This window comes from Cydia amplana, chromosome 4 (genome assembly GCF_948474715.1).
Source record: "Cydia amplana chromosome 4, ilCydAmpl1.1, whole genome shotgun sequence".
Lineage (NCBI taxonomy): Eukaryota > Metazoa > Arthropoda > Insecta > Lepidoptera > Tortricidae > Cydia > Cydia amplana.
This window is the reverse complement of record NC_086072.1, coordinates 13,913,374-13,985,462: the sequence shown is the minus strand read 5'-3', so window position 1 is coordinate 13,985,462 and position 72,089 is coordinate 13,913,374. Positions and strand designations below refer to the sequence as shown.

At 36.1% G+C, this 72,089-nt stretch overlaps 2 protein-coding genes and 1 non-coding gene across 3 annotated transcripts; 2 read left to right on the top strand and 1 right to left on the bottom strand.

Annotated features, from left to right (window-relative positions):
- Positions 1-9,081: 9,081 nt before the first annotated feature.
- Positions 9,082-9,185, top strand: LOC134647703 (U6 spliceosomal RNA). The gene has a single exon (XR_010096854.1). It is a non-coding gene; the product is annotated as a U6 spliceosomal RNA (small nuclear RNA).
- A 10,665-nt stretch (positions 9,186-19,850) lies between these two features.
- On the top strand, positions 19,851-47,970 carry LOC134647255 (facilitated trehalose transporter Tret1-like). The gene is made up of 5 exons (XM_063501529.1): positions 19,851-20,278; positions 42,627-42,833; positions 43,318-43,508; positions 46,174-46,965; positions 47,385-47,970. Exons 1-5 carry the CDS (start codon positions 20,227-20,229, stop codon positions 47,571-47,573), a joined length of 1,431 nt encoding a protein of 476 aa, XP_063357599.1. The 5' UTR covers positions 19,851-20,226; the 3' UTR covers positions 47,574-47,970.
- LOC134647254 (myrosinase 1-like) lies at positions 47,651-70,688 on the bottom strand. Its single transcript, XM_063501528.1, has 7 exons — positions 70,426-70,688; positions 55,012-55,130; positions 53,156-53,731; positions 52,983-53,077; positions 52,447-52,752; positions 51,522-51,763; positions 47,651-47,913 (listed from the first exon to the last, which is right to left on the bottom strand). The coding sequence occupies exons 1-7, from the start codon at positions 70,461-70,463 to the stop codon at positions 47,712-47,714; spliced, it is 1,578 nt and encodes a 525-aa protein (XP_063357598.1). The 5' UTR covers positions 70,464-70,688; the 3' UTR covers positions 47,651-47,711.
- Positions 70,689-72,089: the final 1,401 nt, after the last annotated feature.

The following is a 72,089-nucleotide window of genomic DNA, read 5'->3' as shown; positions in this document are numbered from 1 at the left end:
GAATTATTGAATTGTAGAATCGTTGAATTAATGAATTGTAGAATCGTTGAATTAATGAATTGTAGAATCGTTGAATTATTGAATTGTAGAATCGTTGGTTGATTGAATTGTAGAATCGTTGAATTATTGAATTGTAGAATCGTTGAATTATTGAATTGTAGAATCGTTGAATTATTGAATTGTAGAATCGTTGAATTATTGAATTGTAGAATCGTTGAATTATTGAATTGTAGAATCGTTGAACTATTGAATTGTAGAATCATTGAATTAATGAATTGTAGAATCGTTGAATTAATGAATTGTAGAATCGTTGAATTATTGAATTGTAGAATCGTTGAATTATTGAATTGTAGAATCGTTGAATTATTGAATTATTGAATCATTGAATTATTGAATCATATTTTTAATTCATAGGTTACTGCAGTTAATGTTGCAGCATTACATTGAAATTATTTTAATATGATGATTTTAATATAAGCGATAATGAAGAGTGCATGGTTGAACCTGTAGAACTCACCACAATTAAACCGAGATCGAGGAGGATTGATGGCCTCTTATTGGTTATATTATTATGTTTAAATGTACAATAATAAACATTATCTCATTACTAGATAAGCTGATATATTAAATAATGCATGAACTATAAAAAACTCGTCAAATAATAGTAGATTACCATTGAGGCAGTTTTTAAAAGAGATAATTTAATAATAAGAGATATTAATTTCAACTGGGAGGTTATTAAAGACACGTATTGCGGTAAAGAATTCACTTTTATACTTTTACTTATTACCGAACTTGAAATTTGATAATTATATTTATACTAGTGCGCAAATCGTAATTAAAAGATTTATTCTTAATATTTTATGTTTACAAAAAGGCGAAGCTCCAGTATGTAGATCTCAATTAACGCAAGTATTTCCTTGAAGAAATCTCTGAGTGGATATTGGTGAATATTGCGTGGGCAGTTTTCTTACAACCTAAACATAATTACAACGTCGTCGTAATCACCCCAGTTGGTATACATTTTTGATTGTATTCTAGAACAAGTCGGAAGGTACGGATAGGTAAAACATCAGGTTTTTGCAGTTCTATCGTTTATGTCTGCCATGTAACATTTGAAACGTATAATTTATTTAATTCAACGTGTAGAGAAAATATTACTGGTCCTTTTTCTGCGGAAACACGCCTATTTAGGTGCTATGTTTATTCCCGAACTGCGGGATTTGGTATGCTATAAAGACGTTTAGTGAATTAATATACTGTTCAAGTCTTTCATAAAACAATATGCATATTATAAAAAAATCTAATAGTCTGAAAATCCCAACGCGTCTTGCAATTGATGGACTAAGTACTTTGTCAGCTTGGATAAATCCTAACAAGCTAGAATATACGACCTTCTCTGAAAACATTGGGAGGGGAGCTATTAGGTATAGGTTTTTAGTACCAGATGATTAATGCATTGATAATGGGAACATAATAGGTCAAGTTGTACACAATAATTACTTAATTATCGCTGTTATTCATCATAGTAATATTTTATAAATTATAGTCAGGGTTAAAGTTACTGAAAGGTTCTCGGGAAATATTCCTGTCTCAAGAGTGAGGTTTATAATTGAAGATTTCTTGACATGATAATGGAAAATGATGTTGAAGCCACGAGAATTTGATTTGATTCGTGTGCTGACACAGCTAAGTACTACCATTTTAGAAAAGATTTGAACTGGTTCATATTATATATGGCAGGAAGATTGATAGTGCTTCAGTCACGAGAATTGAATTGGTTCGTGTACTCTGTTGTTTCAGTCACGAGAATTGAATTGGTTCGTGTACTATAGATGATCATTACTCATGAAAATCGAATAATAAATGGCAATTAATGATCTGTTACCCTGAATTACTAGTCAAGGTGTACACTGTTGTGATTATTAACCCAATGTTGGATATTTTTAGCAAGTTGAGCGCCGCACCTCCACCGGCGTCCCCCGCCTCGCGCCGCCTGAGTCCGATGCGAGCCGTCTCCAGCAGCCGCCCCCCTCGCGCCGCCAGAGTCCGGTGCGAGTCCGGTGCGAGCCGTCTCCAGCAGGAGCCCGCCTCGCGCCGCCAGAGTCCGGTGCGAGCCGTCTCCAGCAGGATGTCTCCGGCAGAAGAGTAACAATTTTAACCCTTCGTATGCTTTAGTCAAAATTTACCACTGAATTAATAACCTTGAAACTGTAAATTCTAGTCCAAATTGTGTGGCAGGCATACGAAAGGTTATTTAGATGATGTTTTTGAGATTTTCACTTGCTGATGCCTGATTGAAACTGTTTCGTATCCTATGCGATTAGTGTATCCACTGTTAAGTAGTATACGTAGTCTGTCGGCCAAGTGTAGGGTTTCCACCTGGCACGTGTATGAGGACATACACGGAGTCAGGATGGACGAGTGTAGGGTTTTTGGTATTTAGCATACCTATTTAATTCGTTTTTAAAGTTACGGGTAGTTTGAAATAAGACCTAGCATACCTACTTAATAAGTTTTTAAAGTTAAGGGTAGTTTGAAATTGAAGACTGTTATTGGTTGGGTATAAAAAGAAAGACACTTGGCGGACAGCTCTTTTTGGTTGTTGAGTCCTGCTAGCGAACGGTTGTCATAAGACGAGATTATTGTGAATTGGAATAAGACAAGAAAATAAATGGATAAATATCTTCAAGGTGTTGTTATTTTTACAATCTAACGGAAGCTAGACTAGATGTGACTTTAGATTGCAACGTGATAAGCCGGCGAGACGCTTATCTTTATTTTTCTTATATCCATATTCTAAATTTGTATCAGTACTTCATCTTCATCAGTCCAGATGATAATCAAATTATCATAGATGGATATATATAAACAAAAACTTTAAAACCGTGAGAGCCAACCTGGCACTAAGGAATGTTGGGGTAATTGCGGACAATTACAAATTAATATAAAATTAAAGAACTCGTCAACACAATTTTCTTGGCTTCCACTTAGTCGCATTCAATTTTGGTCCGGATCGGATTCGGATGACAGATACTATTAAAAGTCACGTGATTGGCGTTTTCTATGAACGATTGTGATTTTGGCTAGGCCCCTGCTCTATTTTGGTTTTCTAGACTTTCTAGAGGAAAGTCCAAAGTTTAATTATAAATAAAATGAGAGTGACTTCTGCCAGTTTAGACTTTATTGGAGTTTTTGTTTTTACTTAACTTATGTGTCCGCAATTTCTCCATTCTCCTCTATGAAATGAGGAAATACATGAAATAAATATCTATGATAACAAACAGATAGGGCATCTATTGGAAATGTTTTTAGTCCAAGTTATCTTGGCAGTATGCAATACAAGACAAGAGAGATAACACTTTGCCCTTGTAAGACTTTCTCGAGTCTAAGACTAATTTTGTGGCCTTGATATGAAATCCTAAAAAAAATAACATATAAACGGATGATCTCACCAAATTACCAAAGCGGGTGATACAATGGTTGGACTTTAAAGAACCATCATCTTAACCATCCTTACATTACATCAACCATTAACCATCTTCTTCCTGGCCTCTTGTCGATGCTGGAAATTTTTTTGCTAACTTTATCATTGTTATGTCAACAAAATTACGTGGGTACCTATACCATTCAGCGCACCCAAGTACCACAGTCTAGAGGAAAACTAGATCGTCGGTCCATCTCGTTGGGGGTCTTACCATAATGTTTTCCGATAACTATCTACATATTTTGCATATTGCGTCTACTTCATATAAATACGATTATCACTTCCACACTTTGCGCGTTGAAGTTTCGAAGAATAGTTATTGTTTTACAAGGGGCAACGTTGTTGTTTTAGAGAATAAGGGACGGTTATTACGGATATTCCTCTCTGGATTATATTTTTTTAATGAAATTCGATGTTTATTATCTTTAGCCATACCTACCTGTTCGTTTGTTTTTTTTTCGTTTTTTTTTTATTATTATAAGACTTTGGAGCGAAAAATAAATTCCATGCAAAGCTTTAGCCACTCCAGGACTCTTATAATAATTAAATAAATCGAAGAAATGTAACTGAAGCTATAGTCAATACATTGGATTGTTTAATAATATATTACATCACACTTGCTTAAAAAAGATCATACATATTTCATGCTGAACAACAAAGGCCAATATTTTTCCTCCGGGAGTTATAGTTTTTTTTAATTATGACACTAATTGTATGAATTAGAGATATAATTAAACGGAACATAGCGAAACATGCAACCGCGAAAGCACTAAGATAGAGAAAATCTATAAGATTTAGGTATATTTATAAATACCTATCATCATCCTTTCCTGGCCGGTTTCGGCCACGGCGACTGGGGTTGTACTGGTTATTGAGAGCGACGATCGTGGGCTCTTAGGTGGCTGACGTAGCCTATCTTTGCAGTGAATGCACGACCGCACTCACCGCAGGTCAGCACCCCTCCGACATAATTGTAGTTGATGACCGCAGGTGGTCGGGCCTTTAACTCGTCACGCTTTGCGTCGAGTTCCACTCGCCTCTGCTCTTCGAAGGCTTGCACTTTTGTGCTCACTGTATGCCTCCACTTCGGCCGATCTTGTGCCGAAGTCTCCCAGTGCGATGGTTCAATGTCACATCTCCGCATGTGGCGCTTCAGAACATCTTTGTATCGCAAAAGTTGGCCGCCCTGTTTCCGCTTTCCACTCTGCAATTCTGAGTAAAAGATGCGCTTAGTAACTCTGTTATTAGACATACGGGAGACATGACCACACCATCGCAGCTGGCGTCGCATTAGATAGGCTTCAATGCCGCTGACATTAGCACGGCGTAACACTTCTGTGTTCCTGACACAATCCGACCATGAGATGTTCAAAATGTCACGCAGGCATGTCTGATAAGATAATGATGTAATTTAAATTAACTTTAGGCGTATTTAAAACAAATTAATGTAAATCGGATATGATGTACTCATAGGTGATTCAAATCATAATTAGATTATATCTGTATATTATACCAAAATACTTTCATCGCGAGAATTAAAAATGATTATCACGCCAACAGATCCATTTTACATAAACTTTATCAATGTATTTTCAGCAGTGGGTGTGTACAGTGAACGTCACGATAGTTTCATTTTTGCATTAGTGCAGATAAGCGTAGACGTTTAGGTATCACTACAATACATGCAAGTCATACAACACACGGACAAGATCTACGCACACGTCTTTATTTTATTTGCGTCGATGTGTTCAGCATTGAACATTAATTATTGAGTACCAAGAATTCACAGGGACTATTCTTATTAAATTTATCAATCGATATTTCAGTTGTACGACATAAAGGTACTTATTGTATCACGGCCTTAATGTAAAAAAAAAATGTATGCTGCTTTTGGAACAAATTTCATTTTTGGTACAAGCTATTATCGCTGACTGTACTTTTCTTTCCACATAGGTCTAGATCATGTAGCATTTTACTATTTTTGGGCATTAATAATTTTATAAACCATTGTCATCCCATTAAACTGACATTAAAAGACTCTGAGTGTGGTTATTAATCTAGATTTCGGAGATTTTCGTTCATCCAAAACGGAGCAGAGACAAATTATCATTACTAATCAATCAAGTGATAAAACTTTTCCGGTTATGAAAATACACCACCCGACCGACGGTCACTACCATGTCACTACAATGTTCGGCAACGCGCGTTTCATAGCAAAGGAGCTCGTAATGAGAACAACATGAATTCATTTCAAACTTTAACCCAATCATCTACGGTCTAAATTGTAATTTGTTCTTTTTCGACTTGTTACCCTATCAATTTTTTTAATGTGCTATGTAGTGAATACGGACTATGAAATACATCACACTTGTAAAGCTGCCAACGTGTGTGCCCACACGCGGCTCACTCACACACGGATTGTGCCTGTGTGCGCTTCACGCGATGCCCTGCTGATCACTTGTCGACATTCCAACGTGCTCCAAACTGCCATACGAAAGAACTCTACATTGCATTTTTATTTGACAGGCTGGCTTTTGTCCTTGAAATTTATTCCACTTATATACATACAGGTATTTAATGCTCCACTGTCACACCTGCATTACACGAATAATAAGAATCTTCCATTGCAATTCGTGTATAACGATCACGTCACGTGCGATAAACATCATTCAGTTTGGCAATATGACTGCGTCTGCGGGATATCAAGTCAGCTTAATTCTCTTCATGTTTGGGTTTTAGGGAGTGGGACATCAATTAAACTCGCCCTGTAAAGAAAGTGTGTAAAAGAGTTAACGCACACGAAGTCGCGGGTAAAGGCTAGTAATAATATTAGTTTCTCTGCATTGTGCAATACAGGAAAAAAATATGTAAATAGGTAAATAGAGTAGGACCGAACTAACTCTGTATGGTGTTTGCAATGACTAAGTGTGGCAATGAAAATATGACGTTGATAATGACACCCTTACTTTGTTTTATTCAAATCGGTGCAAAGTTAGCTTAGACGGACTCTAGGGTAGAAGCAGCGTTAGTGGACATCAGTACCCTTATTACCTTAAAATAATTGATTTTTATGATACAAGTGCGAAAATAGGAAATTCGCAACGTGGCTATTTTCCTATTTTTCGCACTTGTATCGTAAATGACCACTATTATATACCATTAAAACTTCGATTCATTGCCGTAATTGATTCAAATTTGAGCTGGCCAAAAGGTGAGATAAAACGGTACGACTAATACATTTCATTAATTATTTAAAAAAAGCACTAAACACTTTCTTATACTTTAAGTACACAAAGCGCGATTGCTGATGGAAAATAAATGGGGTTCGAACTTCAAACCCCCAAAGTTTTGTTCGGCAAGCTGTAACCAACAGTAAATGGCCAATTAATACGGAAGGGATGGCACTTTGTTAATACGGAACACCAACTCGGTTCAAAAAGTTCTAAGCCGTGTCCGCTATATCATACTCATGACGACACTTATTCAACTCGCTTCAAAGTGAAATAATTTTAGATTTGTTACATAATTGCACAGTACATAGGTATTTGACGTCACCCAAATCTTATCTTTTGTTAGTTAGGAGCAAATATCTGGGAGACCGAGCTTTGCTCGGAAAACATATAAAATCTCAAAAATTAGCGTTTTCCCAGAGATAAGACCTAGCTAGATCGATTTTTCGCCCCCGAAAACCCCCATATACCAAATTTCATCGAAATCGATAGAGCCGTTTCCGTGATCCCCGAAATATATATATACAGGGTGGAAAGATATTAAACATCTCGAAGCGTTTAACTCGTTTAAAAAGGAACTTGCTAAACATGTCATTGCAGACAAACCGATAATATAAAACGAGTTGAACGTGTAGTTAACTGTGTTATTCAGTTAAACCTAATAAAATATGTACCTACCTATTTTAATTGTGTTATGATGCGACGACGAAAAAATATATGTAAATATGTATTTTAAATATGTTCTCATGTCAGTGATGTATTGTCTTTATGAGAATAAATGTCTTTAAACCTAAACCTAAAGATAAGTCGGGCCCTGGAGGGAAACTACCTTAAATCTGCATTCAGTTTTGTTTCTTTTAAAAAATAAAGGAATGTCTCCTTTAAGTAAAACGAGCCAGCTTAAGGATTTAAGGTAGTTTTCCTCCAGGGCCCGACTTATCTTTCCACACTGTATATATGACAAAATAAATAAATATGCAAGAATTGCTCGTTTAAAGGTATTAGATAAGTAACTGTCATATTGTCAACATTTCGCCGTTTAAAGTAAGGACACTAAACACGAAGAATTTCGTACATTGTCCATATATGTCCTTGGAGAGAGATTTTTTATAGAGTCTGTGCGGAAAGAGAAGAGTCGTCGAATGTATGGGGTCCAATACAATCCAAGACTCTTCTCTTTCCGCACAGACTCTAAGATTTTTACTCGTAGAAAGCTGTTATTTAACTTGCCCTGTCAGTTAGTGTGGGTCAAATCTTGGAAGATAAATTTGACCCACTTCCCGATTTCCGATTGAGCTGAATGCATAGGTACATAGGTATGTAAATCGGGTGTCAATGCAATATTATGATGACATGGGGCTGATCTGATAATGGAAACAGGAGGTGGCCATGGGAACTCTGTGATAAAACAACGCAAACCAATTATGTTTGGGGTTGTGACTTGTGAGCTTGGTTGTACCAATAATGAAATATTAAACAACTGTACCGATATTCGGAACCTAAAGTAATATATTGAGAGTGGCAACACTGTAGTTAGTCGTATTGTCCTTTTCTAGCATATACGTCCATCTCTCTCCCACACCCCCACCACTTCAGGCAGTTGCGTTTGACAATTTTGACAGTTAGAAACAAACGCAAATTACCTCATTGGCTTGCTGTTTTTCCATCTGGAAGGTCGTGAAGCTAAACTGCTGGTGAGTTTTTGAATTTGTACCCCAGTTTAGCTGACTATATTGAAAAACAGTTTCTAACGGCTTTTGCCGTTCGAAATAAATATTTAAATTTAGTTGTCCGTTAAACTATCTAGCAAATAAAAATGATCCGGAATAGTGATGTGCCAGTGTTTTCAAAGGCTGCCTGCGCGCACCGTGGCTATGCCAATGAAAATACTAAAACACATGGTAGAAAACACATCGAGCTGGTAAAGCGTGCACGTGTCACCATTATAATTTAATTTTATTAAGTCTCTTCCGAGTCTTGTTAGTTTAAATCTTTGTGTGTGTATAATAACGGTTGAAATTATATAATACTTAAATGGTGATGTGTGGAGGTATACCCTTTCAAGTGATTTGTGTTTTCGAATACGAATGGATCGGATAGTTAATACGTGTTACGTAGAACCTACGTATTAAGGTAGAAGCTTATAGACGTGTAGGTTTTTTATCTGTCCAAATATCTATCAGCAATTTATCTTTTTATCCCGTTCCGGGTTAATATAATATTGCAAAATTAATTTTTTGGTAATAAACTTGCTGATAAATAACGTGTACCCGAATAGGAGTCGACGATATTTCCGCTCTAAGGGACACAAAGTAACGAACAAACCTACATCGCAAACATTGCATTTATTTTTGTGGAAAGTGAGTACTTCGGCAGTACATAAACTTAAATCTGACTAGACATAGAGAGAGATTAGCATGGCTCTGCGCAAGAATGACATGTGAATTCGTGAAGTATTTCACTCTGTATCTATCAACTTATATCTCTCCAACTAGATCTTTGATTTATGTAGGTAGGTACCTACTTAAATATATAACTTAGCAGGTACTTACAGCTTTAAAGGTTAAGGAAAAGAACTCTTGCATGTAGGTGCTATATGTGCTTGTGTTATTTTGAATTTGAATAACTTGATTATTAATTCTATACGTAACTACATACAAGAGGGTCAATTCTTAAGCCTACTTACCTACCTACATAAATAGTACACTTAAATTAAACGTTTCAAATAAAATCGGAAGCCTGTGACATGGAAGGGCATTAACGATACGGGAATCTTTAGATTGATTCATTGACGAAGACGCATGGTTTGGTTCATATTGTCAAATTATATTAGTTAACTGTAGAGTTAAAGTTTAGTTTTGGCAAATCTGCGCGTCACCGTGAATGACACTTTCTAAAAGTGCCTGTTAAAGCCGGCGTAAAGCCTTTCACCTTGTCGAGCAAGGAACCCGCAACTTAGGGAATATTACCCATAAACTCAGGGTATTTGATTTGAATGATACTTATTCTTAAACTTACGTTTGTTATGGTTCCACCTGCTAAGGTGCGCCTAAGAGAATCTTTTATTCGTTCACAAACTAACGTCAAGTTATTTGTGATGAAACCAATATATTATGTACCTATCTAAACCTGCGCAAGGCTGCCATGTTTACACCTGCGTAAGGTGTGCCAAAAGAATCTTTGATTCGTTCACAAACTAACGTCAAGTTATTTGTGATGAAACCAATATATTATGTACCTATCTAAACCTGCGCAAGGCTGCCATGTTTACACCTGCGTAAGGTGTGCCAAAAGAATCTTTGATTCGTTCACAAACTGACGTCAAGTTATTGATGATGATATTATAACCTATGTAAGCCTGCGCAAGGCACGTCAGACTTATTCACAGAAATATAAATGATATGGTCATAACACAGGCGTGCGAGTGGACCACAATCACAAAAATATTACAAAGATTAAGTTGTAAATATCTCTTTTTAGAGAATGTAAAAATGGTTTAAAATAATGTTTTGGGTAAAAATCAGTCGAAATAGGCAAGGCTTCGTTATTAGAGTTTTCATTTTTGTTTACCAATCTATTTCAACGGTCCCGAACACCCTATTGGCTAAACCCGAAATTGGGCTAATTAACTATGGTAAAAGTGAAAACTGCTTTCCATTTACATAACATTTCTAAAATTATAATAGGTAAAATAAAAACCTAAGATTCCAGGCCTATCTCGACTCATTTTTATTTTAAAGATGGAAAAAATCTTTGCACCCTAATATAAAATTGTGGTCTGGAGACGCTAAGCCTCATAACTTGGGTGGCATAGATAATACTAAGAGATTTAGTCACCTAATTTCGACTATAAGCCCAGGCAGAATATTAATAATTAGAAAAAGGAGTGGTCAATCCTCCAAGGTCCATACAATCTGTGGACTCTAATTAAATCAGGCTCGGTAAGCTCACGACACGACAGAGCTTACGATTCCATTCTGAAATAAGCTATGTTTACAATATATATTACCCATGGTGTGAAACAAACAGCCTGCTCAAGGTGTACAAAGGGTCCGTTTAACGGCCCTATAAACATCTACAAACCTTTGAAGTCTAGGCCTGCTACAATATGACAGACTAGAAATAAATACATATGATCCCAATGTAAGAGCAGCTCACAGTTGCATAAATTATATTTGGCTGGAGAGCACTTGTCTTTCAGTTAACATGTTTACGAGTACCTACCTATGTACACGACATGACCAAGGTTACCTACCTTTTTACATAATTATTATATCCCTGACTGCCATGGTATATTAGGAAAATTATCATGTGCTGGCGGTGCTGCACAAGCATGTTTGAAATAAAATATACAAAACTGGCCTAACGGGCGTTTATGAATTATGTATTTTACACCCTTGTGTCTGTATTGTGACCCTGGAAGTTTTAAACCACCTGTATCGTAAGTGCTCCTATGCACGGATTAAGTTTATAATAAACTACCCATGCCCTAACCTCAAGGGCAAGTGCTTCTATGCACGGACCAGATACTGTTGTCACTTATTTCACTTATCATGATTTGTCATAGTTTGATACTACACGTTTAATAAATTTAAGACCGTGGAATGTACCCACTACAAAAGGTTTTTAAAAATAGTGACTGAATGGTTTGTACGAACGGTTCTAGCACAGTTTCTGGGCGGTCACGTCTAGGGCATGACCCTCTAGTTCTCAATTTATACAAAATTATAGCATTGTGATACTGTTCGCTTTGCACAATAAAATAGGGGAACAGGAGCACGCCTTGCGAAAAGGCGAAGCTATTTTGAAACGCAAACCTTTCAAAAATAGATTGAAATATATAAATAATTATGTTTTTGGTGTGGAACATGTAATTGTACACCCAAACAAATGCAATCATTTATTATATGTTAGCAAAACTCTGCCAAAGTGTTAGTCTGTCTCTACAGTGTAACCTGAAGGCATGAATGCACATGAATCTCTTGAAACATGGTGGATTAACTAATTTACACCCCGTCTGTGTCTTGCTCCTACCAAATCCACAAGTTGAGGACCTCAACCTATCTAGGCACCCTTCTTGCTCGAGACCTGAAAAAATAATCTCATGCAGTCAAGTGTCGGAAAACCAGGTCCACACTCTTAGCACTACCGTGAATATATCTAAGAAGTCTGTATACTGCCTTCCAGGAGGCGGGATGTTAATAGACTAGCCTATATAGTAGGCCAGAGATATAGTATACAAAAGCACACTGGCCCAAATCCAGTAATATTATATGCACTTCAGAATACAAAATAATTGACTATTCTGCGTATATTTGATATCAAAAAGTTACAATTACCTACCCTTAGGTCATAAGGAGGATAAATATACATAAATATCAAATATATTCGACAAAGTGTTGACCCTAGCATTGGATAAAATAGAGGTTCCTCTTAAACGGCATCTGCGCTGTTGGCTTTGGGCCCACGGGTGCCCGGCAAAAGGTCGGGGACCCCATGGTTCCGCACAGTTATTGCAAATAATGTAAAATCACAAAATAAACACAAATTTTCATTTTGGTTAAAAACACATATGCGATGAGCTAAGGTTTCGAATTAAGTACCTTATTCTTAATCTGGAAAGAGAAGACTGAATATTCAGAATTAAGCTATGTCTATGAATGGTTTACATAAATTAAGCCACTTTAGCGTTCAGAAACAATCAAGTTTATGTCTACTAGTAGGCACCAGATAAGGTAAACTACTCATACTGCATATATAGACAATAATGAGTACAATTAAGGTCACTTGATGATAGCTAAACATGAACATAAGCAGAATGAGCTGCACCTATACAAATATCATTGATAAAGCTCTGTGGCAATTCTACATTTACCATTTGAACGCCAAGAGAACCAAAAAGCGTCGTAACTAGTGCCCACATGAGTATTATGATATGGCTTAAGCTCTCAAAGTAACCTTCACAATTTTAAGTAAGGTTTGTTTAGGTCCATTAGCTCGCGTTCGCGTTAGTAAAGCGTACAAACGATTAAATGCATTTTATAGCTATAACCAAATAAATAGCTCACACTGGCTCACAGTCATTAAAAGAATTCAGTAAAATCATTAAAAGTATTCCCTATGATATTTTATTAAGTACCTACCCAATATTAACTTTGTGGGTAGTGATAGTGATACAACGAATATTTAAAATATTCGTCTACTTAATCCTGAGGGATTCTGGAAATAAGAAAGGTCTTGTCCTTGTTATATCCTGCAACTGCTTACCTTACTAGATAATTATTATCAAATTTGTCAATAATTGGGAGTTATAAATAAAAACTACTCGAGTACTTTATGATCTTTATCTTTTCATATTTTAATTACATCACTCCATATCACAGATGTTGTATGCTCCCTGAAGAGTAGACTGACTTATCTTCTTTTACATAGTCTCACATACATATAATTAAGTACTATAGCACCCTTCTGGTGACTCACTTATTTTCGTTGAAAATTTATAAGTACCTACATTAAATACGTATATAAAATGGAAAGCTAGTATCATAATATAATGGTATATAAAATTGTATGCTTTACTAAATACCTCTCTCCTCACATGTATTAAAATAAAGGGTGTACTACATAATTAATTAATTAATTAAACACTCCTAATATAATAATATTACATATACATAATATGTAAGTACATGTATAATCACATTGGCTTGGCGTCTTCCCACCACCAGGCGATAACAAACACGTCTCAATATATTACTTTAGGTTCCGAATATCGGTACAGTTGTTTAATGACAGCGTTTTACACAAAAATAAAACGCTAATTAAATAACTTACCATATTCGGAACCTAAAGTTTTAATCCTGCCTGGTGTAAATATGTATAATTTTGAGACAATGAGGTAATTTGCGTTTGTTTCTAACTGTCAAAATTGTCAAACGCAACTGCCTGAAGTGGTGGGGGTGTGGGAGAGAGATGGACGTATATGCTAGAAAAGGACAATACGACTAACTACAGTGTTGCCACTCTCAATATATTACTTTAGGTTCCGAATATGGTAAGTTATTTAATTAGCGTTTTATTTTTGTGTAAAACGCTGTCATTTGCAAAAAACATATTGCATTATGGTATACATATTTGGTTTGAGTTTATATAGCCCCATTAATATTTCAAAGAAAGTGTTCCTTTTGTTTAGTCATTGCTGTTGACAGTTATTATCATGACGTCCCAAATTACACTTTTCAGCCACCCAACGGCGCGCAGCATCGCTTCTAGGGTTTACAATTTATTGCCTTATAACTTGGAAGTTCCGTTCAAAATTATACTGCGGAAACTTGGAAGATTTAATCAAATTATCAACTTTAATTAACAACAAGCTAGGAATACAAGATCGTTAATTCAATAATCTAGCATGTTGACCCTGAACCGATTTAGATGAAATTTGGTACCTAAGGGCCACTGCACTTGCACCATTAGCTAACCCGGGGTTAACCGGTTAGCCCTGGAGTTACAATGTTATGTTGAGAAATCCTGCAACGAAAACTTGAACTAGACATGAAAAAAAATTAAGAACATCTCCATACTATCCATTAGAGACTTTATTAAATTAAATTAGAGCGGTATTTTTATTTATAGAATTAGTTTAGAAGTTAAAATTTAAAAATAAATATAGTGTATTTAGGAGGGCAGTGAAAAATATTTTGCACGGTTTATCGCACTGTCACTGACGCCGACGTGGCAATCGAATCGCCGATCACTTAATAAGGTAGCGTTAGACCGAAGTAAGTCTGCAACGATTTTGATCGCACACACGAAGTGCAAAATGTTATTTATACGTCATCATTTCATAGAAGTTTGACGTTTAAAATATCACTTGCACTGCATGTTCTATCAAAATCATTGCACACTTATCTCGGTCTGACTCTTATCATAAACATAAAGCCTATCTGTTGTAAGGTGCGAATATATAGCTATGTAAACGGATTATATCAAGATATAATCTATTGCTATACGCAATATGACACAGGTAATTAAGAGTGATTACCTGTTCCGGATGGTTCCGTTAATCATTATTCAATTTAGAGATGCATCTGGAAATTCTTACATAACGCCAATTTCAGGCTTTACCTTTATTAATTCTAATTAGGAGGTACCTACTGAGTCTTAAAACTGTATATTTTAATAACAAATTTCTATCAAAAAATGGTACCCCAAAAACTTCCAAAATGCAAAAATATATGTAACGCGTGCACAGCGACTACCGTGGGTGAATTTTACGGCCCATAGACTGGTGGACGGTATAAAAAGCGCGCGACGGGACGTTACAGTTACAGAGCACAAGATATATATAATAAAACATAAAAAATAAGTAGTTATTTTCACCGGAAAATAATGCGCCTAAGTATATTTATACAAATACAGAAAAAGCAATATTTACATTTGCTGTAACATTATTATTATTTTCATTATAACATAATGAATCTACAGAACAGAATAGATTTTAACAAAAATGTAGGGGATAAAATAATGTTAATAATTAGGTTTACAGCAACAGCAGCAGGTTTAGGTTTAATTAGGTTTAGGTTTATAGGTTTTTTACTAAAATATATATTTTTTACAAATACGGATTACACATTTTTGCATTGATTTGGTGTTTTTGGACGAGTACCTATATAATAGGTAATTAACTACGTTCGACTTAAAACTTTAAAACTCGGACTCGTGAATTCCTTACATTACGCACTTGTATCGTAATGTCATCATCATCATCATAACTTAAGAGCTTTGCTCTTGTCGGTGGAGTAATCGCCAATCATTTATTTCTTGTGCCAATCTTTTAATTTTCTCATACGACGTATCATTTTTTATTTGGCTAAGATAAGTTAAGTAAGTAATATACTATTCCATAATGTCATTATCAATATTGACGAAAATGAGGACTACATTTGTATAGAGGATCGGACTATCCTCTTACACATGTTAATTGAATTAAACATAACGATTAGGATATCTTTATCTACCTAAATTATAGAAAGTGTCGCCGTAGGTATTAGTAGCCTACAGTTGAGTTCTTCTAATATATCTCCGGTTTAAGGTGCTTTTCCATTCACGTTATCGACGATATCGCTGAGCTTACTAAATAGGTACCTATTTACTTCCTATTTATTTTATTGTACGCAGGTGTTGATAGTATAAACAACTAAACGATCAGTCTCAATAAATTACAATCTCAATTAAATAAAACTAGATTTTATATTCGTATTTAATTTCTAAAGATATTAAAAGCACTGATCAACGATAAACAAAAACAACACATAGCTATTTAGCTCTATACTTTTTTATCTAGAGGTACATGTCGCTTTCAGCTGATAATCATGCAGTGACATACAAAACACTTTTACATGTCGACAAAACTCATAAATGAGTCATTATTTATGCTGTAAAAAGTTGTGCAATTTATAAGCATAAATGCAGGTTCGTCATCGTAATAAATAAATAAATGTTGTTTTACGAGTAAGTAGTACGAGTAGTTCCCATTTTTCTAAAAGGACAATTTGCTCAGCAGCAGCAGCAATTTCAATTTAAAGTTAATTTTCCTTTGGAAGCTGGGGCGTATTGCTTGAATGTTCATTTAGATTATTTAGAAAATCAAGTCAGTGGTTATACCTATTAGGTATGCTTAGACTTATAGAATTCAAGGAATTGTACCCACGCGGGCGGAGACGAAAAACCGTAAAAAGGAGCAATCCTAACCTCGTCTGAAGATATTTATATCTCCGACTCAAAACGCTGTTTCAGGTCATTTTAAGACATAGACCTGAAATCGGTTCGGACACAGTTATTATTTTTGTTTTATTTTAATTCCTATTTTTTAATAAGATTGATGGTCCACTGGTATGTACTGTTATGGGTGTTAAGATGATAGTGGACACCGCAATGAACATTTTCAAAACAGAGGGGCGACCGCGAAAACCGAAATTCGCAAATTGCGGGAATATTTCTCTTTTACTCCAATAAAGGCGTAATTAGAGTGACAGAGAAAAATGCCCGCAATTTGCGAACTTCCATTTTCGCTGTTATAGCCCAGCTGCCGCTCTGCTCGTAGTCGAACGGGTATACTCGTAGCGTGATGCGTAGGACATACACCTGATGCATTATGCATCTTATGTGGTGTGGTGGCCTTTAATGCACTGACGCCGCTAATAAAGCAGCTAGTTTCTACATAAATTATATCCCACTCTTACCCAACCCAATCTTTGTACTTTGCAGATATTATTTATCATTGTTTAAATAATATTTGTGGAAAATTAAGGTACCCCAAGTTAGGGCACTATTGTGCTATAGGTTTCCCGAATAAATATATCAAGTCTAGTCTTGTATGGATTCTTCAGTCTGGGGCCCCGAGGAGATGAAGCGACCTCTGGGATATTAATTTTATGTCAGAACTGTTATTTCTAAAGACGTCTAATCTTTTTGTATTGTATATCGGAGCTTATAAAAAGTTAGTTATTATAAATACCTAATACGCATATATTATATCCATTGTCCATATAATTATAGTGTTTCAGTACAAATATCAAATTTGCACGAACATCTGGTGAGTTAACCTTCTAGGGGTCAGTGAAATCTCAATGATATGTCCCACACACATCCAGACGCTCTTGGCAACTATTCTGTTTAATATATCACTTCCTTTTCGATAGGCTGGAAGACATAACTATATGTAGCCCAGGGGCGTATTCAGGGACGTTAAACATGATACCTATTCCATTTCAATATCATTTTGTATGCAATCGCGTCGCTCTATCCCTGACAAATATAGGGACTATCGACACCTGAAAGCCGTTTTTTAAGCATTGTGGATGTAATTACAGAAAAGCCAAATATAAAAAATAACTACAGTAACAATTAATAACTTCCTAGACGTGCGCATACTTTTTAAGGGGGTTTTTGTTTACCTCAAAAGGAAAAACCGAAACCTTATAGGATCACTTGTCCGTCTATCTGTCTGTCTGTTAAGACCCTTTATCTCGGGAACACGTTTTTTTCGCTTACTAGACTATTAAATTACCTGGGTATCCTTTACTGAATTAAAAAAAAATAATGAGGGAATAATACTAACTGCTGAATCAACCTTCCTTTTATAATTAGGTGTCTTACGCAACAGACTACGCACAAAATGCAGCCTTCTCACATGCCCCAGTTATTAGGGCATTCCCGTTGCTTAATTATTGCATGCGTGTGCCAATGAAACGTGTCGTGCAGTACAGTTCAAACTATTGTCAGTATTATTTTTGGACCAAAGTCTAAAAATACTAATGTCTCCACAAACATTCGGAGGCACGGTCGTTCCACCAGCGAGCAACGTGCGCGGTAGCCCAGGGGCGTATTTACCCTAGGGCCAAGGGGGCCATGGCCCGGGGCGGCAGGCCTCGAGGGGGCGGCGAAGCCGTAAACCTTAAAAGAGTACCTATACCCGTTAGATCTCGCGGTAGACCTACAAGACGAATGTGTTTTATTAAAACATTTTTTGACCGCCTACGACAATAAAATGAGCTTAAGGCAACTAAGCTTAGGTACTCATAAAAAATAAGGGGCATAAGGGCCTTAAAGAAGCATTCCATTTTCATTTTTCTTTGCACCGCAGTGACTAATTGCAGTGCAGAACGATCATTTTCTGCACTCAAAAGAATAAAAAAATATCTACGTTCCACTATCAGCGAAGAGCGCCTGAATAGCTTAGCTCTTCTTAATATAGAAGCTGAGCTGACAAACGTTTTAAATTACGACAGCGTCATTGATGATTTTGTCAACCAATTTGTACATATTGTACATAGGAAAACAATGTACCTAAATAGTACAGTCATTTTATCCAAAAAACCGACCCTAGCCGTGAATAATTAGTTCTTGGATTTTGTTTTCGTAGGTCCCTCGGGGGGGGGGGGGGGGGGGGGGTCACTGGGAGTGTAAATTCAAAAAGTAGACTGAATCAAGCTCCTGTGTATATTTGAAAAATGTTTTTTTCCAAAAAAAAAGGTTTTTCTTGAATAACTCGGCCATATCTGACTTTACAGTAAAACCGTAAGGACAAAAATTCTAGGAAATTTGATTCTCTACAAGTTTGGTCCTCACAATTTTTCCTCTAGGATCGATATATTTTGGAAATTAAATTTGAAAAAAGCGACAATGTCGAAATATTATCATTATCTCGTTTATTTTCAACTTTACGGCATAAATGAAGAGGACTAAACTTGTAGAGAATCAAATTCTGAACAATTTTGCTTCGCACCTTTTTCCCCCAAAGTCGATATTTTGGAAATTAAACCTGAAAAACGCGACAAATTCAAAATATTATCATTATCTCCTATGTTCCACGTTTTACGGCATGAATGAAGAGAAACAAAGTTGTAGAGAATAAAATTCTGAGCAATTTTTGTTCGAACTTTTTTTGCACCAAAACGATATTTTTTGAATTGGACCTAAAAATTATCATTATCTCGTTTATTTTCAACTTTACGGCATAAATGAAGAGGACTAAACTTGTAGAGAATCAAATTCTGAATAAATTTGGTTCCCACCTTTTTTCCCCCAAAATTTCCAAAATATCGATCCTAGAGGAATAATTGTGAGAACCAAACTTGTAGAGAATCAAATTTCCTACAATTTTTTCCTCGCGGTTTTACTGTAAAATCAAAAATGGCCAAGTTATTCAAGAAAAACGTTTTTTTTTTTTTAAACATTTTTCGTATAGGTATACACAGGAGCCTGATTCAGTCTATTTTTTGAATTTACACCAAGAACGAATTATTCACGGGTCAAAATCTATAATGACTGAACTAAAATGCCTATGTGAGTAAATGGTAAATGTTTACTTTTTTTTTTATTTCACACCCCAACAGTACTTGTTGCAGGTTTTTTTTTCTTAAATGAAATACTTTATCGTCACTGATGAAGGGGGGCGGCAAATCAAAATGGCCCGGGGCGCCAAATTTGTAAATACGCCTCTGCGGTAGCCGCTCGGCGCCGGCCGCGAGCCGATATCGACCTTGTTCTTATCTCTACAAGAGCTACTCTGCGTAGAGCCGCGCGCCGCGCGATAAACAGAGAGCAAAAACGTGCGCCCGCGCCGATTTACCTCATTCCGTTGTACTCGCCGCGCTGCGATACGTTCATTCGATTCGTTCAGTCGCTCACCCGCCGCCGTCGCGTTATCACGACACGTCGTTTCGTCGCACTATGAGACAGCAAGCCAACACATAAAACATCCAAAATGAAGCCCAATAAGTTATAACGTTTTTCTTTCAAACCCAATTTAATTTTTAGTTCGAAATATATAACATTGTGATATTTAGCTAGTTTCCGTTAATATTATTATATATTTAACATTCTAAAATGGATGCAAATTATTAGTATATTTTATATATTTATAAATAATCAGTGCTCAAGATAATCTCATTCCAAAACGTCCCGTAAGAAATTAATAGTCAAGAAATTATTAGGAACACATTTACAATGACAGCCAAAACTCGTTCACATTGGAAGGAATATGCAACAGCACTATGTGGTAAGTTAATTGTTTAACATAACCTATCATATTTTCGCCACGCCACGCATGTGTGCCATGTTGCGCGCCTCATCCATGTAAATGTTCAAGTGAACTCATGTGCCTAGTACACATATTCTAATCATTAATGCATTGCTTGCTTATCGTATATTTGCTTACACGCTTGTTATATTTATGAAACCGTACGCCATAACACCTCATAACCTCATTGAATCCGTAAAAATATGGTAACAATCCTACTTGAATAAGATACAATTTGTAACTTTATAAAAACATATTTAAATATTCAATTAGGTGTATTAGTCTGCAGTACGCTTACAATTACATCTTCATGAAAGTAATCAGGCTCTAGCATAATCATTTTCGGCGTAATATGAGGTTATTAGAGGAGAGGTTATCGTCAGAGTCACTACGATGAAATACTTTTTGACATTTAGTAGAGACGTTGAGTATTTACTATTTAGTCAAGCTGTAGTTTTTTTATCCATTCCAATATTACTCTTCTATATTGCTCATCTCATAATATTTTACACTAAGATCTCCCTGCATAACTCACTCAGTTCCTGAAAACGCAATTTGAGAATAATTAAGTAGGTAAGTTCTCATTACACAATACATGTAAATAAGTAAACACTAAGTACGACGTTAGGCTTTACAAACAATTTCATCAGATAGATTACGCTTATAGGAATCATGACTCACCGTCACAATAAAAATAGCAAATAATAAGTATTTGAATTCAGAATCATCATCATCTTTCTCGCGTTATCCCGGCGCATTATATTGCCATATTTTATTTGAAGTCAGAATGTCTAAAAAAAATAACGAGACTAGCCAGTAGGCGACAAAAATACTTTTCCGTGTATAAATAGGTAAAGTATTCCTTGATTATATGTATTTATTTATTTTGATTTATCTTTTCATTCCAATTAGGTACATACTTACATAATTTCATTAGGTCTACTCAACATAAAGTTATTTTAACATTGCTCCTAATCCAAATTGTTATTAAAACCTTGCCAGGATCAACTTACAACTAACTAGGTACTTACCTAAGTACTTAAAATTGTAAACATACATTTAAATATGAAAATCGCGAAAGCTTACCAATGAAATTTACCGTATCATATACGTGTGGCAATTAAGTACCTATTGCTAATTTCCCATTGGCGCTACTTCCATTTCTGATCGGTAACCTCAATATTTACACACCTAAGTATAATCAGATATTTTTTTGAAATAACCAGCAATTCTCAAATGAGTCGGTAAAGGTAAGTAAGTATGTATTTCCAAACAGAGCGATAAAATACAAATACAAATTTCATCACTATTTTAATTTAGTCATAGGTACTTCATTGGAAGACCTATTATAATTCAAATATTTAATAATAGAATGAAATATAACGATAATTGATTTAAAATGTAGCACTTAAACATACATACATAGCGGTTGGTTCCGATATCGCGCGCTATCATTAAGGTCGTGGGTTATATTTCAACTGTTCTTCCTCGAAACAAATCCGATTGGAGCAGAGATTCCCGGAACAATTTTAAGGCCAGGTATAAACTCTACAAAGGACCCGCCCCTTGGACCGACAATCACTAAATCCTTCTGTTGCGGACGAACCACCAATGCACTATTTAAAAGAACTTATGGTTCGTTCGTGGAGTCCCTTTAACAATTCTGCATACATTTTGTCATCAGTCATTCCATATTACGTGCTTTGAGTTCTAAGATGTGAATTGGATAAGAGTACCCTTTAGATATATTATAGGAAAGGAGGACAATTATGAAAGGCACTATGGACTTAAGTAGAATTAGAAACCTAGAAAGGTATTAATTTATAAATTTAAATATAGCTTGTTGAATTTCTGTATTTATAATTAGGTCCCTGTCGATAGCGTGACGTTAACAAACTACTGCGTTACCAACGCTGAAACAATATTTTCTACAATAACATTATTGTCCACGTAAATCCTTGGAATAGCGATCACGTTCTATGTAATTTACATTTGTTGGAGCCGTTCGATTCCCACTTAATGGGCACCCATCAGGCCAGTAAGAGCGTATGTCAATGACATCAGATAGCTCGCAGTCCTCGATGTCGCGATTTCGTGCGATTCGCTCGCTCGAGTGGCCAAGAGAGAGCACTCCCGTCGGCGAACTGACGACTGCTGTTTATAAACAATGCCGTTGCAATGACTCGTTCTACTCCGACAATTCCTTCGTAGAATTGCTAGTGAAAATGTTTTCTATTTACTTCTAATAAGCGGTAAAATAAACTTTATTAGACTTAACGAAGATTCTTTTGCTTATTTTCCTTATAAAACATGTATAAGGTAGGTATGTACATATAAGTTTTACGCATAAGAGCACAAGGCTATAAAGAAATAAATGAGCACGTTATATTCTACCTTGTTTACGAGCAATAGATTGCCTTAACACTAGAGTTTCCAATTACGCCGGCTCATTAGCCACATGCCTCCCGTGCAATTGTTGATAAACTAATTGACGTCATCAAAGTTGTTAAGTATCGGGGAATAGCGAGAAAATACAACAACAGAGTGTATTACAGTGCTGAGCTGAACCGTATAACTTTAATGCCTTTCAATCTACTTTTCATGTTGTAGTTTATTCAGAAACTAGGTCCCGACCGCAACTGCCGGCATTTTCAAATAAATTCGCTGGCTGAGGTTAGCCAGCAATCGTAGAGATAAACTCTCTTTATTAGCGCGGCCTCAAGCCGAATGCAGTGCGGCAGCGATGCAGTGGGAGATAAACGGATTCAACTTAATCATTGGTTGGCGTTATGCCATACGACACGGGTACTTAATGCGTTCGATAAGGTTGCCTTATCGAATTGGTTCATAGGAAATACACAACTGCTGTTAGTTTTTATGCCCAACGATTATCACGTGAATGAGGCCGTCGCGGCGGTGTATTTCTGTGTAGTCGGGAAGCAGCGCAAGGACTCTTTAAACTAGCTGCCAATTTTTCCCCAAAGTCACTGGCGTCTACACTGACCAAAAAAGTTTCCTCTTAGGAATGTTAATTAGTTCACTTTCGTCATAGTTGCGCACTTGAAAGCAGTTAAGTAGTAACTTTGTATTCATAATTCGTGAAATTTTAATAAAATTAATGCTAAATACACTTGAAAATCACCGTTGAAAATTTCGCACAATGCAGCCGATTTATATTTATTATTGTAACAAACAAAACGTCAATTGAAATGTCGCTAAAATGGCGTTTAGACGATGCGATTTATGTAAAGAATATTATTTTACTAAGAGCTAGAATTATTGGCACACGATTCATACATGAAAACGGAAAATTTCATTTTATGACTTTAATTTCGATTGCATTCCGTCTTATTTTACAACGACGGAGAAAGCCTTTTAATTTAATAGTTCGTTCAACATACAAGGAAAAATAAAAATACATTATAATTGAAACAATTGATCAAAGCTAATTAAATGACTGCAATTTGACTCTGGATTTATTTATTTAACTACGGCAAAACCGAAAAGAAGGCTTTTGATTATAGAAATCGCGCGCAATGACTAAAAAAATTTGAATAACTGTTCTTGTCAACGCCAGAAGCTATAATTTTGACATGTATTAGTCTATAAAAAACTAGTTTCAAATACCTAATTCATCCCCTCTAAATATTTACGCACTTAGCGTAAATATCCAATATTTATAGCTATTCAAATTGCTAATTTGGACATGATTGTTTATAAAGTATGTCGCGAGTGACGATATACCTACATTAAAATAACCTTCAATCAATTGTCGAATTATCACACAAGCCATCACAACAAACAACGACACAATAGTAATGCAATAGGAAGTAATACAAAGAGTAATAGAAATGTTTTCATCAGACACTTGTTTGCAAACGGATTTCGATATGTTATGTAAGTATTAGGTACTAAAAAGACACGTAGAAAATGATGACAATATCATCGTTAAGTATAAAATTCAAGTCCTTATACAACATAAACAAATTTAAGTACATTTTATGAATTCTATGCTCGTTTTCATTCTTCATTAGAATTTCAGATGTTTACTCGTTGTCTAAGTACGTCTTTAAATCATACACTTTATATGGTGTGATCACACATGCCATTATATTTTTCTAAGATAAAATTATTGAAAAAGAACGACGAATTATTTACATTAACAATATTTATGTCAGTCACACAACCAACTGAGGCAAATTGAACCTTATACTTAACAAAAATATCAAATTAGTTATTTGGGCTGCGGGACGACTTCGAAGTGCCAAAGAAATCGAAATATGCTTATTCGTCAATCAGGTAAAAGACAAGATATACCTATTAGGGTATACCTTATCATTTAAATCATGTTCAATTGCTCATAGTTGTATTTCCCATAGAACAGTGGTTGTGCTATCGTTGAGAGCTAATTTATTAGGAGGACAACAAGAGCATTTATTTTATTCTCAGGTCCTCATGCTTGGGTTGTCAATGACAATGAGAATAACAACCGGCAGTCGCGAATAAACCGGATCCACGGCCGGCTAAATATCGTGCGAATTAACATGACCATGCGTTTAGGTGATTTTGTGTAAAAATCCTCAAAACAAACTTCCTATCCATTCAATGGAACTGAAATTCTTACGAAACACTAATACTAAGTCCATATTTTTAAATATAAAATAAATTCCATTGAACTATTGCGCAATAACAGCAGCACTCGTATCGTATTGTGTTATGTGTACATGTCCGTTATCTGTTAAAATGTTAGTGCCGGTGTAAAATAAAATACATTTCTTTCAATAGAGCGTACCTATTGAGAGAAAATATAGTTTGTTATATAGAGGAAAATTTCTATGAAACGAATATTGCGTTGTAATTCTTTATCATGTAGACTCTCCCTGACGAATGTTGAACCTGTCAGATTAAATTACCCGCTGCAATATCTACCTTTCTACATAAATGTTTGTATATGATCATAGACATAGTTGCCGCGAGATTTATTTTGATAGGTAGGTGAAACAATTAGGTAGGTACTAGTTTATTATCACAATTTATTTCCAAGTAAATGCTCGAAGTACCCTTTGAGACATTCACTCAGAAATATGTAGGTACATATATTAAATAAAAATAAAATAAAATAAAATGCATTTATTTCAGACTTATAAGTGTCCATAGTTTGTTAGTAACAACAAAAAAACTAAAAATACTTAAACAACTATATTAGTACCTAAACCTAAGTGAAGCGAGGACCAGTGCCTGATTAGGTCACTGTCCCACCTCTCCGCTACTACGCTCAGGAGTCTGTGGCGGCTGTCACGGACTGATAAATAAACAAACTTAAGATAAAGCAAATGTTTTGAATGCTTGTCCATGATGTTCCCATTGTAGATTTCTAACTTATGTAATTTACATTAGGGCGTCTAAATAAATTTCCTTCGTAATTATTTTATTATCTAGACGATCTTATGCTGATCTTGGTAAGTAATTGTTTTTACTTAAATATTTCATAGAATAGGTACCAATTTGTTTTTGATGTTTATGTTCTTTGAATCATAGCATCATGTAAAAGCGCACTACATTTTCCGTAGTTGTTAATTCTGATCAGCGGCGATAGCACGGTCGCATCGCGGTATGTAAGGACGAAAGTGACTAGCATAATGACAAGCGATAAAAATGGAACTGAACCCTCAATTTGTCTCGAAATATCTCATCTCAATTTCGTGGTGCCGATCCGTTAAGTGAGTGGTAAAAGTAGCATGACATGTCTAGTAGTCACTGGGGGCGGTGTCTGAGGAAGCCGGCGGCGGCGTGCGCGCAGCACGTGCATCCGACTGCGTATTTATAGGCCGTCTCGTGACTGCGCTCGAGAAGCTGTAAGCTTGTAAAAGCTAAGTTTACCCTTGGACCCATGGTCTCATTGATATTATTTTATACATATTTTTGTAATTCTATTTTCCACAAAAGTAGGATAGTAACTATTATGCATCCAGATACTAAAAGAAAAGCCAATTCGAACGAGGCTTATTATTCATTGGAAGAAACTTGCAATGTCAATAATCAAGGAAAATTGCAGCTACATATCTAATTATAGGAGTGATACGGGCAGCACGAGCGACTTTATGTTCATTGTGTGTAGCCATGTGCTTTGTTAAATGACTTAAAATAGTTAAACAATAAGTCTCGGGCTCGGGTTTCAACTTTTGATTAAGTTAGTTCTCTAATTTAATTCAATCATTAACTGTATTAATTCCTTTGCATAGATTTAGAACACTTCGTGGGCGTTTATTTTTACGCGTAAAATACTATTTAACTACGAAAACATGATTCATTTAAAAGCTTGCAAACGATTTTTTTATTACAATAGTATGCAAAGAGACTGCCAAATAATGGGAATACTAAAATCTTGATGCAAATTGCTTGTTTCACGCATAAAATATACATTCAGTCAGTTCATTTGTAAAACGTATTTTTGAAATAACAAAAGTCTTAAGGCTATACCTAAGTACCTACTTACGACTAGAAATGGAGCGCTATAATTCAAAAGACCTACGAGCGAAGTTCTAGGTATAAACTAAAAACTGAAGGCGTATGACTGCACGGATTTATTCTGCAGAGATCAATGTTCAATTGTATCGAATGTTTAATAGCCAATATATATTTCAGTATATTATGACGGTTCGTATCATTCATATAAACTGTCACTTATAATTTAACCACTTAACCTAGAGGATTCACAACGTGGAAAACGCCGCTCTTGGGCACATGTTGATACAGTGTATAAGCTACGTATACATTATACACATACGGCGTAACAATCGGCAGTAATTAACGTGCATTATTTTGTGGTGTGTATTTTATAGCGCAGGCACAATATAATAATAAGAACCAGTAAATATCTCACGTGGATCATGTATTTTCAGCAGCACAACAACAACAACCCGTTGTTGCCGTTGTTGGATGTCACCATCGCTAAGGTTATAGCTTATCTGTCATATTGGTACAAATGTCCTGCTCTATTCGGTGGAGACAAAGGTTATCTAGTTGATAAAATGTTTAGAAAAAACTGAGTGAGGGCCCGGCCACATGTACGCGGTGCGGCGCCGCCGCCGCCGCGCGGCGCGGCACCGCAGAAATCTGCGGCGCCGCAAACCGCTCTGCGGCGACGCCCGCCGCAACGCAAAATTTTGCGGTGCCGCGCTGCGGCGCCGCAAAGCGGTGCGCGGCGCCGCGCGCGGTGCCGCAAAGCGGTGAGTTTCGCCGCGCGCGGTGCCGCCGAGCGGCGTGCGGCGCCGCAGATTTCTGCGGTGCCGCGCCCGTATTTTCTTTTGAAATGATTTGCATCTTCATTCATTATACGAAGATATGGGTTCACCCAAAATTTTCTTTTCAATTGTTTTTTTATTTCTGCGCCTTCTTAATAGCGCTGGCAGTACACCGAGAAATTCAGTAAAATGCTGCAAATGATGTTAAAGGTATGAAAATCGGTTCGATTGATCTTTAGGATATTTGAAATAGGGATTGCAGAACTGGTACTGTTTAAAAGAACCGGGATTTTCGGTACCGGGCAAAAATGGAACCGGGATTTTCCGGTATTTTCGGTACTTTCGGGACTGCCTTCAAAAATCAGTTTTCACATCAATTTTCAGTAAAAAAAAGCGTAAAACGACCACGAATCTAATACAATAAAAACGAATCACGAATCTAATACACGAAAACAATAAAAAAGTAGCACAGTGAAGGTACACACTTCTTTTGTACCATAATACGTGTCTTTAAGTCACACAATCATTAATATAGTTTGTTTTTTTTTTTCCTAAACTACATGATATTTTTACTATCTTTGTTGATTGGCAAAAACTGAATTGTGGCTCAGTAATATCATCATTTTTTTTTAAATATGTAAGACGTTTTTTGAAAAAGGATAAAAAAAATTGATAATTTTCGCATGCGTTCAAAATGGGCTGTGGACCTTCGACAAATATAATAACAGAACTATCAATACGACAAATCAAGAAATTATTCAGCCAGAATTATTAATTCATTTAAAAATTTTAAAATATCATTTTCATATGTGAGTTTCTTATACCGTGTTTGAATTTGAATTAAAAGTAGTATTTTATTATTACAAAATTGTCTCTATTTTTGCTTGTAGTTAGTATACAAATATGAAATAACTAATTGTCCGTATAAAATTATTTATCGTACAAACATTTATGCCCTTAAAGTATCAAATTACGCAATTTTATATTGTAGGCATTGTCAAACCCATTGACTTTTTTTTAATTTATTTTAATGTAGTGATCAGCCGTAAAAGTATTACCATCAGCCTTAGATTGATAAAATATATTTATTTTCTTTATAAAACATGATATTTCATGCTAAGTAACAGAAAGCAGTCAAATATTGTACCGGAAATTTTAGTCTCGAAAATCCCGGGAGTACCGGGATTTTAATTTTGAAATCCCGGTTCTTTGCTTGGCTCTAAATCCCGGGAATTCCCGGTACTTTCGGTACCGGTATTTCCCGGGAGCAAACCCTAATTTGAAACAATTTAACCCGAAGCACCATTAAAAAAAAATGAGATGAGTTATCTTTTTCGGATTCCGTAGCCAAATGGCAAAAAACGGAACCCTTATAGATTCGACATGTCTGTCTGTCTGTCTGTCCGTCTGTCCGTCTGTCCGTCTGTCCGTCCGTATGTCACAGCCACTTTTCTCCGAAACTATAAGAACTATACCTACTGTTGAAACTTGGTAAGTAGATGTATTCTGTGAACCGCATTAAGATTTTCACACAAAAATAGAAAAAAAAACAATAAATTTTTGGGGTTCCCCATACTTCGAAGGGAAACTCAAAATTTTTTTTTCATCAAACCCATACGTGTGGGGTATCTATGGATAGGTCTTCAAAAATGATATTGAGGTTTCTAATATCATTTTTTTCTAAACTGAATAGTTTGCGCGAGAGACACTTCCAAAGTGGTAAAATGTGTGTCCCCCCCCTGTAACTTCTAAAATAAGAGAATGATAAAACTAAAAAAAATAGATAATGCACATTACCATGTAAACTTCCACCGAAAATTGGTTTGAACGAGATCTAGTAAGTAGTTTTTTTTAATACGCCATAAATCGCCTAAATACGGAACCCTTCATGGGCGAGTCCGACTCGCACTTGGCCGCTTTTTTTGTATGGAATTTAAAAAAAACTGTTTTGAAACCTATCGTGTGTGGTATTAAACGAAAGGGCTTTCTGAGCCGATTCCAAAAATATCATATCATTACATTTCAGTCATTTTTTTTAGGGTTCCGTACCTCAAAAGGAAAAAACGGAACCCTTATAGGATCACTCGTGCGTCTGTCTGTCCGTCCGTCTGTCACAGCCTATTTTCTCCGAAACTACTGGACCAATAAAGTTGAAATTTGGCACACATATGTAAGTTTGTGACCCAAAGACGAACAAGTAACGTAAATAAATGAATTTTAAATATGAAGGCCACTTTTGGGGGGTAAAAGAGAAATTTAAAAATAAAGTTTTTCAAACTATATCGTGTTACATATCAAATGAAAGAGCTCATTTTGAGAATCTCAAATATATATTTTTTTATAATTTTAAGATAAATAGCAGTTATTCAAGAAAATAGGCAAAAAATGACCATTCCCCCCCCTTTATCTCTGAAACTACTAGGTCTAAAATAATGAAAAAAATACACTAAATAGTTCTTAACCTATAGATGACAGGAAAACCTATTAGAAATGTGCAGTCAAGCGTGAGTCGGACTTAAGTACTAGTTTTTGATCCGACCCCTACGGGTTTTTTAAAGACATTTTACTCACTTTTCAATAAGTTGAAATTTGGCACACATATGTAAGTTTGTGACCCAAAGACGAACAAGTAACGTAAATAAATGAATTTTAAATATGAAGGCCACTTTTGGGGGGTAAAAGAGAAATTTAAAAATAAAGTTTTTCAAACTATATCGTGTTACATATCAAATGAAAGAGCTCATTTTGAGAATCTCAAATATATATTTTTTTATAATTTTAAGATAAATAGCAGTTATTCAAGAAAATAGGCAAAAAATGACCATTCCCCCCCCTTTATCTCTGAAACTACTAGGTCTAAAATAATGAAAAAAATACACTAAATAGTTCTTAACCTATAGATGACAGGAAAACCTATTAGAAATGTGCAGTCAAGCGTGAGTCGGACTTAAGTACTAGTTTTTGATCCGACCCCTACGGGTTTTTTAAAGACATTTTACTCACTTTTCAATAAGTTGAAATTTGGCACACATATGTAAGTTTGTGATCCAAAGACGGATATGTAACGTACACAAATGAATTTTAAATATGGAGGCCACTTTTGGGGGGTAAAAGAGCAAATAAAAAAATAAAGTTATTCAAAATATATCGTGTTACATATCAAATGAAAGATCTCATTTTGAGAATCTCAAATATTTTTTTTATAATTTTAAGATAAATAGTTTAGCAGTTATTCAAGAAAATAGGCAAAAAATTACCATTCCTCCCCTTTATCTCTGAAACTACTGGACTAAAATTTTGAAAAAATTACACTAAATAGTTCTTTACCTATAGATGACAGGAAAACCTATTAGAAATGTGCAGTCAAGTGTGAGTCGGACTTAAGTACTTAGATTTTGATCCGACCCCTACGGGATTTTTAAAGACATTTTACTCACTTTTAATGAAGTTAAAATTTGGCACACATATGTAAGTTTGTGACCCAAAGACGGACATATATGTAACGTAAACAAATGAATTTTAAATATGTAGGCCACTTTTGGGGGGTAAAAGAGCAAATTAAAAAAATAAAGTTTTTCAAACTAAGATATCGTGTTACATATCAAATGAAAGAGCTCATTTTGAGAAAAGTTTGTAAATTTCTGTACCTAAAAGTGTTTCAAAGTAAAGTTTATTAATTTAATTATTAATTAAAATTTGGAATGATCATTTTAAGATAAATAGTTTAGCAGTTATTCAAGAAAATAGAAAAAAAATGACCCTTTCCCCCCCTTTATCTCTGAAACTAGGTACTGGGTCTAAAATATTGAAAAAATACACTAAATAGTTCTTTACCTATAAATGACAGGAAAACCTATTAGAAATATGCAGTCAAGCGTGAGTCGGACTTAAGTACTTAGTTTTTGATCCGACCCCTACGGGTTTTTTAAAGACATTTTACTGACTTTTCATTAAAAAAAACATATTGTTAAAAATTGTGTATTGTGCTGAACCCTTGGAACGCGAGTCCGACTCGCACTTGGCCGGTTTTTTTTAATTATAATAAAAATAATTTTCAAAACATACCAAGTTTGGGCTTCTCCAGATACAATACCGTTCAATATTTTTTTGTAAAATATACCTCAAATTATACCTAATATCCTATTATCCTATTAGGATATTAGGTATCTAACCCTAAGAAAGCAATTTTGAAAATAATTTCATCATGTACTTTTTTTTTAATTTTTCAATTTTACAAAGTGTGATCTATGAATCTCTCAATTAAATATTTAAATAGAAAGCATAAAATTAATATAAGTATAACGGTTTTTCCAGAAAGTCGCTTATATCTCGGAATCTATAAGTCGTAGTAAAAATTATTTATGTAATAATTAGCTGAAAAATCTCACCTTTAACCCCCCCCCCCCCCCTTTACCCGAGTTCTCCACCCCCCACTTATGAGAACTTTTTCTTACTTAAAGCTTAGATATTACCAAAGGAACATGTAAACCAAGTTTCAATACTCTTATTTTACCCGAATGACATTATGAGTATAATTCGGCAGGGGTACACTTACACTTTGTAAAATTGAAATAGTATTTTATGCAACCGTTGTTTAAGAGGGGTCAAAAAAGACGAGTGGCGTGAGTAACAATTTGAGGCGAAGCCGAAAATTGTTAATAAAGACGCCACGAGTATTTTTTGACTCAGTTAAACAACGTTGCATACAATACTTTTTCTACGACCAAGCACTTACTTACTTTGAAAAAAAAAAATTGTAAATTTAACAAATATTTTTCATTCAACAAAAATAATACTTTAAACAAGTGGAAATTATATAGGACATATATGTAGGTAAACAAACCAAAAGTATACCTACAGCTAAGATACGCGACTCGGCCACCGCGCCCCGCGCCCCACGGCCGGATGGTCAGCGACACCTTCTAGTAACTCATGAGGCCCTGGTACTTGCTCTTAGTTAAATTACAATTTTGGATAGTTTTTTTTTCTCGATTTTGGCCACAGTAGCCTATGGAGACTAACAAGCAACGCTAAGCGGTGTTCGTAGTCTATGGATCTTGCTATATTACGGGTGTCACATGCGCGTTTCTGACTTCTGAAGGAATTTTATTGTTTCTACTATAGAACCTAACGAATATTTTGTAAATTGGCAGCAATGCACTTAGTACTCATCAATCAATTAAAATTAGGTTGGCAACAATGTATTTCATACAATATTTTTTAAGTGGTGATTACACGAAGTATCGTAAAAGTACCAAAAAGATACTGCGTGTATGCACAAATACTTTTTTGGGGAATAGACTAAAGACTTGTCTTGACAACTATAACATAGGGGTTTAAACTAGTTTAAAGGTATGATGACCTTTTAAATGACAAATAAAGGTACGGGAGTAGAAAAAATTAAAACAAATATACTAAATGTAAATATTTTCAAAATTGCTTTATTAGAATTAGATATGAGGATATTAGGTATAATTTGAGGTATATTTAACAAAAAAAAAATTTAACGGTATTGTATCTGGAGAAACCCAAACTTGGTATGTTTTGAAAAATATTTTTATTATAATTAAAAAAAAATAACTCAAATGTAATGATGTGATATATTTTTGGAATCGGCTCAGGAAGCCCTTTCGTTTAATACTACACACGATAGGTTTCTAAACAATTTTTTTTTAAATTTCATACAAAAAAAAAGATGACGTCATAACTCCTCTCGTTTTTTTTATTTGTTGGTGCTTCGGGTCAAATTGTTTCAAATGTCCTAAAGCTCAATCGTACCGATTTTCATACCTTTAACACCATTTGCAGCGTTTTTTGGCGAACCGCTATCGCTATAACAACAGCAAGAGCAGAACACGTGTGAAGGGATCCATGTCTGATTAAACAACTGGTAGTCGAATTTTATTCTTTACTATGCAGCTTGACATCGCACGCGGCGCCGCACGCCGCTTGGCGGCACCGCGCGCGGCGAAACTCACCGCTTTGCGGCACCGCGCGCGGCGAAACTCACCGCTTTGCGGCACCGCGCGCGGCGCCGCGCACCGCTTTGCGGCGCCGCAGCGCGGCACCGCAAAATTTTGCGTTGCGGCGGGCGTCGCCGCAGATTTCTGCGGTGCCGCGCCGCGCGGCGGCGGCGGCGCCGCACCGCTGACATGTGGCCGGGCCCTGACTCTGAGTCACGTGTAAAGAGAATTTACTCCACAATACATGTATCGCGGCGCTGTAGGTGATGGCTTACGTCACCGGCGCGCAGCCACGCCGCTCACGCCCCGCGCACGCCCCGCTACCGCGCCTCGCTCGACCTCGCCGTCAGGTCATGTGGCCTGGCGCCCGCCGGTGGCTTTCCTACATGGCTTTCCGGCAACCTACATGTCCTGGGTACATACAAACAAAATGTGTTAACAAAAATTTTTAAGTCGCCACCTTTCAACACCATCTGTCACTTCAATAATTTTCTCAGCTTCTTAGTTTAATGTAATGACTTTGACGCGTCTATCAACACCTTAGAGTACAGTTCACTTGCCTCTTCCTCGTGTTATTGTTATGTGTTGTACCGGTAAAATCTTAAGGAAATCTGGCTCAAATAATACTTACACAAACTTCCCTTGGATAAATCCCAGCCAACATGTGAACGTAGACACCTTGAGGCGATATATTCACAACTCAGAAGACGCGGCTTATCCACCATTCAATGTCTCCGTATATATATGTCCGCCTAAGTCGCAGATATAAAATGTAATGACATAAGGTGCGCCGCAAAGGTGACAAGCCAAAGATAAACGTGTAGATACATGTAAGCAATGATACTAAAATAAACGTGAATGACTTTAAAAAGGGATTAGTTACTCTAAACTAAACTACTAGTCTCCTAAAAATATCTGTAATGTAACTCTAATCTGTCACTTATAATAAGTATTAGTACCTATTTAAACGAGCAATTCTTGCATATTTATTTATTTATATATTTATATGTATATATATTTCGGGGATCTCGGGAACGGCTCTAACGATTTCGGTGAAATTTGCTATATGGGGGTTTTTGGGGCGAAAAATCGATCTAACTAGGTTTTATCTCTGGGAAAACGCTCATTTTCGAGTTTTTATATGTTTTCCGAGCAAAGCTCGGTCTCCCAGATATTTAGTACCTACCTATTTCAAACAAAATGGCCACGCTCCACTGGTGTACCTATTCCTTCCGGCACTTAGTTTTCTATGACAGCTGACAGGTGATCATGTGATGCTTTCCATAAAAAAAGGAACCGCCGGAAGCTCCGGCCTGGACACGGCCCGGTCTAACGTGAGTCATCCTTTATCTCACACCGCAGTAGCAGTTTGACTGAATCTCAGTTCGATTAGTAACGTGATGATGAAACTTTTAAAATAGGTGTTGGTATGGGTATGGAACATGGATGCTTGTCGCTGTCAGTTTCAGTAAATAATTTCAATTCATGAATTTGTAAAATAGGTACGTAGGTTAAACACGAAGCAGACGCAGGCCAGTATATGCGCAAGTACCTAACAACATTTCACTCACTTAATTATCAGTAATTTAATTTTCGGGAAATAACGAAAAAAGCCGTACAACGACCCCAATGACCACGGCTGCTCTGACAAGAGTATTCGACTGAGAAGAAGAATTAACTGGACGACATATTCATGCAAAAATTTCATGCAACTTACATGAAGAAACTATTAACTATTTTAACAACCTAAGCCGTCATCACACGCTCGCAATAGCTGATTAATATTAAGAAAGATGACACTCTTTTGCTTTTCTTAGCCAAGTGATTTTTTGTTGCTTTAAATACACACAGGGAACTCGGAATACCTTTCAATATTCACAATGTTCTCTATATGAGTGAAAAGTGGATGGAACAAAAGATGCCTACATACCACGTAACCTACTTACTTATTTATCATAAATTTATATCTAACGCTTTACGGTTGACGTAGGGACATGAATTTATTTCGCATTTTACGATGTAATAAGGCAAATATTGCGTAGAACGTCTACTATGCAGTGGGGCCAATAACATAATAATATAACGGAAAAAATATACTAGGTATACCAAATACCTAAAAAAAAGACATTTTTTCGCGGTGACCGCCCGGACATTAGCTTATCACACTCAGCTCTATTAACCACAGTGAACTCATATCATGCCTAATAGCCAAAACAATAAATACTAAATCGACTACATAATCACTGCAATACCAACATTTGTGTTATTGTTAGGATATTTAAACCGCTCTCAGACTATATATATATATATTCTACTATAAACATATGCGTTAACTTTGTTTTGGTACGTCGGACTATGACAGCGGCAGCTTGTACGAGCTTTGTTACGCGTTTATAAGTTCGCATTAGCACTATTAACGCAAACCACGAACTAAACATTTCATCCGTTTCCGCGAACATAAGCGAAGCGAAGGGATAAGCGCGTATACAAGTTATGTAGAGAGTAGGGATTGCTCCCGGTACTGAGTTTGTATGGCGAGAACCGGGAATTAGTAGAGAGGGTGTTAATTCGCGTACCTATGCCACAGCACAACGCTATTTTGAAAGCTCTTCCATCTCTTGATAATGGGCCAATTTCCAGACGTACATAAGGTACTAGGATTTAATGAAATAGCAAAGCGAATTTTATACCATATTTACACACACGTTGACCGAAAGCATGTAATCGCACGCAAGTACATCGACCAAGCGCTGATTGTGCCAACTGGCAGACGACGTGGCATACTGAATTATATTCCAAAACTCTCATCCGTCTGTCGCCTTATTCAATTTACACGAATTCAGTCACGTTTCCCAAGTCAGAACTATGCCAGCGTTATGTTACATTCATGATTAGTGTGTGATTATATATTAGCGTCCGCCAATGAGTCCACGGCTAGTTTAAATAATGTTCATATAAATTATACTCTTAGCGCCACTTGCACCATCCCACTAACCTAGTGTCAAATTGTATTGGTAACCATGGTAACTCTAGGTTTAACCGGTTAACCCCGGGTTAGTGGGATGGTACAAGTGGCGCTTAGCGTCCCTTTTAAATCTAAGCGAAGTAAGTTAAGTAAGCCATGCCAAATTTAAACTTTCCCGAAATCATATTCTCTGAGTCAAGCCGCGGATAAACAGACAGATGCAAGGCATAAAACCACATAAAACTATTCGTTAGTAAATAATAAAACACTTTCCGTGTATTCATTAGCCTCAAAACAAATACATCTAACCACATTGCTCAAGCTCTCACACGTAATCTAACACTGAGCAATGTTGATACTTTATATATTTCATTAAGGCAGATAACAACTGACGCATCCGATTTATTATCGCCTTATATGTGTGCTTGTAGTGCGGGGAACAGATGTCGCCGTGGTCAGAAGTTTCCATAAGAACGGCGATAACAGCGGCCTCGATAACAAGCCTGGGAGCTCGACCACTCCCAAAACTAACATTGGTCCGTAACATACATACGACAACCGTACTACTATCCCGAAATATAATTACAGTTACCTATTGCTATAAGAAAGTGTTTTGATAATTTGACATCGAAATGATCACATTATCTAAGGTACCCTATACTAGATAATTTATACAGTGTCGGACTTAATTTGTGAAATAAGAGAGATCTGATCAAAATTGTTAATCAGATTCAAATAGAAATCCAACATCGGTGATGGGGAGTTTTTATGACGCGAGTGTACAAATGCAAGACTTTCCTTGGTCCATGTAATTGCAATGTTTCATTATCAGACAGGCGAGGAAAATACTTACATATACAATGTACGCTAAAACAAACGTTAATTACAAATGTTTTCCTCAATCAAGATATAGTTTTTACCGGGAAGTATAAAGGTAAAGTTCTATACAACCTCGACTGAATGAAGTGTAAAAAAAGATTTCAAACAATTCTTAAACTCAACTCTGGGAATTTAACAACCACATTTCCTAGCCATGCTCCGACACACACTATTGGCATTATTTTTGTAATGCTTAGGTATCTTACTGTGGTTAGCAATGACAGCAAAAGTCCCTTTCTGACCGAGTAGTAGTTAGCCAAATAGCTCCATGTAGCCAACCCGTACCTTTATGACAAAAACAAGTACCTACATAATCGTGACAGTTTTGTCTGTCACTGGCGGTTTTCACGAAATCGCGGGACGTAACAATTTAAAGTTTTAACAAAAGTTATGTCTTTGTGACGCACGTTATGGCAAAAGTGACTATTTCAGTACCTAATCGCTTTCGGCAGAACCCAGCTGGAGTTCGATCGCGCTTAGCCCGTTTCATTGCATTGTAACCGCCAAGTCATGAGTTATAAGTGATCTTTACTGTACGAATTAAATTAACCTACATTGCTTCAAAAGGGGTAAACGTGGCGACGAAGTTTTCTGACAAGGAAAACGGATATAAGTAGAAGGTATGATATTATGATTGCAGACGCCGATTCGATTCCGGCCACAGCCACCGGTGGACTTTGTCACTTTTTCTTTAGAGTATGACATTCTATTTAACTTTATAATTTACTTAAAAAAACACAAATCAAAAAATATTTTAATAAAATAATTTGATTTGTTCACTAGTTGTAAGGTCACAGACTCACAGACCATTTTACTTTGCCCTTGAAAGTCTTTTAAACGTCCTAAAATAGCTTGAAATGAACTTGGTCTTGTGTTGTGATACTAATATATGTCGCTTTGTCTTGTCTATCAGACTATACATATATCTGTTTTGCTTTAACTGGTTATATATGTATTGAGTCCAAGAATACTTAATTGGCTTTGTTACAGGATGTTAAAACGTGGCGGTAGGATATCAATTATCCAGTAAACTACTACGTCAACATATGTAGATCTGTTTACACGAACTAAATAGAAAGCGTATCCTAGGTAAATAGCCTTGATGTTTAATATTATTTCCAGGAACTACTTAATGTATCTAACGTCAGTAATCGTATAGGCTGCAACGATGTATTGTCAAAAATTCAATAATTATGTATTGACATAGATATACTTAGATAGATATACCTATTGCTGTTTTTGAATTTACAGTTTTGGTCTATATGACTAAGTTGAGAAGTATTTATTACGCACTGAAAATAAATATAGTAATAATAAACATAACAATCATAATACATAGGCAAAGGGGTAGTTATAATACATATATAGCTCAACAAGTCAACCAAATCTTGTCAGTAAAAAAAGGCGCGAAATTCAAATTTTCTATGGAACGATATCCCTTCGCGCCTACATTTTTCAAATTTGCCGCCTTTTTCTACTGTCAAGATCTGGTTGACCAAGTATAAGTAGGTAGGGTAGAAAAGGGGTTTCATGCAATAAAAAAATATAGGTACTTATATATGTATGTTTACGTACTGAAAATTGTAGTCATGTAAATAAATACTTAATAAGTAATACATATTTATGCAAACATTAAGATTTAAGAAGGCACATAAATTCACCTACTCGTGGCATTAGTGTCCGGCCGGAAACGCCGAAACCGATAAATTTTCCGACTACTTACCTAATACGTATTTCGCCTTTTCGTTAAAAGCAAAAATATTTACTGTCGACCACAAGACAGAGGATATTATCATAAGTAAATACTAGACATCGAATCGAATACTAACAAACACGAAGCACAAGTATTCTTAAAGAAATATTTAGAAAGAAACCGTGACCTAATTAGATGAGACAGAATAATTATCTTTTTATTAACTAGTTCCATGTATATATAAAATTACATTTGAAAAAATAAAAACTTAAAGATACTCAAACATTACAAACTAAATTAAATGATAATACTAAAAAGAAATGTGAAAATAAACTTAAGAATGGTACTTACGTAAAAGGACCTTCTAAATTATATTGTGTCCATTTCCATGTGGATTATTTGTCTGGCATTTTCGAGTTGTTTTGAGTGTAACATAACATAATTCAGCATCTATTGGAATAGGTAGGTCATATTATTATATAGTATAGTTGTGTACTAAGACAATAGCGGGTAGGCGTTAGGTATCAATCGGCACATGCAGTCACATTAATAGTATTTTATAGTCTTTATCAGCGTAGTGTAAAATAATGATTGGTTTAATCGTCATAATATGGTATTAACGTACTTGCACTATCTTAAGCTCATGTTTCATTATTTGCCTACTTAACTCCTTATCTATGTAAACAGTCCACCATGTACACACTAAGTATGAGTATTATAGGTAGATAAATACTTAAATCAAACATTTCAGAATACCTACACTACACAAGTACACATTATACTTACTAAGGGTTGCCCGAACCGCGTAAAATACTGATATAGGTATTAGTATCCTTCCAGAACTGAGCGAAATTTCCTGCAGGCCTACTAGGGGATGCTATAATGTCTAATTTAATAATTTCATGGTTCCTTTGGCACCAACTTAATTTATTCTTAATTAATTTGCGATTAACTGAAACAACTTACTCTCTGTGTTTGCCTCTATATCTCGATTTTTTTCAAACAAGCTAAACAGATTAATTGAAATAAATACCTATAATAAACCTACTCCTACTACTACCTGTATAATTCCCAAATACTACATAAATATGTACGTTTTTACATAGTACTTTTAGTTATGATGACACTTAGAGACATTTACATCTCTAAATAATTTTAGATTATAGTTTTTGTATCTTTCTGTTTTTTTTTTCAATACTATTGTTATAGCGTTTTTTTGTAATTCGACATTTAGAGACTTTATACATCTCTATGTAATACTTTAGTTTGATTTGATACTTGCGGCTTAGTTGTACAGTGAAACCTGGATAAGTGAGATCTCAAGGGACGAGCAGATTTGTCTCACTTAAAGAGGTATTCCACTTACCCAGGCTCTCAGTTAGCCAGGTACAAATAAATTTTTGTCTCATTTACAGAGGGTCCCACTAATAGAGGTGAGAATAGATGATATATTTCAGTTATAGAGGTGGTTAATAAGGTATTTTGTAATTATCTTTAAAAATAAATAAGGTAAAATAATCCTTGTCTCTAAATATTTTTTAAGTCTGTTTAAATATTTCTTTGAATTTATTTTCAATGATTCTCCAAAGGATATATTTTTTCAATTAAATTTGATACGGACTTCATTGCGTCTTAGAAATCTATTAAATGAAAATTTGTTTATTCGTGTTACTATCAAGATTTCAGCTTTCGTTTCGATAGTTTTAACTACATAAAGTACCTAAATGAAACTTGAAGTCGTTTAGACATAATTAAGCAAATGCGGAATTTGTGGATAGACTAAGATTTAGTAAGAATACGGAAATTGATCAATAAAGTCCATGTTAGAGAGGTCATAGATTGACGTTATCTCAGATACAGAGGTCAATTCCTATTAAATTCTAAAAAAACAATTAGTAAAATGTGATCTTATAAATATAGTCTCAGTAAAAGAGGTAAAATACACTCTCTGTCTCAATTATAGAGGTAAATGTGACTTTAAAATCACAACAACTAATCCCGTTTCTAAACTAATTCGTTTTTTCTCACTAACAGAGGTAATTCAGTGCTAAAGTGTCGGGACCGCACCATGAGTCCCAGCTATAGAGGTTTCTCACTTATCCAGGTCCCACTTAACCAGGTTTCACTGTATTTTATAATTGTTGATGTGTTTTTTTTTGCCGTATGTAAATTCCATGTTGACGTGTAAAAGTGCCCTTGTGGCCTATTTGCTGAATAAATGTTGATGTTTGATATTTCCATATTTTACCACTAACGTTTTTATCTTACACTTATGTAAATGTAGAATAGTTGGCAACCCTCAACCACCTAGAGGGCAATGCACCTACTTTGCACAACACTTTGTACTCCATTAGCACATTCATTTTCGTGTGAAACCCGCCTTCTTGTTCAGTAATCATCACTAGCTAGACTCTTCTCTTTCCGCACAGACTCTATTAACATTGCAGGAAACAAATATTTAAGAACCAAAATATTGATGCATATACAGGGTGAAACTGTTATCTCTGACCAAACTGAGGGGTGAATATTATGTAGGTCATATATAACAACTTTTATTATCGGTCCAACCCCGAAATCGCGAAAAAAAATCTGCCGTTTCATACATTTTAGTGAATCAGAGTCAATGTTTTCTATAGATCAGCTGTTTTTTTTTCGCGATTTCTCGGTTAAAAGCCCCATAGTAAAAGTTGTTCAGTATGACCTACCCTGTATTATAAACATCATAATAATTTATAACATCTTTTATAGAACGACATTCAGTTGCAAAAACTCTAAAGTCAACCGACTGTGTTTATATTGGAATAAATTGTGTGTTTAATGTGTTATTGACTTCTCATACTATTAACTTTCTTGCCTAGTAAACCCAGTCTTATCATTTTTGATATTTGAAGTTAATAATCTCAAAAAGAATTGGATGGGGTATTTTTATCCAGCTCTGTTACCCTAAGTAGGTACTTTGAGATAACCTTTTACTTTACTAATATTATAAAATCAATGAATGCATACTGTAAATGAATTTGGATCCATTTCAATTTAGCAATTAATAATTTGGCATGCCTTTGACATTAAATTGTAAACACAAATAACCTTTAGCACCAACGCATGTTTTATTTATAAATTATACCATTCACATACCTACATTCGTAATAACAATAACATCACCTTCATCACCTAACCTTTTTATTTTTTTATTTTTGTGAACCTTCCTCGGGTTATAGAAAAATAAGGCTTTATTTTTTTACAAAAGGAACGATGCATATCAAAACAAAGTTCTTATAAATTCACTAAACAAATTTGCGTTTGTTTTTACCAGTTTGCGTAGACTTGTCAAAGAGGTTGCTCCAAACGAATTAAGGAGATGGGCCCAGTCGAATTACTGGTAGTTTCGATAAATTTGTATGCAATCCAGTCCGATGTCGCCTACGCCCATTCCACATGCACCTTAACCAATATCAAAAGGTATACTACCTGGTAATCAAAGAAACTGATACGTTCTATGTTTAACATGTTTATTAGATAGGTATATTGAATCTGAACAAACGCTTCCACTATTATTATTGACTTTAACTGTTATCAATTCCAGCAACCCTCATCACCGCAACAGCAGGCACCTGCTACGGCTGGCCGTCGCCGACGCTCGCCTACCTGCAGTCCAGCGAGAGCTCCATCCCCACCACCGCGGACCAGGGCTCATGGATCACCTCCATCATGATCCTGTGCTCTGCGCTCACGCCTGTACCCTCCGCCTACTTCGCCGACAGATTCGGACGAAAAACTACCTTACTACTTGGTAAGAGCCTTCTTATTCAAAAAAGCCTCAATTAGTTAATTTATGTTTTATCCTTTTTTTACAAACACATAAGTCAATATGACAAATCAAGACAATTGTGCAGTTACTATCAGTTTATATTTTTCATATCACTAAAAAGCAGTCGTTTTATTGCCATAAATGACTCTTTTATCTCTGTGGTATGATACGAAAGGGGTTATGAGAACAAGCGCCTCTTCTCTTACCACCTACTTGTATTTTGGGCCTATGCCAAAATGCTGGGTCTATAACCAGCCTCATCTGACTGACATTTCATTAATAATATTCTATCTACCCTAGTACCACCTAGCCTCCTTCTGCTCTTCATATGGCTATTTAGTCTTCGCCAAATATTGAACTTTCTCTCTTTGTTCACTTGGTATCGTCAAAAAATAGTAGGTATCTCTGTGATAACGCCTTTTTTTCAACTACCCACCAGTTTAACCTCTTTATGTTAAATTTTCAGGGGCCGTGCCATTCATCCTGGGCTGGATCCTGGTGATGGTGGCCAAGTCAGTGTCGCTGCTGTACGTGGCACGGATGTTCTCCGGTCTAGGCTACGGCATCGTCTACACCGTGGCACCCATGTACACCGGTGAAATTGCCACCAATGAAGTCCGTGGCGCCCTCTCCACGCTCATCACTCTCATGAATAAAGTACGTATGTCGACGGATTATCCATTCATCCTAAGCCCCTATTGTAATGACCAAATTACCCCCGGTACGCTAGCGAAACTAAGAAGTTCCAGGCTTTTCACTTTCAGGATCAAAGTGCGTAGATATTAAGTAATTTTTCACAATCGACAGCGTAATGTTAAGTGCAAGGCGCTGTCGATTGCCGAAGGCGACAGCCAAACAAATGTTTAATGGGTTGGTAACTATGTAGGTACTATGTTTATTAACATTTACGCTCGTCAATAATATTTTTTTAAAGATAGCAGTATACTTAATCGACTTTGAAACAAACCTATCGTTTTTTCCTAGACCTGCATATCGTCTAGAAGGTTTCGTTAAAAGAACAAAACGACACGTGTTTGCTAACGTTTTGGAGGATAACCACCTGAATACATATTAAACTTAAATACTTACGACGGACGGCCATAAATAATGCATTGTTCTGTACTAAACAATACGTCTCGCTCCGCCAGGATGATTTTACCAGAACCAAGTACTCAAGGAAACCCAATAAAAATACTTATTAGTAGGTACATTTGTATAAAAAATAGTTATAACAATACAATGAGGACCAAAAAATGAGTTTGTAGTCTAATTTTGATTATTCAAAACATGTAAGTAATATCATTTTATGAATTACGCTCACATTTTGTACATATAATGGGCTTAATGCCAAAATACACATATTTATAGGTCACATTCAAATTATCTTCTAATGTCGGACCAAGCTAACTCCGTATGAAATATGCAACAAAAAATGTGGAAATGTAATCATAAATTACAAATTTGTATGAAGATAAGATGTGACGTTCACAACAACACTTTCACACCTGCCCTAGTAGCACGGTCGCATTTTTATCGTTTGTCACCATGCCTGTCACGTTCTAACAAGTATGTAAGTGCGACAGTGACAGGCATAGTGATAGTCGATAAAAATGGAACCGTGCTGAGCCCCCTGGTTCTGTCAAAGTTAACTTATTAGACTCCATAAAATTCCATCTTAGAAACTTCAAAAAAATCCAACAACAAATATGTTGACATCGACTCGTTGTTTGAACATTTTAGATGTGTTGCCACGTAAATAAGATGGACTTATTTTAGTCACGTAGAAAAGTAATGCATTCATCCTGAATTTGTCTTTACAATAGTACCTATCTCAGGAATATGTTCGACACCGATATGCACTAACGCTTCTAGCGATAAATGCGGGCACCCTGGTTGTGAGCACCTTGCGGTAGATATTCGGCGTCATTGAGGTCAATTGCTTGGAATATCCTATGCACGAGATAGCTCTGAAATTTAGCAATTGAAATGCATCGAATAATATCGAATCTGGGGCAGGTACAAGTACGTAGTTAGGTAACATTAAATTTTCGGTAAGATCCATTCCTTTTCTTAAAAAGGAATGGATGTAACCTTCAACATAATGTAATAGAACAATTTTCACCACACCAGCACGTAACGCTCTCTATATTCTTCAAAAACTGATGAGAAAGTTGCATTTTATCCACAAGAGTGTCAGTGATTAGATGTACATTTTGTGATATTTACTCATCAACATGAGGAATTATTTTTTAAGTACTGTTGTAAGTATGATAAATATTTAAAACTTGGTTTGTACTTAATATTTTTATGTGGTGGAAAATGTTGTACTTTACTACGATGTTTCAAGGCATGAGGGTTAAACAACTTCTTTAACCCTCATGCCTTGAAACCCTCGCTACGCTCGCGTATTGTTTAGTACCTTACGAACCACTCGCTATGCTTATGGTTAAATTTTGGTATCTTTCGCTAGCTCGTGTATCATCAATATCAACACGAGGAGGGCACTTTTGCGTGTCAAGATGCAATTTAAATACAAGAAATAAAAATAAATCAAAATCAACAATGAAATTATAAAACAATTGCAAGTATAATCACTTATTGTGAAAAAAAAACATTACCATAAAATACGATTGCAAATCCATTCAATGATGTATTGTAATAATTATACTTATTGTGATGAACACGAATGTATATTTCTGAGTCTCGCGTATTTTCTTTCTTTATACCTACATATATATACTTGTCTGTACATCTGACTAAAGTAGTGTTTATTAAGCTTCAAGCTTTTAACAATTTCAAACGTTCTCATTAGTCTTTCTATCTGTGTGTAATTGCGCTGACACACACGCGCGCGCAAAACGTGACTCATTGCTTTAATTACATATCGCGCATGGCTTGCCGACATACCTACATCAGACACAAAGAGTGCGCCTTCATGTACAGCTACTTAGTGTTGATTACATTTCGACTATTTACTTTGGAAACCTCGCCTTTTAATTATATGGTTTTAGAAAAAACTACTGTGCCCCCGTAGAATGACAATGATGCATTGCTAATATTTCAACATTCTCAATTACTATGTTTTAAATAAGTAGTAGTTGGAACAGAAACTATTTTACTTGTTTGGCTAGTTGGACTTTGTTTATATGGATGTCATTATAACATGTACAAAATATGAAATGTATCTCCTTATTTTAGTTTAAGAACATTTATTTTTAAACTGAGAGTTGGACTCAAGAATTTGTTCCGTAATCAAGTATTTCGATAATCAGCAATCGTTTAACATAATACCTTTCTCATAAGTTTGTTTGTTTCATTCCAGGTCGGTATTCTTGCCCAGTACTGTATCGGACCCTTCGTCTCGATGCAAACCCTAGCCGGCATCAACTTGATCCTACCTATATCATTCGTTTTAAGCTTCATATTCTTGCCGGAGTCGCCATACTATTACCTGAAATTTGAACGTAGCGAAAGAGCAGAACGGTCCCTAAGAATGCTACGCAGCGGAGACATAAGAACAGAGCTCAAAAACATCGAGATCAATGTCCAGGAAGACATGAAGAACAAAGGTTCCTGGCTCGACCTTGTCACAGAAGCGACGAATAGAAAAGCTATGTGGATAAGTTTGGGAGTGTTTACGATTCAACAACTTTGTGGCAGTGCTGCTGTGGTTGCGTACGCCCAGGTCATATTTAATCAGACGGCGTACTCTAACAGCTCTGACGCCGCAGCCGCTGGACACTTGGAACCCTACGTAGAATCTATTATGGTGGGCTGCGTGCAAGTCGCGACATGTGTGCTGTCAGTTTGTCTCGTGGACCGAGTGGGAAGGAAACCACTGCTGCTACTATCTGCGCTTGGAGTAGGGCTAATGAATGGAACACTTGGAACGTTTTACTGGTTCTACGAAGCGGACAAGGAATCTGTCCAGTTCCTGCACTGGTTGCCAGTGGCCTCTATACTCGTATACATCGTGTGCTACGCCATAGGGTTGTCAACGGTGCCCTACGTCATCATCGGAGAGATGTTCCCTACCAACGTCAAGCTGTATGCTTCCTGTGTAGCTCATATTTACACGGGAATCTTCATGTTCGCGGTGCAGAAACTCTTCCAGGTAAATATAAATATGTACAGTAGGTAAATGCCAGATAAGTACAGCGTTAATTGCGAGACATTCAACACATTTTTTTTACCTAAGGACTAAGACATTAGGTACATAGGTACTTAATTCAAATTATTGTTCTTATAAGTATATTTAAGTACAATTCAAAATCAGCACTAATAAAGGCCGTTCTACTATTTGGAAAAAATAAATATAAATTATTGCGGTTATTTTTTTTTGCTTATAGTTTGTTTTTATAGATTTGGTAAATGACGTAACTACTTAGTTCCTATTTATTCAAGTTCTAACTAAACCATTTCTCTCTCTAATCGAATTTGAACCTGACTTTTGGATTTACACTTCTATTTCCATGTTTAAGAAACCAATTATGTTAGCACCTAATGAATAAACGTTTTTTGTTTTAATTTCAGGTGGTCAGGGACTCTTGTGGCATTTACACAGTATTCTGGGGCTTCTCAACATTCTCGTTCCTCGGGCTGGTGTTCATGCTGGTCATGCTGCCCGAGACCAAGGGCAAGTCCTTCGCCTCTATTCAGGCGCAGCTGAAACGCGACGTCGCGCGTGACAACGCCAGCAAGCTTATGACCGTCGAGTATTAAAGCGGCTAGGCCGCTCTGGTGTTCTTCAGTGCTAGCTTAAGCTTAATTTAGGGATCAAGTTGATAATGAATCTTAAGAATATTTAAATTTAATTTAATTTAAAGATTTTTACAAACAAAAAGGTATGTAGGGGTGTAACTAAGGCCTGTAGAGGACTAGGAGGGGGAGCAGAGTGGGAGCCAGTGTGGCGGCTCCGGAGAACGCGGAGAAGTCCTCAGGGTCGTAGTCTGCGGGCAGCCGCCGCGTGGACACCACGTCTGTGTACATCCGCGCCGAACGCTTAGGCGTGCGTGTCTTCTTTGGGCTCTTAAAGTCCACCAAGTACAGACCGAAGCGGGACCTGCAAATGCATTTACAAATGTGACGAGTGAAATTATAACACAGAACGTTTGACTGATATTTTGTTTTATTTGCTTACTATCCTCGACTCTGGAATTGGCAAAGTAGTTTGGAATAATTCTGATATCGAGATATTTTGGAAAGATAACATCGGACACTAAGTTATAATACGGTGAACAAAAATTATAAATAACAAAGCACTGAAACGAGAATATTTTTCAAAATATATTTCCCGAAATTCAGAATTTTACTTTATATTCTATACCTACACAAAACTCTTGTGTCACAACGACTATTGAATACGACAGTAGCCATCCCCATTGTCTTTTGTTCCAGCGAGTACACGGTATACGAGCCACCGTTATCCATTAGGGCACAGAGAGTGCACTTATGTGCTCGTACCTACATGTTTATCTACTAGAGAAAGTTGAGAGATATAATAGTTACTTATATATGTGCTAGTGTAGTATTCGACATTATGTTAAATATTGAGGATACGGAAGATTTCAGAATTAAGCCATGACCAGAATGGCCACAGCGAATGCTTCAAAAAGTTGTTGAGCACCAATTACCTACCTATTTCACTTGACTTTTTGATGGCAGCAGGGCACTTTCAGGTTTTTATTTTAGGGCGGACACGCCATACATCAAAAATGATTTGCGTTTATGTGTGCGCGGCACGTCTGTACACGCGTCATTGAGTTTCTGACGGAATCCTGACATGCTCTCAGTAGAGCAACTTACGCACACATTCATGTCGCGGCCTGTCGCAGGCGAGGTAATCCGAATCGGGGCGGGGCGGTGCGTGTCCGTTCTGTATGATAATACTATTACTTTTTCTGTGCCTATAGCCATCAAGTTTGCTATTTTCCACATTCATTATCATTAATGAGAAATCAGCTTAATCTTTATTGTTTTATTATCTACATTTAGTATGTACCTACTTACTGATAGTATACTACATATATTCATATATATGTATACTCGTTTAATTGCATTAATCTGTCTAGTATATATAATTACATTAAGTAAATCCCTCTATCACAGCCATTAAGATAATGGCTCCGAGAAATGTCTCTATTAATGGATAAGGTGTGTTCGAGCTCATTACAATTAAATCTGCGAGGAAACAGGGCGTGTGAAGGGCTGACGGGTCGTATTCAGAAATGTAAAATACGATACAAACTTGATTTCAATATCAGGCTTTTACTCGTAGTACAAATCGCCGCTAGGTGGTGTACTGAAACTACTTTATATATTAGGTACCCAATAATTTACTAAGTTATAAGTTAATCCGCGTCGGGGTGATTTGATAGTTGTACCCTACATTAAAACGCTGGATAAGGTAAACATAGGTAAATGCTTCAAGTAGGCATTTGATAAGATGTAATTATTCACGCTAGAGCTTCTGGTGCTTCGTTTTCTAAGGAGATATTGGATATCCACATGATCACCGATCAGCCATCATAGAAAATATCATGTCGGACGCCTGGGCCGGGCCCAGCCCTGTCTAGCGTGAGTCATCCATTATAAGGCTTGTGTCGTGGGTACTAGACCGCCAAATATACAAATTACGATAGATAGATATAGATAATTACTTAAATACGTAGAAAATATTCATAACACAGGAGCAAATATATGTAATAAACAATTAAACACATAAATAATGACTTAACCACGATTTAATCAGGAGACTTCCAGCTTCATAGGCAGGGTCACTACCGACTAGGCTAGGATGCTGTTATTTCGATTCTAGTCCATCGGAATATGGTTAATTCATGAAACATTTTAAGAAAGATTGCCAGTTACACATTTAATTAAGCTCAAGTTATTTAAATATCACTTGATTAAAGCAATATTGAGATTTTTTTTTAATTATATTTGGCAAAATACCTTGGTAACAAGAAGATAGGCAAGGATTTAAAGATCTTTTTACAGAACTTTCATATACATAACAGATATCTAAGGTGATTACAACTCATAAAAGTAAAAGAATATTGGTCGTAAAAATAAGCTGGCTCCTATAATTACAAGGTGCTTAACACATTAACTGCCAGCGACTCGCTAGGGGAGTTCACTGTTTGTAGGCGCTTTTCGCTACATACGGTTTTTCCCGTGTTATCGGCTACGCTCGTAGCGCGTAGCTCGTGCTGGCACTGAATGTGTTAAATAGCAGCTGGTACGAATAGGTAGGTACCTCTAGCTCTCAGGCCCTTTTTCCACGATTTTCCATGTACATACATATTCGCTTGTCACCACGCCAGCCGGCTTAGCCAAGGTGACAATCGCTATCGCTTCGATAACGAAACGCTTTGGGTCTCTCTATCACTCTTCTGTATTAGTGTGACAGTGACAGTTGCGTTTCGATCGCTACGGAGCGTTAGCGATTGGCACGTTGGCTACGCGGCCTGTTACGTTCTAACAAGTGCGAAAGTGACAGGTGATAAAAATGAAACCATGCTGCACCCGCAATAGTTGTAATTCAAGGCAGCAAAGTTGCTCTACATCGAACATCATGTGTATCTTCAACACGGGTCCAAAGGCAAGCGGGACTTCATTTACACTGAATTACATACAAGTATAGTATTTTTCATGGCAGTCGTGATTACTTGATTAGGTATTTGTCAAGGTTGTCGGCAACAGGAACAGAGGCTTTGATACTGTAATGGTTTTTGTCAGTTAACCATTGAACCCTCTGTATTTCTACGAAAACATCTTCGATGTGCGACGCTCGCGCTTATTAAATTAATAAAAGCTTATGAAGTTTATTTTCTAGGAAGCTTTTACATGTTTATCGTGGAACTGCCGGCTCCAGCCAGCCCTTTAACGTAGGTTATGACTATCGACTCACCCCCGACGCGCATTAACGCAATAAACGCGCGTTAAGGCGGGTAATGACCCGCCGTCTCGATATATATAACTACGTTGACACTTTTTCCATTACGCAACAATGATAAAGTACGTATTATATTGTCCTAGATACGCTTTCAAATTACGCGTCTTCTCATAAGTTGTTAAAATGTGGGAGTTTGTAATAACGACGCATGCGTGGGCTAGGTATGTTTCATTAAAACAGTAGTGCCAAACCTTTGTTTTCATCGAACCCTCTAGGAGACAAAACTGTTTTATTCCTCACATGGCCAATCATATTCTTAATTTTCAACAAGAACATAATATTGGTGCTGATAGAAGTACAACACCTGCGAGTCTATAAAGCCATTGTCGATGCCATTCATATTCTACCTGACATTCATTACTTGTAGATACTTACACAAATCCTGCGCAAGCGCTGGTGGCCTAGCGGTAAGAGCGGGGGACTTGCAATCCGGAGGTCGCGGGTTCGAACCCCGGCTCGTAGGTACCAATTACTTTTTCGGAACTTATGTACGAAATGTCATTCGATTTTCGGTGAAGGAAAACATCGTGAGGAAACCGGACTAATCCCAATACGGGCCTAGTTTACCCTCTGGATTGGAAGGTCAGATGGCAGTCGCTTTCGTAAAAACTTGTGCCCACGCCAATTACTGGGATTAGTTGCCAAGCGGACCCCAGGCTCCCATGAGCCGTGGCAAAAATGCCGGGACAACGCGAGGAAGATGAGATACTTACACAAATCCATCATCCCATTCCCAGTTGTCCATCAAGCTCCACGCGAAGTACCCCTGGACGTTGCTCTTGTCCTCGTGTATGGCGTGCAGCAACGCGTTCAGATAGTGGCTGTAGTAGGACACGCGCGAGTAATCGTCCACGCCGTCGAAGTCTGCGTACCCATTCTCGGTCACAATGATGGGGACGTTGTTGTATGTCGTGGAGATCCACCGCAGTAGTCTTCGGAAACCGAAGGGCACCACCTGGAAGATTTTTTATGAATATTATTGCAGATATTCCTTATCGATTGGACAATTCTTTGAGGATGTATAGTTGTCGGGTTCCTTTTCTATATTGTGTTTGATTATGGGACGATCCGTCTGTATTATACATAGTAGGTATAAGTCTTTTTGCGATGCGATACCTATATAAATTTAATACTATTATTATGTTCTGCATACATATTATATGGAGGTACTTTTGGTAAGTACCTACACTACTTAAGTCGAAGTGGATGACAGTGAAGAACTTTATTAATCAACAAAATAAGAGACATATACTTAATTACTTAGTCAAAATAAGTTGACTTCGCATTCAGGGTTCTTCTCCAAACGAGTAGTCTACATTTTAACTTCAAAATTTTATTTACGTACGCCAAATATTATGTACCTATAAAATGCTAAAGAATAATGAAAATTATTATATTTTACCCATTCGTAGTACATACATACATAAACATCTATTTAGTTAATACATATTTTCGCAATAGGTAATTGAAACACTAGTTCGTTTCCACAGATAAGTGTCGACAATAGATCTATACGAGCCTCCTTTGCATAACGTTATCGGTTTGTTAGCTATTGGCTACGGCTATTAACTACAATGGTGCCTAATTGTAAGGTGTGTCTATGGTAAGATCTATTCAATATACATAATGACTTTTTACCTTGAGCCAGGTGGATGACGACCGGGACGGCCACTTAGGATCTTGAATTCTGACGATGCCTACATCATTTTCGTGAGACGGTATAGCCCCTACTTCTCCATCTGCCATACTGAGGAGATATGTAGTGTAATGATTCAAGCCGAAGAAATCGGCGGTGCCTCTAATATAGGCGACCTCCTCGGGAGTGAACTTGGGCAAGCGAGACCGACTGTAGTTCTGTTGTCTGCTTTTCTCGTCGACCAGCTTTATAAGTTCTGGTGGATAATTGCCTTCTGCGGAATAAACAGGGTGCGCATACCAGCCAACCTGCAATAAGAAAAAACTAAATTATTAAACCTAATTATTTTATCCGATTACGCCTAATCGAGGAAAATAGAGCCTCAATTCAAAGATTTAGTCATCCGCACAAACACTTTATGCTATTCGTGTTTAGTCTGTTAATTAATAACAGATAGGTATGTCATTTTGTACAAATAAGGTTACAATAATTAAACTTCCACGACGGTATTAGGTGAGCTTAAACCAAAAATACCCACATGTGTTTTCAAATACAGTTCAGCCGCTTCTTTATCCTTCGCAGAATTCGTCTTCGGCTCCGCCCAATTGGAATCCAAGGACATACCGATCTTACCTAAAATATAATGGAGTCAATCAATTTAATGGCATCATATTGTGTTCGAAGCTTTCCCAAGCGTTTATGTCACATTACCTCCAAACAAAGAGCGGTATTGTTGGCTATACAGATGATACACATTAGCGTGGGCTTTAAGGAGATTATGCGTGCAGAGGTATTCAGCGATGCCGTGGCGGTTGAGAGACGGCGCTCGGGTGGTGCTCCCGTAGCCCTCCAAACAGGTCTGCATCGGCTCGTTGAAAGTAATCCAGTACTTTACTTTATCGGCAAAGTTGTCGAACAGAACCTTTGCGTAGTCAGTGAAGTAATCGACTATATGAGCGTTACTCCAGCCTCCCACATCCTGTAGTTTCTGTGGGAGATCCCAGTGATAAATCGTTACCATGGGCGTGATGTTGTATTTTATCAACTCATCAATTAGGTTTTTATAATACTGTATGCCAAGAGGGTTGACTTCATTGGCTAACCCTGTAGGTAGAACTCTGGGCCACGATATAGAGAAGCGGTAAATATCCACTCCGAGTTCGTGGACCATTTCAGCATCCCTCTTGTATAAGTGGTAGGAGTCCGCCGCAACCTCCGGCGTTGACCGATCTCTCACAAAACTTCTGTTATTGTGTATTAGGTTATCCCATATACTCGGTGTTTTGCCTGGAAATGTATAAGTTTTGTTAAGGTCAAATTGTGAACTATTCAGTTATTTCTACGTTTCATTTGACAATTAGGTGAACGGTCCAAATGGTAAAAAAGCGGCCAAGTGCGAGTCGGACTCGCCCATGAAGGGTTCCGTATTTAGGCGATTTATGACGTATTAAAAAAAACTACTTACTAGATCTCGTTCAAACCAATTTTCGGTGGAAGTTTACATGGTAATGTACATCATATATTTTTTTTTAGTTTTATCATTCTCTTATTTTAGAAGTTACAGGGGGGGGGACACACATTTTACCACTTTGGAAGTGTCTCTCGCGCAAACTATTCAGTTTAGAAAAAAATGATATTAGAAACCTCAATATCATTTTTGAAGACCTATCCATAGATACCCCACACGTATGGGTTTGATGAAAAAAAAAATTTGAGTTTCAGTTCGAAGTATGGGGAACCCCAAAAATTTATTGTTTTTTTTCTATTTTTGTCTGAAAATCTTAATGCGGTTCACAGAATACATCTATTTACCAAGTTTCAACAGTATAGTTCTTATAGTTTCGGAGAAAAGTGGCTGTGACATACGGACGGACAGACAGACGGACAGACGGACAGACGGACAGACGGACAGACAGACAGACAGACATGACGAATCTATAAGGGTTCCGTTTTTTGCCATTTGGCTACGGAACCCTAAAAAGCGGCCAAGTGCGAGTCGGACTCGCCCATGAAGGGTTCCGTATTTAGGGGATTTATGACGTATTAAAAAAAACTACTTACTAGATCTCGTTCAAACCAATTTTCGGTGGAAGTTTGTATGGTAATGTACATCATATATTTTTTTTAGTTTTATCATTCTCTTATTTTAGAAGTTACAGGGGCCGGACACACATTTTACCACTTTGCAAGTGTCTCTCGCGCAAACTATTTAGTTTAGAAAAAAATGATATTAGAAACCTCAATATCATTTTTGAAGACCTATCCATAGATACCCCACACGTATAGGTTTGATGAAAAAAAAATTTTTGAGTTTTAGTTCTAAGTATGGGGAACCCCCAAAAAAAATTTTTTTTTTTTAGTTTTGTGTGAAAATCTTAATGCGGTTTACAGAATACATCTACTTACCAAGTTTCAACAGTGTAGGTCTTATAGTTTCGGAAAAAAGTGGCTGTGACATACGGACGGACGGACAGACAGACAGACATGACGAATCTATAAGGGTTCCGTTTTTTGCCATTTGGCTACGGAACCCTAAAAACCAACAACAGCGATCAACCATCTTTTACCATCTATGTTCCAAGCTCCTTCAATTTGTATGGCAGCAGTAGACACGCCGAAGACGAAATCTTTCGGGAATGTGTAATTAGACGTAGGTCCGCCTGAGAAGTTTAGGATCTCGGCGCATCTGCAATAGAAACAAAATAGTAACCGTTATTATTATCCACGGAATATTAAATTCCAGTAACTTGAAATCATTAACAATATACAAATCATACAATGAAACAAACTCTTAGCTACATAATTAGTTTGTTAAAGTTACAAATAACGCCGCGTAATTAAACCTCACGTCTAATAATTTTCGCGCGTTTATGTTTTTGACAGCTCGTGACATTGGGAATCTAGCGACACAGCCGTCGTATAGAGTGTCATTACCAGCATACACAGACAATCCAACCTCTAGACATAGCATAGTCGCGCTACCCCCTCTGCCACACATACGGTAGCGTTACTCCATCTTCGAGTCAATCCCGTGCCGTGATTGGTCCGTGTCTTTGAACGGACCAATCACGGCACGGGATTCGCTCACCTCGTCCCCCCGCACCCCCGTATTTTTGGCAGCATCGGTTTCATGAAAGAATTGGCCTAAGCTCAGTCTAGAGGTTGGATTGTCAGTGCCACCATATTACTTATGTTTATTGTTTAAGTCAGGTGCATTGGGGTAATTACAACAAGTTTATGAGTATGTCGTCGAACGAAAATAACTAGTGATACAGAGTGATTTAAACCGTTTAAATGTACCGCAGACATTTATAATTCATGCGGATGACATAAATGGGTGTTGACTATCTCAGCCGAAGTCAGATCATTTGTGAATCATCTATATATTGAAGGACCAGATAATAACTTATTGCTACCTAGTGTACAGCCACCATCAGATATATCGGAGCGGCCAAGGAGCTCACAAATATCTCAAAACGCCTCTATTGTCAGGCACTACTAGAGCACGTATTCAGATATTTTTGAGTACCTCGACCGCTCCGATATATCTGATGGCGGCTGTATCTAGTATCTACTTATGAGTAGAAAGAAGGCCAATACGTTCAGAGAGTAGCGGACGTAGCGGCAATAGCTATGGCGGTATGGTTCTTTCGACTCAGTATATATATTTTTTTTATAAAAGTTTTACCTATTAAGCACTAAATAATTGTATTGTGTTGTCAAATAATTATATTATTTTAATTTCCTCGTCACGTACCTACACTATTCATATACGCAATAAATACAGCTACCTACTCGTACCTACCAAACATAATACTATTTTTATACCGGGTACCTTAATGTTCTGTTACATCTTTTTGAGATAGAATAGTATAATTGACTTTATTTTAAATGCAACTGACAGAAAACAAGCAATTTAACACAGTACCTAACAGTTAACAGAGTTCAATGAACTTTACCAAACCCATTACTAAATGACCCTGTAGACAAAATTACTTAACTTACATAACGTTTTGCTGCCAAGGTAATACGAGGCGACAGACTGAGTAGCTCCAATTTTTTGTTTATAAAAAAGTAAATACCTACATTTGAGATTCGTTACTAACTGTTCTCATTATTCAGAAAGCGAGGCTGAATAATAAATGACATTTTACTTATATAATTTATTTGTGTCATGGATGACAGTGAATTTGGCCAATAAAAAAAGGCTCCGGCGGCTTCTTTTTTTGATGTCGGTTAAAAATGAAAGATTCGTTCGTAAACCAAAAATAAAAAACCGGCCAAGTGCGAGTCGGACTCGCGCACGGAGGGTTCCGCACCATCAACAAAAAATAGAGCAAAACAAGCAAAAAAACGGTCACCCATCCAAGTACTGACCCCGCCCGACGTTGCTTAACTTCGGTCAAAAATCACGTTTGTTGTATGGGAGCCCCACTTAAATCTTTATTTTATTCTGTTTTTAGTATTTGTTGTTATAGCGGCAACAGAAATACATCATCTGTGAAAATTTCAACTGTCTAGCTATCACGGTTCGTGAGATACAGCCTGGTGACAGACGGACGGACGGACGGACAGCGGAGTCTTAGTAATAGGGTCCCGTTTTTACCCTTGGGGTACGGAACCCTAAAAAGGACAGATAGGTATCTATATTAACGATAGGAGACTGTTCTACTAGTGATAACACTTATGATTAAAATCAGATAACTCAAGTTCATTCGGATGCTACTACCTACTTAGAGCCATAAAAATCTGTTTCTACATTACGGACCAAGGCTTGGATTATGAAATACAAAAATAATTACCTTTAAAATGCAAGGCCTCTAAATGATAGTAACTATATGTACATATATTAACACGAGCACACAATACACATTTTTCTAAAGATAATTCCGAATCTAATCACATGTATTTTTAGGAGCAGTAAAGTAAAGTAAATTCTTTATTTGCATTTGCAGTATCTAAATTCTATTTTATTATTCGGTAGACTAAAATGATATTTCATAGTATGAACATAAAATGTCATTTCATACTATGAAATGTAATTTTAGTCTACCGAATAAAAAAATAGACTTTACTTATCTCTTGTTTTCACAATTTTGAACTAGTTGACTAGACATATACGAGTATAATATGTATATTATAATATACATATAAGTAGGTATATACCTATTCATATTTTTATACTATTCGGCGTGACTTTGTAGCCATCGGACGGTCGGCTAGTTTTTTAATGCATGATACGTATAAAAAGTATAAAAACATGAATGCAAATGTTGCATGGTTCCGCCCAGGTTTTCGCGTTAGATGAATTTCACAAATTCCTTTACATATCCTTATATTTTTGTTACACGTTTAACATTGATTTTATTTTCGACTTCTCAGATACAGTTAACGTTAGAGAATGCAGGTCCAGAGGCAGTATTTACACCAACACGATGTTAAACATAATGTATTATTGTTATATGTAGAAATAAATTAAAAAATAATATCACTGTCAGTGGGTCTAGAGGTACGCTATCGGAAAATACTTTAAACAGGACTGACACTCTTGAATTGCGTGTCTCCATCTCCATGAGCTAAGACTTAATTTATAAAAAATAGGTATACTAATGGCTGTTAGTACGTGCTGCTCTACAGTGGCTCTAGAATGAGCAGCTAATATATATACGGTTTACAAATTTACATTCGAGACTAGCCAGTGCCATGTCTTTAAATATTAGTAAAGCATGGCCGGTGAATGTATTTTTCAGGTTTTCTTTTGTTTTACTACAGACAAAACCCAAGGAAAATGAACGACAAACGAAAAATCATTTTATGCAAATAAAACAAACAGAAAATACTGCTCTTTTAACAATGTTGCGATATTTTTCTTTTTAAACAATTTCAGGCAAAACTTAGATGGCAATGTATTGCCGAAACAAAAAAAAACGCGTTTCATGTCTGTTTATAGGTACGCGACCTATTTTATGCTGCAGGTATCGCCGATCACTGCCCTACTGTTTCCAACCCAACTGTACTCGAACTAAATACTATATAGGCGCCGCAGAATATTGAATCTGCGAACAAAATCACTACTTTTAAACTACTTCTTCAGCCTATAAGGAACAAAATACTCAGCTTAGGTATAACAAATTCGTTCGTAGGTATTCAGTTTACTTTACCAACCCAAACAACCCTTTTATTGTAAAGGCTTCAAAACCATGGTTCGAAAAATGCAAGGAGAAAGTCGATTAGAGTGTTACTCCTTTAGGACATACCTACCCAATTTAAATGTTTATTTGTAAATTTGTTACTTATTTATGCAGCCTGCGGTGCAGCTTACAACAAGCAAGTAAATAGCCTCTTTCACTCCCTGTGAACCTATTTAATTCCTGTCTATAGGTACCTACAGAATGATAATATGGAAATTCAACTCCAGTTTTGAGTCTAGCGGGCTCAGCACGGTTCCATTTTTATCCACTATCACTATGCCCGTCACTTTCGCACTTACATACTTGTTAGAACGTGACAGGCATGGTGATAAACGATAAAAATGCGACCGTGCTACTAGGGCAGAGCAAGTTTTTGCTGAGATATTTTATATGCATATTCATTTAGCATCAGACGAAAAAGTAAAGTTTTTATAAACCTTTTTATGATAATTCTATGATCACGACACAGGCCCGTGCTTAGTTCTGTGTATAGGTACACCAAGTTTATTTTATATTTACTTAGGTATTACTGGTTCTGATACTGGTAAGTTTGGCTATGCAGGTCCCTAATATATCCAGGGATATGCGTAATGATGTGTCCGTCAGATCTGTCTGGCGGACTTATTTGATGATATACGACGGGAATTAAACACATATGTAGTATATGTACGTAAAGGCAGTATACCTACGTATCTATTTCGGCTGAAGGCAAATAATGATAATTGGCGTGTGCAGCTTTTACACAAAAATAATTGAAGTGAAAACAAGTCATTCAACAGTTTTCCCCTCTTCTTCCCTACATTTTCTTTTTATATATGAGAACGGTTTATTTACAAAATAAAAGGATTGCAATACAAATTTTGAAGACAAATAGTTTTTAAATAACCTGATCAAAGACAGATGAAATAAATATTTTAAATACATAAGAACAATTAATATCAAATCAAAGTAAAATCTAGTTTTAGAACCTGTATAAGCTTTTTTTTCTTATCTAATTACGTACAATTTTTAAATCGATTTGTCTGTTCTAGGAGAAAGTAGATCGTCTAGAGCATTCAACTTTAGCATAGATTGCAATATTTGCAATTACCCCACAGCGAACATGCTTGCCAAAAAGTTAATTTGCTTGTCAATCAACCAACTGTTAGTACTGTTACATAAATAGTAGAAAGGTTTATTGCCACACTAATCATTTGTCTGAGTATGAAATTAGTTACAAATATTGATCACCAAGAAAAAGTCATTATGGCACTTGGTTATTTTATTTTACATTTTGTACCATGTATGAAGTGCCCCTAACATAAGGTTTATACCTGCGAAACTAAGTAGCGGCTTATAAAATGCACTTCGTTTCTAATTTCATTCAATTATTCACAATACGATGACTGTAATAGTACCGAAATTAAACCTCAATCAAGGTGGTAATTGCACAAAAAATCCCTATGGTCGAAGTGTATCCGCAAGGGCTCTCGAAATTATAAGATCAAATAAACCTCAATCAATTCTGATATATAAAAATGAAAAAGGTAAATGACTTTTCTTTTGTACGCATATTAACTGAAATCTTAAAAATATGTAGGAGTAAAAATAACTGTAACATTCAAACGAACATGAAATGAAAACACACTAAGCCAAAAGGAGAAGGATAAACAGCACCCTTATAATTGACAGACTTGTAAATCCAACAACAACGTATTCCCAACCTCCAGTTTTTCAATTTTATTTTGCTTGTTTGTAAATCTTTATAAAAGTATGTCAATGGCACTACTTGTACTGAATAACAATGGTGGTCCTTTAGGAAAACCTTCGCTGCCTGGCGTTTTGCGAATGCAACTAAGGAAATTGGAAATAACTACTCTGTATTAACACTCAATCTTGGTCTACATAGTTGAGCCAGGATCTCATCAACTCTTCAATCTTCATACCTATACATATTTACCCCGCAGGTACATACACCGGTATCAGTTCGGAATTAGTGGGGCACGGACAAAAACACCGACCTCGTACAGTTTAACTAGTTTTAAATAATTAGGTAGTAATTAGTCTAAAAACTATTTATTTTTAAAGTGTTAACATGATTAGGCAACAAACTTAACCTGCAACGCAACTGTATTGTGCAGTATATCAAGTACTTAAAAATACCTAGGTATCTTTCTTAGTCCTGAAATAAACCACCAAAAATTTAAAATACCAATGCACAGCTAATTTACACTCTTTAATATTTTATTCAAATGTATATGACAGATGCGTGTATCTAGTTTTCTTTCCTTCGCCCTATTGAAATCGATTCTGATATTTCTGATACTACGCACTAAAATATGAGCCACGGATACGACACGACATCATCTAGATCCCTATTCATTTCAATACAAAAGTAGTATGTACCTTACGCTACGCCACACAGTGGACTGGCGTTTTAAAGTTACATTCTATTTCTGACTGCAACTGCAAGCAACATTGTCCCTAGATGTATGTCGTAAATATGTACATGGAATTCACTTGTGATGCAGTGTAATTAATACATTGGAATTAAAAGATTAGATTTACAGTGAGAAACAGAGTCGTTATTCGTAATTTATACTATTTATAGCACTACGTAGATTTGTTACCTATTACGACATTTACTTAAAATACAGGTTTTATTTAATTGATAACCGCACAAGCTTATGCGCTCCACTCAGAATCAACAGACTAATCTTCTAATTACTTAGACGGAGATACTATTATAACCACAATTAAAAACTAAAGCTAATCCTCTCACGCAGACTGCAGACTTGTTGTAAACGAGAAAAACTTCGAGACAACGGGGTTTTACGCCATAGGTAACGTTTATTAGGGAGGTGGGGCATCGGATAAGGGAGAGGACCTCTGCATTATGCTCGCGCGGGTTCGAACCTGGTTTGGTGCAAAGGTTGGCCATCGCTATCCAACGTGGCAACGCGGCAAGTGTGATGGGCACCTTTGCACCGGTTTATTTGTAGTCGATCGTGACGTATCGATTAATTTAGATACTTTTAAGTATTTTTTTAAAGACTGTATGTACCGTTAACGTAATTTGCTGAATAAGATATATTTATTTATTTGACTCATATATTTACACTTCATTGAGCTTATATTGTCAGGTGAAAGTTGCGAATGTAAAATAGGTACCTACTTGCAAAAATTTGTTATTTGTATTATAGGTATATAGGTAACTACGAACTAGGTATTCAGTAAATCAATATCATCCATGTAATTATAAATTTACTATTTTGTCAATATTACACTTACATAGTAAGGTGGTACAATCCAACTCCACAGTTCCGTTATGACGTGGCCGCCATATTGTTATCTATGTACATAATTATGGTGTTATTGGTGTACCTATTATTGTTGTCCACCATTGTTAGATTTGTTAGCCACTTCACTGTCGAGTCAAATAAGCCCCCTAATCAACTCAGTAACTACATCATTAATATTCATAATAAAATTATCAAAATCATAAACGGATTTTTGTTTAGTTGCACCAACTCCCTGTTAGTCCCTGGTGCAGACTTAATTATACGGCAAATGATGATGATGGAATTTCCTTTTGCAGAGTTGCTCCTTTTGACTCACAGATTGATTTAGGAAGGGGAGCCAATCGAATTTTTGATGCAAAATTTTGACTTCAGGGGGGTGCCCCCCCGAAATTTGTGAAATTTGTGTGTGAGTTTTGCTATTTGATCAAGTTTGGTATCATTTTCGTGTAACTCAAGGATGCTCAATTCATATCTGATATTTAATTTATATGGTTTCATATAAATAATTTGAAAAAAAAAGAAAAATAAAAATTTTCTATTTTATTTTTTTCGGAATAAATGCCAAAAACTTCCTTATTTTAATATATATATATATAAAAAATGAAAATTTTATTAAATAGCCCTACTATTCCTCGTTATAAAAAGTATACACATGGAATATTTATTTATAAAAAATGTAAAGAAAAAAATAAAATGTAGACCTACTTTCGACACAAGCTCACCGAATAGTATACAACTATGTATGTTACAGCTATTAGAATTACGGCGTTTGATGACGATGAGATTCCTTTTAGCATAATGAGTCCTTGGAAGCCTTAGATCATTTTAGGAAGGAGAGCCACCTTGATTTTTGGTACGGTCGGGATGAAAAGGTTTGGGTGATTTGTCCCATACAATCATAAATTTATGCAAGCACCTGTTTAGGCTTCTGCAATAAGTTTGGTGACATTCTTGAGAAATCAAAAGGAAGAAATCATTTAGGTGATTAAATCTTCAAAATACAAAATAATGTAAATATTGACTAATATTTACATTATTTTCCTCCGTATAGCTACGTCCTTTAATCGGATTAGGTTGTGCACCAAGCATAAGCAATGTTAAAGAGTGTAAACAAATATATAGGTAGTAAAATCTTTAGAATACGAACTAATGTAATTATTAGTCCATTTCCTTTTTTTCTTTTAATTTTCTCGATAATGACACCAAACTTAATGCAGAAACCTAAACAGGTGCTTTCATAACTTTATGATTGTATGGGACAAATCACACCCCACCCTTTCATCCATACCGCACCAAAAATCAAGGTGGCTCTCCTTCCTAAAATGATCTAAGGGTTCTAAGGACTCATTATGCTAAAAGGTATCTCATCATCATCAAACGCCGTAATTCTAATAGCTGTAACACACATCGTTGTATACTATTCGGTGAGCTTGTGGTCGAAAGTAGGTCTACATTTTATTTTTTTTCTTCACATTTTTTAGAAATAAATATGCCATGTGTATACTTTTTATAACGAGGAATAGTAGGGCTATTTCATGAAATTTTTATTTTATGTGTATATATTAAAATAAGAAAAATTTTGGTATTTATTCGGAAAAAAATAAAATAGCAAATTTTAATTTTTTTTTTTTTTCAAATTATCTATATGAAACCATAAAAATTAAATATGAGAAATGAATTTAGCATCAATTTAAAGAGTATTTTTTTAATACATTTTTAATTATTTTTCGCTGACAATGGAACCCTAAAAATTACAAGGTACTTAATGGTCTGGACTTATGAGGCTGATCGTACGATCGATCGATCGTATTATTGCAATTACCTTCGAATCAAACCAATGTAATTAATCATTTATCACTAATAGAAGCTTAATTCTATAGAATTAGGTACATGAAGTTAACCTCATTTTTCATATAATTGAGACTAAGTGGCGTGATTTAACTAATTTAATCAGTCAAGGTGATTTATGAATTTTTTATCGATACCTAGGTACTTTTTAATTTGCATCTTCTCTTAGAACTGTTAGCTGCTAAAGTAAATAATAATTCCTATAAGTAGCCAATTTGCTAAATTTATCAAAACAATTAGAATTAACAATGCAAATAACAGATTTTAACTTATTATTTGAGTAGGTACATGTAAGAACAAGGATATAAAATAGATGGCAAAAATAAAATTGTTATGCGTGATGGTGGGGCAGAAATATAAGTATTGAGTTTTATTGATAAACTCTTTTGTCGTTCTGGCTGAGACTGCGCTGCGGCGAAAAGAAGTTATCGACCCAATTTTAAGAAGGCTGCCATCTTATTACCTATTTATCGTATTGTTATCGTGTTAAAAATATGTTACCAATTTATTGTCATGTTGAAATACCTAAAAGTATCTAAATATCTCGTATCTAAGAAACTTTCACTCAATAACAAACCATCTTTATGGTACAGTACATTGTTGCTAATGTCGCCTATATCACAGCTTCATGTGGGTCAAAGAATGACGGAATTAATCAAAATATTTATTTCGGGTTAAACATGGCACGACTTACAAATTTATGTTTTATATTTTGATTACAAATTAAAATAATATGGTGAAGTGAAAAAAAAAACAAATTGTGTATTTAGTAGTATCTTACCTTTACAATGTGTCCAGTAGAAATAGCTAATTGCTCCTAAACGAGATAAAAAATGTTACGCGCGTTTTCTAAAATGTAATTTACGAGTACTCATGACAATGGCGTCAACTCAACAGTAAGCAACACGTGTAGTCGTAATTGTCGTAAACTATATGAACAGTGGTTCTTGTTATTATCACGACAATTTATACAAAGATAAATATTCATATTTTTTCATATAAATATTTATTAAGTATATTGCATATAAAACTACCTAACAGATAATGAAAACCTGCCAAGCGCGGAGTCAAAATGTGTGATGGTACACGCAACCCTCGGAGCCCCAGTCCGACTCTCACTTGGCGAGTATTTTTTATCTCTATATTTTTTATCTCCAGCTTGAGCGTTTGCAAAATGTTTGCATCAGATACATTTTTGGCTTACGCAAATTTGATCACATTTCATCTTTCCGCTCCCAACTCAAATGGCTGCCCATTCGGCGTCATAGAGACATACAAGTACTTTCCCTTCGTCCTTTTCTCTCCTTCTCTCCCTTATCTCTCGGAGAGATTTACATTTTTAGCAGACGGCAGCGGGCACCGGCTCCGCTCCAGTGCAGATCTCTCTCTGGCTATCCCGCCACACAAACACCGATCCTATGACAAGTCTTTTACTGTATACTCGCGGCGCGATTCGAGAAATGAATTACAGATTCACTAGATATGAAATATAGCTGGTCAACCAAATCTTGTCAGTAAAAAAAGGCGCCAAATTCAAATTCTCTATGGGACGATATCCCTTCGCGCCTACATTTTTCAAATTTGCCGCCTTTTTCTACTGTCAAGATCTGTTTGACCAAGTATAGTAAAGATATGTGACGTTCCACGGCAAAAGGTACCTTATGGCGGCTGGCGCTTACGCTATTATTAACGCCGCTCCAGTATTCAGCCGGGGCAATGGTACCTTTTGCCGTGGAACGTCACATATCTTTACTATATCATATCTAGTGAATCTCTTCTAAATCATTTCCCGAATCGCGCCGTCTGTCAAATTATGGAATTCCTTACAGTCTTCTCTTCGAAAGTGTCAATCGGTCGCATCGCTAAAGGCGAATTTAAAAAAAGCGGCCAAGTGCGAGTCGGACTCGCCCATGAAGGGTTCCGTATTTAGGCGATTTATGACGTATTAAAAAAAAACTACTTGCTAGATCTCGTTCAAACCAATTTTCGGTGGATGTTTACATGGTAATGTACATCATATATTTTTTTTAGTTTTATCATTCTCTTATTTTAGAAGTTACAGGGGGGGGACACACATTTTACCACTTTGGAAGTGTCTCTCGCGCAAACTATTCAGTTTAGAAAAAAATGATATTAGAAACCTCAATATCATTTTTGAAGACCTATCCATAGATACCCCACACGTATGGGTTTGATGAAAAAAAAAATTTTGAGTTTCAGTTCGAAGTATGGGGAACCCCAAAAATTTATTGTTTTTTTTTCTATTTTTGTGTGAAAATCTTAATGCGGTTCACAGAATACATCTACTTACCAAGTTTCAACAGTATAGTTCTTATAGTTTCGGAGAAAAGTGGCTGTGACATACGGACGGACAGACAGACGGACAGACGGACAGACGGACAGACGGACAGACAGACAGACAGACAGACAGACAGACATGACGAATCTATAAGTGTTCCGTTTTTTGCCATTTGGCTACGGAACCCTAAAAAGTTATGGCTTTCTGACGGAACTTGAATCTAAAAGATGTATGCGGTTAGGTAGTTTTAGTATATATGTATTATATCATATAGAATGTATTATATGTATTATATATTTTAAATTTAAAATAGCTGTTTACATATTTGTTATACTTCATACCCCATACTTTGTATATAAGTACTTATAGTAGGATATAGGTTTGACCTATCTTGTAGGATATTAAATCTTTTATCTTTATGCCGATTAGTACAGCTTAATTATGACTACCGTTCTCCAATTCTCCCTCAATTGCTCAAGGGTTACTTAACTGGAAGAGATCCCTGAAAGGGATAAGTTCGCCTTTTTACTAATGATGTGTGTTCTTTCATGTTTTATGTTTCTTTTTGTACAATAAAGTATTTTACTACTACTACCTACTTACGCCAAAAGACCGCATCTTACCCAATTTATTTGCCTAGTTCCATATATGTACCTACATTACCTACCCGTCTTCATTTCTCTTCAGTATATAAGCACAGTGCTACTCAGAAAATACACTTATTACGTACCAACTCAGGGAGCAGGTCAAGTTTATTACCAGATGCCTATCACCAAACTTGGGTTTGTTCTACATTTGACTTCGACCTTTGCCTACAAACCAGAGAATTAGCAACGTTTAATCAAACGTCTCATCTGGGTCACGGAAGATACGTATTGGATGAAATATTGGTGCCCAAAAATAAACAACAAAAGATTTATCCATTTTGTCCCACTAAGATAAATTGTCATAAAAAACTAGGCGGGTTCAAATAGCTTAGTGACCTTGACAGTAAATGCGTATTGCGAAATGGTCTGCGCATTTAATTTTAAAACTATAATATAAATATTATAGTTTTAGGTTTTAGGTGTAATAGGTTATAAAAACCTATTTATTAGATAACCATCAACAGCGGGGCTATAAACATATAAATGGCGCAAATATAGGTACACGAGTGCACGAAGTCGTTATTATAATTGTATGCAAATTAAATATAAAAAAATATCTCGAACAAAAATATTGGTCACTACTTGCTGCTTAGTTCTCAAGGGCCTATTACATATGTAACTATATAGTTGGTACAAACTTAAACGTATACTCTGGCAAGCGATACCGTCAGTAGAAACAGGTGACCAAAATTGAAAAATGCAGGCGGGAAGGGTTGTTCACCCTTGAATATGGCGTTCTTCTGTACTGACAAATTTAGTGTCCCAGATTATAGGTAAAAATTAAAATACAGTTGCATACCTAATTTAAACAAGTGAGTGTCGTACAGAAACCAAAAAAAGCACAGTTAATAGACGATGGGTATTTAATACCTATTCGTTCACGCGACACTTAGGTAAAACAATTTATTAAGGAAGATAGTTTTTCTGCAGTCATGTACTCAAAACAGTGCCACCCGAATTTATTAAAAAAGCGGCCAAGTGCGAGTCGGACTCGCCCATGAAGGGTTCCGTATTTTGGCGATTTATGACGTATAAAAAAAAACTACTTACTAGATCTCGTTCAAACCAATTTTCGGTGGAAGTTTACATGGTAATGTACATCATATGTTTTTTTTAGTTTTATCATTCTCTTATTTTAGAAGTTACAGGGGGGGGGGGACACACATTTTACCACTTTGGAAGTGTCTCTCGCGCAAACTATTCAGTTTAGAAAAAAATTATATTAGAAACCTCAATATCATTTTTGAAGACCTATCCATAGATACCCCACACGTATGGGTTTGATGAAAAAAAAATTTTTGAGTTTCAGTTCGATGTATGGGGAACCCCAAAAATTTATTGTTTTTTTTCTATTTTTGTGTGAAAATCTTAATGCGGTTCACAGAATACATCTACTTACCAAGTTTCAACAGTATAGTTCTTATAGTTTCGGAGAAAAGTGGCTGTGACATACGGACGGACAGACAGACGGACAGACGGACAGACGGACAGACAGACAGACAGACATGACGATTCTATAAGGGTTCCGTTTTTTGCCATTTGGCTACGGAACCCTAAAAACGAATGCAGTTCAATTTATTTATTCAATTCATTTAAAACAATTTGTTTTAATTAAATTCGGTAATAACCAAAAGAATTGCTTTTTTTGAAAAATATTTCTCAGTATCTAATAACAAATCGATTTGTAAAATGTATGTGACATACGGATGTACAGGCTACGGTAAGAGCGACAACTGCAACAAGTCATCAGTTTGGGTACGAAACCCTAAATATCTTCTGTCATCGTTGTTTTTGTGTTACATTCATCTAAAATGCCATCCAAGTTTTTACTAAATGTAAACAAATAAGTATTAAAACGTCTGATATAGGTGTTGATTAGCGTAATAAATACCTACTTACTCAACAACTTATACGAGTAGGTACTCGTATGTCAATCGTCACACAATAGATGACGTTATTTTATGTAACGACTGTCCATATAGGTAGCAAATGAGTATAACCATTCATTTCATGACTTTCGGAGCTGACGTTTGTGAAATACCGTGCTCCGAAAATATAACATGGTAGCAAATTATTTCCACCTTGGGCGTTAACACTTGACGCCCACGACGTAAATTATATAATTTTGCTCCCTTGTTACACAATCTACTAATTCTCCAAAACCCAATATTCAGGTATTAGACACAAAATACTGAAAAAGAATTTCACGTTCACATCTATTTCGACACATAAGTAGTTTAAGTTTCAAACAAAACTTCACCATAATTATTAAAACAGTCAAAAGTTATGACTATTGCCTTTGTTACTCGTACAATACTAACAATGCACTTGTAAATTCGAGTAAAAACTTTCACATGAAACCAAGTACCTAATGTACTTACTACCTAAAGGAACATTCGTTAGATAAGGGGCGCTACAGTGCCTAAATGGGAAAATTTTAGCTAAAGTTTATTTTTCCTTCAATTCAACGCATGGTGCACTTTGATAAATAATACGTGAAAATAAGCATAATAAGTCATCAAGCCAAATAAGCATACTTTTTTTTTCTAAAGTTAACCAATGTAATAAAATAAAATATCAAATATTATGACCGTAATTACATATAACTAATTTCAAAAATGTTGTCTTCTCTAAATCCTTTATCTAAGACAATATCGAAAACAATATAAGATAGGAACCACTTCGCCGATAGTACGGTAGGTATAAGTACTAGTGTTTAAATATAGGTACAGAAAGATAATCGAGATATAGGTAGAAAGTGATAGACACGGAGGTTTAAATTACTGTCTGGCTTCGCGTTAATGCAATTGTTTTCTTTTTTCAAGTAAGTAAAAAGTTTACAAGCTTTTACCTTACTAGGATATTTCATATATTTTTTGTATTGATTTTTTCATTTTCAAAATCATATCTTACTCAGTAGTTCCCGTGGAACTCACGTAAAAAGAACACAAACATGCAACACAGGTTGATTGCTTAATTAAAACTTTAAGTTATAACCTTTCGAGTGGTAGGATAAAAATACACTTCGTTTGCCAATTGGCAAAAAAAAAGCTTAGGTAGGTACACGAATGATCAGCAGAGCTTGAATTCGCTATACCTACAGTCAGACAAGAAAAAAGTGACCTAAGTATTTAAGTACTTATATATACATTTTACCAAATAATTTTTACATAGCTAATGTACCTAACTATGAGTTTTTTATTATGTTGACCATTTACTGTGATATGATAGATTGTTGGTGGTTAATTTCGAATGCATCCTTTGTTTTTCTATATTGATAAAATAATCTAATAGTTATCCGAAATATTATTACCAATAATAAAATACTTATTATATACTTTCGCCCGTATCAGGGTTAAGAATTATGATATAGGTACCTAATCTAAGTGAACTTATTAATTAATTAGGTTTTCATTTCCTAGTTACGAGTTCACTAAATTATACAGTGCGAGTGTCAAACGCAGAATAGTTATTTTCGATACAAGTGCGAAAAAGAGGAAATTTGAAACGAGTGGCGATAAATTAAAACACGACCGAAGGGAGTGTTTTAAATCGACACGAGTTGCGAATTACCTATTCGCACGTGTATCGAACAACGTTTTACAGTACATATGGCACTTTAAAGTTTCGACATACGCACGAAAAGTGCTATTTTACGCACTAGTGCAGAAAAGTAGCCCCATATGTACTGTAAAAACTTTTAATCATAACTTACCCTTTACATATTAAAACCGCAAAAACTAAAAGCTTCATTTTTACAAATCTTCACTAGTTACTATTAAACTAATATTTACAGTATCACTTTACTATCACTTGAAAAAAAATTGACTAAATTTAAACTGGTTAATTTACATTATTGCATGTAATTGTAGGAAAGGATCATTGAGCGTAAAGTGAGTGATTGTGGTCTCGATCGAGCGGAAGGTCAGACAAAAGGTACGTGTAGTACGCGCGGCCAGCCTGCGCGAACTGCGCGCGCGCATCGCGGCTTCAGCTGCAGCCCAGATAACCGACAGCCTCTCAATAACGTCGCTAATTACACTGTTAGGCTTTACTGTCTAATTGTTTCGGCTCAGCTGCTCACAATACTTAATTTTATTTCCAACCTTAATCTCTTTGTTGAGCTACTCTACGTGTTGTGTTGTCATTGCAATCGTTTGGGTATCGCCAGTTGCAAGTCAGTAGTCTGACCCTCCAATTAGCCGCGGTATCAATATTCCTTCCTGCGTGGCGCGGAAACGACCTTAATCTCAACAGCAATGTTGGATTTGCCCTCAAGTTCACATTTATACCTTCGCATTCCTTTTCAATCAATTCTCAATCCTATCTTAAGCTTTTATCCGTCATTTGTCAATAGAACAACGTCACACAAACGCCTACAATTTTGGCACAATACTTCTTCCCAATCAAGAGGCGAATATGTTCCTAAGATCTACATATAAATGTGAGATACTCATATACAGGGTGCCATTTGAGTCCTGATCAGTAATATGTTTTTCTAACTCCATAAACAACGAGCAATTTAATGCCCCTACTCTTACTAAAATCAGGCAAGTTTTTTTTTTGTCATTTATTTTACTTTTACAAGCGGCAATGTGGTATTTAAACAGCTTTGTAAGATATTTCAAATGAAAAATTAAGTAAATTTTATTTCTAACTGGGACAAATGACAAAATTGATGTCAATGACAGTTCCGATTCAAAGAGGTGATTCAATTTACTAATTTAAATATCTTAATAAGCCGTTGTTATATCCTAAATCCACTCATAAAAGTAAAATAAATGACAAAAAATAAACAAAAAATAAAAAAAATCTTGTCTGATTTTTGTAAGAGTAGGGGCATTAAATTACTCGTTGTTTATGGAGTTAGAAAAACATATTACTGATCACGACTCAAATGGCACCCTGTATGTATTAATTGAAATTAATACGGGTCATCATCACGAACTTCTCTTGTGAGTCCTCCAACGACAGCTAAACTAGTTTATTAAAGGTCTGATTGTCTTCCTAAGTTCGTCCATCAAGTTCATATAGTTACGCAGTAGGTCAGTTTAATAATGAAGCAGGGAAAAAAAACATGTTTGATTTCAAGTTCCAATAACTGTTGTCAACAATATCTACTACCAGAGCCTCGTTGAAAAAACTTCAAGTGGATCTAGAGCGATCTGAAATGAAAGCCGCTTGAAATGGGAGCAAAGAGCATAATAGTAAGATTCGATTGGTAATATTTTATCTGGGAAATGACGGAAATTTAAAGCACAACATTAACAACCCCTCAATCGTGGATTGATTTCTTACCTGTTTTCTATTGTTTAAATTTATCAATAGGTATGTTTGTTATTCATATAAAAACATAAAATAAATATCTTAGTGACCCAA

Bases quoted from the DNA above. Each gene is read 5' to 3' on its own strand.
- LOC134647255 (XM_063501529.1), top strand. From the start codon at position 20,227: ATGACAGCCAAAACTCGTTCACATTGGAAGGAATATGCAACAGCACTA. The intron at 43,509-46,173 runs GTACGTATGTCG...GTTTCATTCCAG, and splicing joins TCATCACTCTCATGAATAAA to GTCGGTATTCTTGCCCAGTA. The intron at 46,966-47,384 runs GTAAATATAAAT...TTTTAATTTCAG, and splicing joins CGGTGCAGAAACTCTTCCAG to GTGGTCAGGGACTCTTGTGG.
- LOC134647254 (XM_063501528.1), bottom strand. From the start codon at position 70,463: ATGAAGCTTTTAGTTTTTGCGGTTTTAATATGTAAAGG. The intron at 53,078-53,155 runs GTAATGTGACAT...ATTATATTTTAG, and splicing joins ATACCGCTCTTTGTTTGGAG to GTAAGATCGGTATGTCCTTG. The intron at 51,764-52,446 runs GTAAAAAGTCAT...AAAATCTTCCAG, and splicing joins CGTCATCCACCTGGCTCAAG to GTGGTGCCCTTCGGTTTCCG.